Source organism: Herpailurus yagouaroundi, unplaced genomic scaffold (assembly GCF_014898765.1).
Source record: "Herpailurus yagouaroundi ecotype Mexico unplaced genomic scaffold, PumYag 28, whole genome shotgun sequence".
Taxonomy (NCBI): domain Eukaryota; kingdom Metazoa; phylum Chordata; class Mammalia; order Carnivora; family Felidae; genus Herpailurus; species Herpailurus yagouaroundi.
Genome location: NW_024412376.1, coordinates 137,643,112 through 137,715,200, shown reverse-complemented (window position 1 = coordinate 137,715,200; position 72,089 = coordinate 137,643,112). Strand labels below are relative to the sequence as shown.

At 39.6% G+C, this 72,089-nt stretch overlaps 1 long non-coding RNA gene across 1 annotated transcript; it reads right to left on the bottom strand.

Annotated features, from left to right (window-relative positions):
- Nucleotides 1-37,690: 37,690 nt before the first annotated feature.
- LOC121037077 (uncharacterized) lies at nt 37,691-65,322 on the bottom strand. Its single transcript, XR_005793600.1, has 3 exons — nt 65,058-65,322; nt 59,347-59,411; nt 37,691-37,849 (listed from the first exon to the last, which is right to left on the bottom strand). It is a non-coding gene; the product is annotated as an uncharacterized LOC121037077 (long non-coding RNA).
- Between the last annotated feature and the right edge of the window lie 6,767 nt (nt 65,323-72,089).

Here is a 72,089-nt window from a genome sequence, read left to right as displayed (position 1 = left end):
ATTTATAATGTGATCAAAAGAGATAATTTAAGTATCTGTGTCCTTAACATAGGATCCTACTTTTTTTTTTAGTCCCAACCCGTGTTTATCTTCATAAGATATCGGGTGACTCTTCTGAGCTCCAATTTAAAGAAAGGGTTCCCTTGCCACAGTCCGCAGTGTTATTGAGCACTGATCTTAATCATACCTTCTTCTATTATAGCCTTCAGGTTTTATGGGAAGCCTGAAAGCAAGCCCTGCTGAGATTTTAAATGCAGCCTCATCTACTGCTGTGTTTTGAAATCTAGAGGGGTTGAGCTATTAGCATTTGTATCAATTACTGTTAAAGTAAAAGTTTGGCCCACAAGACCTTCTTGAGGATGCCTGTGATTAAAAAGAAAAAATTAAATGCTTTCCTGTAATGCAATCTGTATACTATCCTCAGGGTGGCGGGCAATATATCATCCTAGGGAGGCTTATGGCACGTGTCCCTTTCTGAAAATTAGTTAGAGAAAGTAATTGCCTATGTAATTATTTTAACTGGGATTAAAAAGAAAAAATATCCACTAATTAGTACCAATTATGTAACTTTCAGAATTGGTGAGAAAACCTTTGCGTCTTGTATTACTGTAAAAATTAAAGTTTTATTCAAAGGCTCTAGGGATTGGAATAAAAATAATCTCCGATGATGGTTAAGGGCTTGCTATGTTCCAGGCACTCTTCTAAGTGGTTCTTGTGCATCATTTCATTTAATCCTGATAATGGTCTCATGAGGTAGGTCATTATTATCCTTATTTTCACATGAAGACAGCGAGGCTCAGAGAAGTCAATTAACCTGGTCGGTAAGTGTAGGAGCAGGGTTTCAAATTTGGGAAGGGGGAGGTGTAGATTCACAGCCCTCTCTGGAACTTTCCTGTTGTAATCTGAAACCACCCTCCCTCCCCAGCCCACCCTTACATAGAGGGTAGGAAGGGAATAAAAGAGGCCACTCCAGATTGTTTAAGTGGCAGTTCTAATAATAGAAAAGGGAATTTACGTTTGAGGCACATCTTGGGCAGCAGCAAAACAAATGGACCCCACAGCAGCTCTCCAAATCTTAAAAGCTTGTAGAAGCCCTAACTGGGCCCAGTCACATATATATACCATGCGGATGTTTTCAAGATCACATCACTATTTCAAGGTTATGTCCTTGGAGCAGACTCTGAGTGTGGGAAAGGCAAGTGGAACCCACATTCCAAGGATGGGGAGGGGACAAGGAGCCAACAAGTGCCTGGGTCCAGGTCACTGGTCAGTTGGTGGTCACATCATTTTTATCACACTTCCCAACAGAGGAGACTTCAAATTCGTATGTGTGTGAATACTCTGTCTTCAGAATTAGCACTACTGTAAATACTTTAAAAATGGTAGTTCTCAACGAGGGATAATTTTGCCTCCACCCTTCAGGGGACATTAACAATGTCTGGAGACATTTTTGTTTGTCACAGTGAGGGGCAAAGGGATGTGTGCTATTGGCCTCTCGAGGGCAGAGGGCCAGGATGCTGCTAAACTATTTACAAAGATACAGAGAATAGACTCTATAGAAAAGAGATATCAAATATATATATATATATATATATATATATATATATATATATATATCAGTGGTATCAAGGTTGAGAGAACCTTTAACATAAACCTGAAATTCATTCAATAGCAAATCAGAGTAGAATGTTTGACATTACCAAGAATCCCTCAGGCCAGATGAGAGAAGATTTCTTCCCTGCAAGCTAAAATATAGAGAGCTGTAAAATCTTTTGGAAGACTAGTGGCAAGGTGGGCAGGGAACTGAGCATACCAGTAGCAACCATTCTCTTTGAGAAGGACTTTTTCATGTAAGCTAAAGAAACAAACTTAGCTCATTAGAAAACAAAACCTTGCGAGGCTGGTATTTTATGGGAAAAATAGATATAGATACAGATACAGATACAGATACAGATACAGATAGATGCCTTAAGTCATTAAAGAGGAAAATCCATACTATCAATTTCTTGTAATTCATTTTGCAGTAATAGTAGCTTGGAGAGAACACTGAAAAAAAAACAAGAAAAAAAAACCCTCTATGGCCTATTGAAAATCTTTATTTTAGTCAGTGTTTCATCAAAACTGCTTGCCAGAACTGTTGATTATAAAGGTGTCTGTTTCCACAGAGAATCTCTGAGTCAGCTCCACCAGATGTTTTATTTCATCAATAATTGTTTTCTCCAAAGATATTTTCATTTCAGAGCACGACACATTGAAATGTTAATTTCCATGAAAATGAAGTAATTTAGGTAACATATCTTCAATGTTATATTCATTAAGAGCTAAGATTCTATTTAATTGCAATTAAAGTTACTTCTCTGATTTAGAATTAAATTTGTATAAAAGTAAGCAATTCAAATATGGCGAAGTCTTAAAATGTTATTAAAAATCAACATAATTTTACATTTCCTCACTTGATTTTTTGAACACATGAACTAAAATATATTCCAATTGGAAAAGATTAAAAAAAAGTTAGTGAGAGTCTACCAGAAATTAAATTTAATCCTTCTTTTTAAGGACACAGCTGACAAACTTTGGGAAAATATCAAAGGAATATTTTATACTTCTTTAAGTTAATGGGCTAGATGAGTACTTCTTTCTTCAGTCATATTTCAAAGTCACTAAACCTAACCAATAGGCATTTAATATAGATTTTAAGTGTTTGGATGATTCTTTTCTAAACCAGCATCTTTGAGGTCTTTGGAACAGATGACAATAAAATGAAATTTTCCTGATACTTCTGATAATTCAATCATTTTATAAGGAATCCAAATATTTTTAATTTTTTAATGTTTATTATATTTTTATTTTTGAGAGAGAGAGAGAGAAAGAGAGAGTACTAGGGAGAGGCAGAGAGAGAGGGAGGCAGAGAATCAAGGCAGGCTCCAGGCTCCAAGCTGTCAGCACAGCCCAATGCGGGGCTTGAACCCATGAATCATGAGATCATAACCTGAGCTGAAGTCACGATGCTTAACCAACTGAGTCACCCAGGTGCCCCAGGAATCCAAATATTTTTAAATATATCTTCCTAGTATAGTTGTTTTCAGTTGCTAGCAATAATTTCTTGTCAAATGAAAAATGATACATGCAAAATATTTTTCAAATTTAAAACTGTTATGGATGAACAATCAAAGTGCATTTTCATTTGTAAAGAGTAATCAGAAGTTATTACCAAGCAAAGCAATTTTAGAGGAAGAAGAGTCTTGAGAGTTTACCAAGTACATCCCATTCCTTTCACAGCTGAGAACAGGGACATCAGAGAAGGTGACGTTTCCAAAGAGTAGAGCCAGAACTGGAAGTGGACCCTCGATTCCATGCAACCTCTTTCACTGCTTATGTCTCTATTCTTAGGAAATAAAATCTAGGTTTATTCCCATTCAACACCTAGAATGCCATGCCTGGTGTAAAATACCCAACTAGCTTTTGTTGCCCACAGATGCAAAACAGTTAAATATCTAATTGGAGGGGAGCCTAGTTGGCTCAGTCAGTTAAGCATCCAACTTTGGCTCAGGTCATGATCTCACAGCTCGTGAGTTCGAGCCCCCCATTGAGCTCTGTGCTGACAACTCAGAGCCTGGAGCCTGCTTTGGATTCTTCCTCCCTCTCTCTCTGCCCCTCCCCCACTCACACGGGGGCAATCGCTCTCTCAAAAATAAATAAACGTTAAAAAATAATAAAATCTAATTGGAAAGGGAACAAATGGAATAGACAGTGAATGGTAAGTAATACATAGCACATATAATAATAGAGGAGGATCATTTCCAGTTGGGAAGAACAGGGACATCTTTAAGGAAAATGGTTATTTTCAGCTCTTCAAGTGGGCATAGATTTCAGGAGAGGCCATCTGGCTGAAAGACCTATGTGAACAAACACAGAGGTAGGAAATCACAGGCATCGTTGGGAAAAAATGAAAAGACTAGTTTTGTCAGGGCATATGATTTGCATAGAGGATGTGGTGATAAAAGTTAAGAAAGATGCTGGAACCAAATGGATATGGTTCATTACAACTTCTTAAAGGTAGTAGAAAGATTGTATAGCACCAACTAGAAGCAAATGATGAACCGAATTCACAAGAATGGCTCTTTAAGTGACCCTGTCTAAGGCTGCTTTGTCACTAGAACACAAGCAAATAACAAAATATGAAGGAAATTTTTATAATATAAAGGAAATTTTAGTTTTTCTATATCTAGGATTTTCAAATTTTTTTAATGTTTGTTTATTTAGAGAGAGAGAGGGCGCACACAAGCCGGGAAGGGGCAGAGAGAAGGAGAGACAGAATCCCAAGCAGGTTCCACACCATTAGTGCAGAGCCCAACGCAGGGCTCAAACTCACTAAATGCATGATCATAATCTAAGCCAAGATCAAGAGTCAGACGCTTAACCGCCTAAGCCACCCAGATGCCCCTAGGATTTTTTTTTTTTTTGGTCAGATATTGTGGCTCCTAGGTGTGGCTCCAAGATGTAACTTTATGAACCTACTAAAATGGGTCCCCATAAACGTTTGAAGTCGAAATTTAAAAAATTTCCAGTGATTTTTTTATATTAATTTTGCTGTAGCGGTATTTTGATACTTTTAAGTAACTTTTGGAAAACTATAGAATTAATGAATTATGGTTATAGTTCCACTGAAAGTTGTCAAGTATTTTGAGTTCAACAGTGAAGCTTTTTGTGGTAAAAGAAAATAGATAATTAAATGGCCAAGAAAATAAATAATTAAAATAGAATTTTAATAAAGACCTGAGAGAGTATATTTGTTATTGCTATTTTTTATTAACATTTTTGTAAGAATCCAGGCGTACTATTACTGTGCAGCTTGGATGCCCTCTTATAAAAAGTTTAGGATTCTTTTCTCTTGTTAGACAACTATTCTTTGAATGTGATGCTGACAAAGGAAATCATCTAGGTCAGTACATTTTTTAGTCAATTTCAGGATGCCAAGGGTATGAGCATAAAAAATGAAATGAATATTTTCAAGTTTGGAGGCAATATTTCAGTTTGAAGCCATGATTTCCTATCATAATATAAAACATGTAGTTCCAAAATTAATGATAACTACTGTTTATTTAGCACTTAGAACTAAATATGACTCTGAGAGGTTTATATGCACTAAGCAACAATCCTATGAGGTACTTAATAGGGAAATGAAGTACACATTGATAACTTGCCCAACAACGAAGCTGAAAAACAAATAGAGGGAGTTTGACTCCAGAGAACAGTTATAAACTACTGTCCCATGTTGATTTTTGGGGGGGGGGGGGAGTGTGAAGGAAATTCTGGATCAAAGAGAAAAATGGGAAGAGAGCAGGAAGGACTATTAGATTAATAAAGCCTCATATTAAAGCAAGACCAGAAGAAATTAAACCTAGTAAAGATAGGAGTAGATTAGAAATCATTATGTGAATGTACATTTTTATCATTCCCCCCCCCAGGAGGAATCAGGACTCCTTGCAGAATAGCTGACTCAATTCAGGGCAGAAAATCTTGAGGTTAGTCTATCACATTTTGTTATTGCAAAGAAACATGGATTCTTCCAAAGCTTTCTATGGCTAAACTAAGAATCTAGATCCAACGGGCTTCCATTGCTATACTATCACAACTAGAACACAGGGCAGTACCATGAGAAAACCTAACAAAGAGTTCAATTATTGGAACCAACTGAAGTGGAGAACAACTATAAATTCATGATGAAGCTCAAAATGAATAAACAGTATAAACTATGCCAGAAAGTATGGGTTATTTTATGTTAAAAATTTTCAACAACATAAATATATGACCAATGATGGCTGCAGAGATGACCACATGACCTCTCCGTCCAGGTTTGAGTGTGATCTACAGTGAAATGGCTTGATGAGTGGGGTCCCAGGATTCAGTATCAGAAACCTCCCTAATAAAAGGGCATTAAATCAGAGTGAGGTGATTTGCTACAGAGAAAAAGTTTTTCTGCAAGGACACAACCTTATTGATCTGTATAGAAAGCAAGGACCAAAAAGTTCTTGGATGATATGTGTAAATATAGATGGTCAGAGGTATAGGTTGTTCTAAGTTCTCTCTGAATGGTAATGTATGTCCTGATGATACAAGGTCTGGGCACAGCAAGAAAAAGATTTCTCATATCCCAATGTCTACCTCCTTACTGATATAGTATTCACAGATACTGTGTCCCCAGTACAGATTTTGCCAGCCAAAAAAGGCTTTGCTGTGACACAGTGTATCATTTCCTTCTCTGAGTGGTCAACCCATTTCCAGTACTTTTTTTTTTTCTTCTTCTCTGGCTAATCAAATAATAAATGTGATCAAATACTACAATGAGTGTGTTTATGGTAACTTCTCTCCAACTTGCATGGTTATCTAAAATAACATGATATTTAATACACCTTAGTTCCTTAAGACCTGGTAGTCTTTTTACATTGGTCATGTTACTTAACCTTCTGTATCTCCATTTCTTCATTTGGTAGATAGATACTTACATTCTGATTATATGTTTATAATAATACCAAATTCATAGGATTGTTGGAGACAATGCCTGGCACATAATAAGTTCTCAGAAAAAAATGTTATGTATTACTACTACTACCATTGTCGTTATTGATTGTATCCTAAATAAGTGTTATATCAGATTTCACATGCCTGAAATGATAGTGTTTTCTTCTATGGTTATTCCTAGCCTTTCAGTACTTCTTTACTACCTAAGATTAGCTTATGTGACACAAAGCTGTCTTCTAGCTAACAATTAAGGTTTTTAGGTATTTTTTGGCCATAGATGTGGCTAAATTTGAATAATATGAAGGCATGTTTAGGGAGTAACATTTTTCTATTAGATTCCATTACTTCTGAAATGCAGGCAGTTTTTAGCATGTATGCTATCTGTGTTTTCTGAAAGTAGTAGAGTTAGTTGTTTTGAATTTTTAATTCATCTTCCTCTAGCATTGAGGTAATAAATGAGAGATTCTCACCTTAGTATATTAGGGGGACAACAAAGAGGGTCAACTGCATACTTCTCCAGCCCCTTAAGAATGTAATTGATGTGAGTGTTGTAGGAAGAGTATCCCTAGCCCATGGTACTAGAAAATCCTTGTGCCCTAAGGTGCTGGAGTTTCTCCCAGCCTTAAAAAGCTGTTGCCCCCATTCAATCTCTCTCAGCAATTTCAAAGCTCATGAAGGAAAAGTCAAATGGCAGGAGAGAAGGAATAAATAAAAAAGAGAGGACATTTGAGCAGAAACTATAGGCAAGATGTAACCACTGAAAGATGGCCAAAGAAAACAAATTTAATTATTTGGAAATCATATTTAAATAATTGCAATGACCCAGAACTTTTCCTTCGGGTTTGAGGCCTGGAAAAGGAAGGATAATATATTCTGCATTTTTTTTTTTAAATTTTTTTTTTCAACGTTTATTTATTTTTGGGATAGAGAGAGACAGAGCATGAACGGGGGAGGGGCAGAGAGAGAGGAAGACACAGAATCGGAAACAGGCTCCAGGTTCTGAGCCATCAGCCCAGAGCCCGACGCGGGGCTCGAACTCCCGGACCGCGAGATCGTGACCTGGCTGAAGTCGGACGCTTAACCCACTGCGCCACCCAGGCACCCCCTATATTCTGCATTTTCATATGTCACTCCCCTTGATGTTCATTTGTACTACCTGTCATTCAAGAGAGCCTCCCCCTGGTATCCAGGCCAGCCTGATTAAGTGTAATTTACTTAATTCATAACATATATATACTAAAAGTCCTGAGCTGCTCTGAAGACTGAACTCTCTTTCACTCTCCAAGTTCTGAGAGGACAATGAGTAAAGAAGAACCACTTTGCAAGTTACCATCACCTAACACGTTGAGGTAAGAGAGACGAGACAAGAAGCAGAAGCTCTCTGTGTACCCATGGTGAAGGAAATCAGGGAGAGCCGTTATTCATATTTGCAGGGTGTTTGGAAATCAAGAAATAGCACAGTTAGCTACACTAATAAACTCCAAAATTTACAGTGATTCAATAGGATAAAAGTTTATTCTTTTTTTTTTTTTTAATTTTTTTTTCAACGTTTATTTATTTTTGGGACAGAGAGAGACAGAGCATGAACGGGGGAGGGGCAGAGAGAGAGGGAGACACAGAATCGGAAGCAGGCTCCAGGCTCCGGGCCATCAGCCCAGAGCCCGACGTGGGGCTCGAACTCACGGACCGTGAGATCGTGACCTGGCTGAAGTCGGACGCCCAACCGACTGCGCCACCCAGGCGCCCCGGATAAAAGTTTATTCTTACACGTTAAAATTTTAAATGGATATTATCTCTAATCAGTGAGTCAGGAATTTGGGCTCTTTACCTCATGTATCTCTATTGTCTTTAAGTTCTAATTTCTAAGGGCACTGTGCTGTCTGCCTCAATCCTGAAAGAGAAAGAAATCCTAAAAGATCAATCACCCATATAGGTTTTCGATATTCAGCACTGAATGTGGAGAATTAGGTCACATGACCACACCGAACTGCAAAGGAAACTGGGAAATGTAGTCTTGCTGTGTGCCTAGGAAGAAGGGAATGTACACTTGGTCAACTGTAAGCCACATACCTCTTAAGAAAATCATACTTTAAAATTCTAACTGTATGTTTGAGAAGCATTCTGCTTTTTTTTAATTATATATAGCGTAAATGTATTTTTATATCTATATATACATATACATGCATATTTATGCATTTTTAACTTTCATAAATCGGGCTTTCTGCTGTCAGCATAAAAGCAGCTTCGAATCCTCTGTCGCCCTCTCTCTGCCCCTCCCCTGCTCATGCTCTCGCTTTCTCTCTCAGAAATAAAGAAAACATTAAAAAATAAGAACAGACATCAGCAGGGCCCCCATTAGAGACTGTTTTCATATGTATTTATATTGACCCTAAAGCTATGGGAGTGGCTAACTTGGGCAGAATTCTAGGTGTTCAGAAATGTAAAGTGAATTGCTACTTCAATTAATGCTTAAGAATAAATGGCCTTAAGAGAATATACAAGACAAGATCATCTGTCATAATAAAAAAAGGTTTCCCATATTTGCACAGTATGTGCAATCTAAACAAGTTCCTTCAGCAGATTTTAATTTTGTATTCATTTGTACCACTCAATAAACTTTCATGTAGGTGTTACGAGACCACGTATGCATGTACTACTTACTGGAAAAATGTGAATGATTTGTTGATCCGCTGTTATTACAACCTGCCTCATGAAGTGACTTTGGAAATACTATGTCATCCTGCCATCCCCGATTTTATAGCCCTGGTGCCCTTCCTTAAAAAATTTATGGCTGAAGGGGACTGCAGAATAGGAAAACTACCTCAGAGTCTGGCTTTGGTGAAAAGCTAAGTAGAGGAGGGAAGCTATTACCGAAAGTGGCCCCTTGCCAGCTGGGAAACATTTCAAATTTAAAGATAAAAGGCAGTCCCAACAACTCAAATCACATATCAGATGAGTGTGTTAAGGACCTGTCAACAATTACTCTAAAATTCCACTTCATCTGTTCTACAGGGAAAGAAATAAGTTGGGACACTGTTTCTTAATCGGCACGTTCATTAGGTATCTCTTCATGAAAGCCATTCAAATGGCTCCTGTGAAGCAAAGATCAGTAAGAGCTGGCCCCTCCCTTAACAAACCAACCACCTGTTGAGTGCCACAGGAAAGCAGCATCAGGGAGAAAGACAACATCTCAAGTGCGAACGCCAGGAGAGATGGGCTGACTTGTTTTCTTATGTTGTAGAATAAGATGGGCAAGAGTGTGGACACATAGTAAGTAGAGATGTATTTGCATATACTGTGCTGGAAATTAGCTTCACTGATACGTGCTTAAAAGCAGAAGGGCAGGGGCGTATGGGTGGCTCAGTCGGTTGAGCCTCTGACTCTTGATTTCAGCTCAGGCCATGATCTCAACAGTTCATGGAACCAGCCTGCTTGGGATTCTCTCTTTCTCTCTCTGCTCTTCCCCTGCTCGTGCTCTCTCTCTCTCTCTCTCTCTCTCTCTCTCTCTCTCTCTCAAAAATAAATAAGCTTTAACAAAAAAAAAAAAAAAAAGCAGGAGTGCAATTCAAAATATTTACCAACTAGTACATTTTGGGTACAAACTCATTAAGTTCTGAGTCTAAGCAACTGATCTGGCTTTAACAACGAGAGCCAGCAGCAGGCACCCTGCCCTCTTGTTAACACTGTGTAGCAAGAGAAAGTTGTGCTGGAACAGAAGCTACTGGAGGCTACCCAGGCCGACTGTTGGAGGAGAACTCGCCAAACCCTTGAAGACAATTTTTGTCTTTGCTGTGCAAGACCACCCCTGTTGTTACATCAGAAGATGGGGGCCGGATAAAATAAAACCACTCACAGCAGTGGAGACTGCCACACTGCGATTTCTCCAGGCCCATCCAGAGGCTCCGTGTCATCTCATGGTGGTTGATAGGTTTCTAAGACACTGGTGCTGGAATTGTAACCAAACTATTGCATGTATCCAAGATGGTTGTAATGGCTTCTTTGAAAAGAAAACGAAACTGGGGCAATGAGAAAAATGCTGGGTTATGCCTGTTGAAATATGTGCACGTGGAACATGAGGTGTCCTTTAGCACTGTCATCACCCAGTTGTTCTGTTCAAGTCAGACAACATGACTGGGGACCCCCCACACTCCCACACACCCCCCCTTCTGCTTCACGCACACATGAAAATTTGCCTCAAATAAATAACGCCCTAACCTCTCCAATCTAATTGTCTCTTTTTTTTTTTCCTACAGTGTGAATCATTATCTGAAATCGCATTATTTTTCTCCTCCCCCACTAGATTATCAGCTTCATGAGATCGGGGTTTTATCAATATTGTTGTTCATCACTGTACCCTCCATGCCTAGAACAGTGTTTGGCACCTAATAGACTCTCAAAAAATACTATGGTATTTGTGAATGATTAATAACCATAACGATCATCCAGGAAGCAGTGAATCTGTTTCAGTAGCAGGCACTTTATACGCATTATCTCATTTAATTTTTTGCAGCCTGAAATGTCCTTACGAGGTTTTGGACAGAAATGGGGTGAGGTCAGCAATAGTAACTTAAATCCCGACACTCCTCCACCCCCCAAAGCTGGTATTTTCCACAAGGTGCCTCCCATTTGCTCACAAACTGGTCCTAATCTCAAACCATCTTCCAGCAAGCTTCTCTGGCATTTTTGTTCCTCATGCCCCATCTCCATCTGATGGCCATCCACTGAGCCATGGGACAGTGCCTCCGACAACCACAGCAGCCGTTCACCATGAAAACACTCACCGTTGCTTCTCTCAGAGCCGACAGTCCTCAAGGGGTGATAGTAGTTCTGTGGTCCATGCAGGAGGAGGAGAACGCCCTTTCTCTCTAATGGTGTCTCGCTGTAACCAGCACTCCGAGAGCGAATTTTTGTAGATGTCTGGCTCCCATCTCCGTCCACTGTGACCAAGATCAAACCAAGGGACTGAGAGGGTGACAAATGGCCTGACTCCCTCTCCATCTGCCTCCTCCAACTCATCTTCCTCTGCTTATGAAGCACCCCTGAAAATTTCTTTTTTCTGCTTTAAAAGAAAATCAAGCCCCGTGTGCATGAGTCACTAATTTACCAGCTCCGCAATCAACAATATTCTGGATCCCACTTGGAGTTCTATTCAGATATTTTAATACCCTACAATAACACTGTCACGTAGGCATTATTCTCATTTTACAGATGAAGAAATTGGTGTCTGTCCAGTTACAGTAACTTGCTTAGAAATCACAAAACTAGGGGGCACCTGGGTGGCTCAGTCGGTTAAGTGTCCGACTTTGGCTCAGGTCATGACCTCATGGTTTGTGAGTTTGAGCCCTGTGTGAGGCTCGTTGCTGTCAGTGGGGAGCCCACTTCAGATCCTCTGTCTCCCACTTTCTCCCTGCCCTTCCCCCATGCTCTCTCTCTCTCTCTAAAATAAAAAAAAAAAAAATACATTAAAAAAATCACAAAACTAGGAAGTGATAAAAGATAAAAATGGAAATCCATCTCAGAATTTGTCTTTATTCTCAGGTCTACGCTCTGAAGAACTAAACCATGTTTGGTTAAAATAAACATTCTGAGAAACTTAACAGAAGAAGACCATGGGGGCAGGGAAGGGGAAAAAATAGTTTCAAACAGAAAGTGAGGCAAACCCATAAGAGACTCTTGAATACAGAGAACAAACCAAGGGTTGATGGGCAGGGGAGCAGGGGAGAGGGGGAAATGAGTGATGAGCGTTGAGGAGGGCACTTGGGATGAGCACTGGGTGTTGTCCTTAAGCGATGAATCACGGGGATCTTCCCCCAAAACCAAGAGCACACTGTATACACTGTATGTTAGCTAACTTGACAATGAATTATATTTAAAAACTAAGCAAATAAACATTCTGAGCAGCATCACTGTTTTCATGAAACATACCAATAGGGAAAGAAGGAAGCAAACTTACTGGCTGCCAGAGTGAGGGGCTAAGGAAGCAGGAGATCGAGGCTCATAACGACTATGGGCGGAGCTGTAATCATCTCAATTGGGAGGAGGTAGATTCTGATTTCAGCTTCCACCCCATCCCTTCCTCAGTCTGCGGGGCAGTTAGCAAGGCCAGGGAACAGACAAGGCAGTGGTTCAGAAGGGGCCCACCAACTGGACCCTCCTCCTCCAGCCCCCTCCCTAGTTAAAACATTTGGTCTCATTGTCAAACCAACTAAAAGCGATTTCGCTTCATTATGTTGAGGATCTGAGAATAAAGCCTGAATGATTTCCTAAATTGTTGTTAACTCAATTCTATAAATTGTGTGATGGCTCCTCTGAAAGTGTAAAACTGATTAGTAATTAGGGAATGCAAGGGGCTAACGTAAAATTTGTGAAGCTATTAACCTAATCAGGATAAACAGTTAGACTTCACATCCCAGAGAGCCAATTCCTCTCCATCCCTATGAAGTGGAGAGGACTTCGAGGTGTTACATCTATTTACACAATGGACATCTTTACTTTGGAGTCTGAGCACAGTACTTTCAGCAGTTACAAATGTTTTTAATTAATTTCAAAGCAAACTTTAATCATCTCCTCCATCTTTCGGCCAGTAAAAGGTGGTCTCTGGGGCTATAATTCTTTTTGTCTTATAACTTTAAATTTCTCAAATTATGGGTAGCTTCACAATTTCCTTAGAAATTAAATTAGATGAAGGAAAAAAAAAAGAGAAAGTCTATAAAATAATAATGAAGCTTAACTCCAGCCCAGTTCTTCATAAGTCTCCCAAAATACCTTGCAAATGCTATATTTCAGGCAAATTTAGAAAGCTACTTGTACCAGTGTCAAGGGAAAATGCAAATTTGCATGCCTGAGGCAGAGACTGTGCCAGAATGCACGGGGGCTACGGAGAAATGTTAAGCGTTAACAGATGCTAGATTGAGCACATTAGCATAGAGATTCTTCCCCCTGCGTGGAGAGGAAAGGGAGGAATGGGGCCTGGGAGTTTTCCTAGTTACCATTCAGTGAGTACATCTTCCTCTGCCATCCTCTTCCCCTGGCAACCCCTTCTCTGCCCTCTGACTCACCTCCATTCACTTCTCTCCCTCCTGTGGCTGGCTGCTTGCCCCTCTCAATCCACAAAGTATTACAAGGGCAGCAAGCACGGGGAGATGGTAAAGGTCTTCAAGTGCCCTGCCTCAAACACCTGAGCAGGGCTCAGGACTGCCGACCCAGTTTGGGTAAGGCTGAGCCTTAAAACTGGAAGATGTAGATGGAAATAAGAATCGCTATCTGGGCAATATTTATGTGATTTGTTCTTCTAAATATGTTTTAGCCCTCTCGTTTAAAGTATAGCCTTTCATTTTTGTTTCCAAAGATGGTCAATGAGAAGTCAGTCTCAGGCTTTCTGATTCACTTACAATGATGTTCATTAAAAAACCGAACATTTTTGGAGACAGGATCTGTGATAAAATGTAAGTGTCATGTCAAATGTTGTTGCTCAAAGTTTAGGATTATCAAAGAAGATCCATGTCTCCATTAGCAACCCACCAATAGGCTCAAAACGTGGCACTGAGAACAACGAGAGGGCCAGGCACTGGGTGTTGTTTATGTTATCTTATTTAGTCCACACCGCAAAGATAGCCTCTTTTATTGGGGCAGAAGTTGGAGCCTAAAAAAGACTAAGCATTTGCTTAAGCCAGATAATCAGGTCCAGGACTAAACTCATTAGAGCTAAGCCATATATATTATCAACAATCATCTGAAATTTCCTCTTCTCAACATCTTCAAATGGTTTTCCTATCGTCTTGTATACGTCTAACACCCCAGAGTGATCAGGCACTCGATTCCGCGTGGACCTCTCTCTCCTTTCTCCTCTTTTATCTAAGGTTGCTATTGTCTAGTCCATTTAGATGACCTGCTGTGAAAGAGACCGAGATAGCCGTCAAGCACCCTGCCCCAGACAAGTGCCTCATGAGACTAATCTCTAAGGTAGAGATCCAGAGCAGGATCCAGGGTTCCAAATGGAAGGCAAGTCCTTTATTGTAAACCAATCGCCAAGCAAAAAAAAAAAAAAAAAATTGTAACTAGATTAACCACATGTAATCAAAGGACCAATGGGAAGAATGATCATCCAAACAGTTGGAGACATATCTTGATTAGTCCAGTGGCCATTCAACAGGAACAAGAAATAGATGAGCTATGAGACTAGAGGACAAAATAACATTTGACTAATGACCTCTGCACCAGAGGCATGGAACTGACTTGGAGGAATTACAGTGGTGAAGGTAGATGACCCCGGCTCCATGTGCACAAGGAACCCTGGACCAGCTTCCTATGTAGGAGCAACTGTAGAGGATGCTGTAGCCCCAATTTACAGAGATCCCATTGTATTTATACCCACTCCACCAGGTGTAAACAAGGAAAACAGGGGTCATGCATGCTATGGACTGAATGTGTGTGACCCCCTCAAATTCATACATTGAAGCCCTACACCCCAATGGGGTGGTATTTGGATGTAGGGCCTTTGGAGGGCAATTAAGTTTAGATGAGGTCATGGGGCTGGATCCCCCACAATGGGATTAGTATTCTTATAAGAAAAGGAAGAGACCAGTACTCCACCATGTGAGAACACAGCAAAATGCTATCTCCAAACCAGTAAGAGAGCTCTCACCAGACACCGAATCTACCAGCACCTTGATCTTGGATTTCCCAGCCTCAAGAACTAGGAGAAAGAAATTTCTGTTGTTTAAGCCACCAAGTCTGAGGTATTTTGTTATAGCAGCTGAGTGGCCTGAGACAATGCCCAAAGTCTTTGGTAAAGACCAGCTCCAAGCACTGAACATTGTGGATATTTACAGACCTACTGACCCAGAAATCCTGGTATGACAGGTTAACATCAGCAAATGCCTTAAGTATAGGGAAGAAGATGAACAGAGTTGGAGGGAGGCCCCGTTCGGGAGAAACTCTGAGAGAATTTCGTTCCTGGTATCCCTGGATGGTAATAAGACAAATTAATTATAAAACCGGAGGAGCAGAAATTCTTGCAACTGATAACGCTTCCTAGCCTGGTGCCCTTGGCCCCCAGCAGACAGGGTGGCACCAGACTGCAGTGTCACCAATGAATCTGCAAACACAACAGCGGACAGACTCTCCAGTGTTGTTTCTCCCTGATGATAGGAACCAAAAATGTCACCTTAGATTGAGAATCACTAAGGTTCACGGAGTTACCAAAGGAGCAAAGACTTCGCTGAGGGAAGGAAAACTATTTTTGCAATTGCCTTTTGCAACTGGAGAGACAGCATCTTTTAAATTGGCTATGAATAATGATTCGTGTTGTGCTCCAGACTACAGAAGCTCACACACACCTACCCAAGACTATCTTAGAGTTTCCAGGCTAGCATTCTAGGGTCCCATCTGCAAATTTATCTTCATTTATGGCAGACAAAACATTACAGAGACAGCAGGGTGCAATTCAGAGGTGCCTTGCTGGTAAGTGTACTCTATTTCTTTTCCTTCAACTTCTGACAAGGCATTCACAGGCAGAAAGTCTGTCCTTTACTGACCATGATGCCAATTTTTTTTTTTTTTTTTTTTTTTACCTTCCTGGAAGTCAAGAGATTGAGCCAGTCCTTTTCCCACTGGATGAATTCCCTGAGACCCTCAACTGGGCTTTCCCAAAGCCCCCGTTGCCCCCAAGGCACTTACAACAGAAGGGCAACCTTGGAGCTGACAATGCCACCCGCATCTGGGGGTGCTCTAGTTGGCCACACTGTATACACAGAATGTCTCACAAAATATAAGGTTGAACAAGTGCCATATTTACATACTTTATTTAAACCCCCTCAAGATAAAGCATTGTTGCACTGGTTAATAGTAAGTCACTTGATTTGTTAGCTTAGACCTTGTAGAACGAAAGGTCTGAAGTACCAAGAGAGCCCTGGGAACACAGGCCTCTTTCCTGGAAATGGTCAAGGCCCACTTTTCAGATGAAGCTCTGAAACTTAATCACTGCATTTCTTTGAGCAAGTTACCTCACTGCCCTCTTCTGTAAAAATGGGAATAATAAGCTAAATAGTTTAAAAGCTAATCGTTTTTTAGGATTGTTCTGAAGAGCGTATGAAAGGCTACCCCTGGCCACGGTGTCCAGCACATGGTGGAAATTCCACCAAAGCCATTGAGGAAGACAGGGGAGGGGCCGCCCAAGATCCCACGACAATTACCCAGGTGGACAAAGAGAGGAGGCCCCCCCCCCCCCCCCAGCAAGATGTCTAGCCTCCCGGTGAGATGCGGGCCTTCAGTGATGCTGGGTCACAGGCGGGGAGGGTGCAAATAAATGAGGATAAGGAGGCAGAGCCAGATCAAAGAAACCCAGCCCTTGGATCGTCTCCTCTTCTCCCTCCCCTGAGAAGAAGAAGGATGGCCCCTGAAACTACTGCAAGTGACACAGGCAGCGGTCTCTTTCTTTAAAAGTTAACAAAAGGGGAAAGATCCCTTTCTGCATTTTGCTTATTAGCCAAAATAAAAATAACCCAACTATGCCACAGCTAAATTTGGATTTCGTTCTCTATCCTGCCTCCCTCTCTTGTTTACCCAGTCCCCATCCATCCTTCAGCTCCACCTTCAAAACTCCATGATTAACTGAACTTTGCCATTGCTTGGAAGGACAAAAAGAGCCTGTGCGAGCCCCTGCAGACACAGAAGGGCAGGACCACCCTGGATGGAGACAGGGCTGCTCAGGGCTCTGGGACCAGCTCTGACTTGGTCCTTCTTGGCCAGGCCACTGTCATGCTGCCTTATTTGAGTTCCTTCACTTAGGATTCGTTTCTTCTTTTTAAATTTTTTTTAATGTTTATTTATTTTTGAGAGACAGAGAGCACGAGCAGGGCAGGGGCAGAGAGAGAGACACACACAGAATCCGAAGCAGGCTCCAGGCTGTCAGCACAGGGCCCGACACGCCCGGAGCTCACTAACCGTGAGATCATGACCTGAGCTGAAGTCAGGAGGACGCTTAACCAACTGGGCCACCCAGGCGCCCCTCTTAGGATTCTTTATATGTGATCCTTCTATTATCGCTCATAATGCGCAGATCAATGACCGCGTGCATACGTAACAGGCAGGCAGGAGGAGGAGGGCCTACCACTGATAAGGTGCTTTTGTGCAAATCCCGGGAAAGCACTCACCGAGGCTGATGCAGCCCCACGCCAGGGCCCATGGATTAGTTTGCAGAGCGAAAGTTGGAGTTTCAGCTCCCACCTGCTCTCACCGTCCCAGGCACCTTTGTGCAAACCAAAAAGTGCATCACCCTACCTGTCAGTCCTCCTGCTCAGTAAATATTTCTAGATGCGATGTGCCTCCTCGCTGATGTCTTTTAACTGTTTATGTGACAAGTAGTCTATGACTTATAGTAAGCATTTCAATGACCTCAAGAGTGGGGGTAACAACTTTATAATTACATTTCTAAGCTCAGGAAGGTCCGGCGGCAATAGAGTGCAGAAAACATAACGGTAACAGTTAATCTTTCCCGAAGATTTACTCATGCTGGTTAAAAGCTTTCTGTTTGCTATCACGCGAATATTCACCATTCAAATGAGGTACATTTCAGTTTACAAGTGAAAAAACTTTAATAGGAAAAGTTTATTAACTTGAGACTGTCGGAGCAAGGACATGAACTCATGTTGATTTATTTCCCAAATTTGTAGGCCAGAAGAATATGACGTATTTCAGGCTTTACTCGCTCACAGGTACAGCATTAAACACCACGGAATCGTCTGGTGAGATTAGCATTCTCTTTCAACCTTCTCTCGATCCTTGCGATTGTGCCTCATTCTAGGGCTGGCCTGCCTTTAACACGCACCCTTGCTGTCTTCCTCTTCCAACCAATAGAAAATAGGTCTCAGGCTCAGAGCCTTCCACACACAATAGTATCCAGAAGAACAGTATACAGTTTTAAATATATTATCTTATGTCTATGGCAAGGGTTATGTGTTCTCCGTTTCCCAGCTATCGTACAAAATTTCCGTTCTAAATAAAATCAAGAACGTTGTAAAAGCAAAATCCTAAGCAAGTAACAATGTGGTATATTCACCATGAGAAAAATCATTACAGGGGTAGTTATAGGTGCGCAAATATAGCAAAACTCAGGGAGGTGTTGAACCAACAGCTAAGGATTCAGAAATGTGCTGATCTATAACCTCCATATACAACTGGAGGGAGAATGCCAGGTAATTAAATATATCACTCTAGGCCTGAGGGTAGTGAATTAGACTAATAAGCATTTCATTCCACTATTTCTTCTTTGTCTGCCTAACCTTCTTAAGGGCTGCATTTTCTTTTCAATAGTCTGGTCTCTGTTTTTAAGTCCCATGAGTGTACTTTGTTAAAATTCAGAAATTGGGGGTGCCTGGGTGGCTCAGTCAGTTAAGTGTCTGACTCTTGATTTCATCCCAAGGTTATGAGATGGGGCCCTGCATTGGTCTCTGCACTGAGCATGGAGCCTGCTTGGGATTCTCTCTCTTCCTCTTCCTTTGCCTCTCTCCAACTTGCATGTGCTCTCCTTCTCAAAAATAAAAATTAAAATTAAAAAAAAATTTTTTTAAAGAATTCAGGTATTGTTTTGGAATTTTTACTTAATTCACATTGGACTAGAATATTGTCAAGTACCCTGGTGCTTATGATGCATTTGGTTTTTTGTTTGTTTGTTTGTTTCGGGTTTTTTTCCTAATATACCCTTTGCAGTACAACTTAATAGTAAGTCCATTAGGAAAAAAAAAATTATTTGCAGATAACATTTTAGTAATTCCTTATGTGAAACTATCAGGGCTTTTTATTTGTTTCTGCTTCCATTGTTAGTAAAATGAGTTGGAGATAACTTTCTAGGCAAAATGTTTGTCCATGACTAATGATGAAATTATTTTATAAATCAAATGAATGTCATTACTGATACTAATGAGGGAGAGCATCTACATGAATTGATTGAAATGTTAAAGTGTTATCAAAATATTATGATCATAGCTATTCGTACTTAGCGCGTGAGTTACCTAGAAGAGTAAGGAAGGTTAGACAAAATTGATCCCAATTATCACTAACCTATCCACATGAACTGATCACATTATTCTACTGCTGGATTATAACAGTGAATGAAACACTATTGAGCAAGATCACTGGTTAGCCTCTCTGGTCGAATGGATCCTCCAGCTGTACCCCACAGTTGTATGGGGCTAGAGACTATGTTCTGAGTTGGGGTGGGATGGTCACTGTCTGGGATACCAGGTCTGGTAGGGCTTCAAGCTACATTCTGTGACTGGGCTTGGTCATTGACTCAGCTCCCTGCCTGGGCATATCTACAGTCTCTGTTCACCAACTGGGCATGACTATATGCTGGGCTCTGCTGGTGGGTAGGGTAGTTGACTGGTCTCTGAGACTGCTCAGGGTCACTGGTCAAGCATCCTGGTTATCTGGGGCCAGAAGCTATGCTGAATAGTTGGGTGGGACTGTTGACTTGGCTCTCTTCCCAGGTGGGACATAGGATATGATCCTCAGCTGCTGGGCATCTGTGGCCATGCCTTCCAGTGGGGCAGAACTAAAGGCCATGCTGAACAGTTGTGTTGGACTATAAGTTTGCTTCCCTACTTGGGTAGGCCATAGTATGTGCTCCACAGCCAGCATGGCTCATTGGGTGGGGATCCAAATCAGGCAGAACTACTGAGTCTCTGGCCAGACAAGGCCACCAGCTCAGCTCTATAGAATGGCTGCTGTCTGAGATCTCTGCTTGGGCACTGCTATAAATAGGAACATAGTCCACCAAGATCTCAGCACTGGTTGCTCTAAGCCCTGCTCCCCTTTTCCATCTCTATCTGGTCTGCAACATTGGAGCTCTGAAGTTTCCCCCAATGATCCCATAAAGTGAGAGCTTAATAAGCTTAACAAGCCTCCCAGGAAGCATCACCCAGTGCTGGGGATGCTGGATGACCACCCTGGGTTCTCTTTTACCAACTGGAGAAACTGTGGGCCCATGAAGGGCTTCTTACTTTGGCTTCTTACTGCTCTGTGGCAAGGGTAATGCAGTCAAAGTGGTTGTTACCCTTCTAATACAGTCCTTTTTAGTCTCTGTGGTCCAGGGGATGCCTCACTTCCACTCTCACATTCTGGGATTAACACAATAGTGTCTTGGCTCTGGATCATTGCTAGTTGATCTTCTTGTGATGGGGACTGAGTCATGAACAGCCTATGTCACCCTCTTGATAATGTCAACCCACTCAAATTTGATTTTTTTTAAAATATTAATACATACATTAAAGAAACTTAATGAACTCCATGAAGGATAAACTTAAAGAGATCCACACCTAGACAAATCATAATCAAACTTTCAAAAGACAAGAATCTTACAAGCAGCAAGAGAGAAGTGACTCATCCTATACAAGGAATTCTCGCTAAGATTAACAGCTAATTTGTCATCAGAAACTATGGAGACAAAAGTTGGTAGGATGACTTATTTAAAATGCTGAAAGAAACAAATTCTCCATCGATAATTCTGTATCCAGCAAAATTAATTTTTTTCATGAAGAAGAAATTAAGGCCTTCCTAGATAAACAAAAACTGAGATAATTTTTCTCTAGCAGGTCAGCCCTGTAAAAATATTAAAGTCTCTCAAGTGGAGTTGAAAAGATACTAGAATAAAGAAAAAATAAAATAAAGAAAAAATAAAGAGCATTGGTAAAGGGAAATTACAGGTAAATGTGAGACAGGTTAAATGTATGTTTTTGTCAGCTCTTCTTTATTTCCCCTCCATAAGATTTATTATTTGTTGGTTGGTTGGTTGGTTGGTTGGTTGGTTTACTGAGAGTGAGAGTACTTGAGCAGGGAAGAGAGGCAGAAGGAGAGAAAGAGAGAATCTCAAGCAGGCTCCAAAATGTTCTACACTCAGCATGGAGCTCAACACAGGGCTTGATCTCACAACCACAAGATCATGACTTGAGCTGAAGTTCAGAGTTGGCCATTTAACCGACTGAGCCACCCAGGTGCTCCTCCCTCCATATAATTTAAAAGACAACGGCATAGAGCAATAATTATATATTTGTGTTGCTAGGCATTTGATGTATAAAGATGTAATATGTACACCAGTAATAGCACAAAGGAGGGGGAAAGGTTGGAGCTATATAGGAGCAAAGTTTTTATACACTGTTAAATTAAGTTGCTGAAAATCTGAACGATGGTTCAGAATTGAAACTGACAGTTTCAATTATAATCATCAGGGAAGGGCTAAGAAAATGATTTTTAAAATATAGTAAAAGAAATGACAAAAGAATTAAAATGACACAATAGAAAATATCTATTTAATACAAAAGAACTCAGTAATAGAGCAACAGAGGTTGGGGAAAGGCATGACATAGAAAACGAATGGATTAGAATTAGACAGATATGGGTTACATATCACCTCTGCATCAGCTAGAAATTTCCTTGGAAAAATTTCCTTATTCTATGTTCCTCAGTTCCCCATGTCCTATATAGAGCATGGAAACAATAATGTCTACATTACTGCCTTGCTGTGAGAAATAAGGCAAGTGAAATACATAAAATACTGAATTTGACATTTGGTAGATTCTCAGTAATTATTAACAATAATCATTGTAATAGATACCATATAAATTCTGAGAGGTCTTAACTTTCGAAAAGTAAAACGTGTGCTCAAATATATTTAAAAAGCAATGGATGCAATATATAGAATATACACAGAAGTACTCTTTACATTTTAAGTACCGAAATACTAACTTAATCTTGGAAGATTTTATTTTAATAAAGCAGCATAAAAGACCATGCAAAGAAGCATTACCTATATTTCTAAGGTGTCAGTTTATTAGAAGTGGACTTTTGTTAGATAAGAATATATTGAGACTAAATGTGTAAAGGTGTGTACCACGTGCATTCAATATTTTTAGAAAACAAGCACGATATGCTTCAAACGATTTTGAGTTGAGTGAAAAACAATACTGAAAAAATCACTCTGCTATTTAAAGCATATGAAACCAAACAACCATTTTTGGGGACTTGATCTTGCTGGTTTACATGCTAAAAAGAAGTACTTCTCATGGTTCTTTCACGTGAGATAAAGTTAGCGAAAAATCTGGCGAAGCAAGGATACGCATAAGTTGAGATATTTGAACAGTTTTGCTGGCATATGTCAGAATCTTAAAAAAAAATGTTGGGGAGGCTAGAGTTGTCTTGGAATTAAAGGCAACCATGAAATAGGAAAAGAGTACTGGGTTGGGCATCAAGGAACAAACAGGGACCACATCCTGGACCCTGTACACTCTCAAGCCAGAAGATCTTGACAAGTTAACTCTTCTGTTTCTTAATTTCTTTCTTTCTAAAGAGTGAGGGTTTTTTTGGTGGGCTGTGTGATCCTTCTCCATTCTAATATTGTATGGTTCTGTGTAATATTTCCTCTTCTGGAAGAAAAATGCCAAGGCTCTACACAGGCTTTTTCTCTTTGAGTATTATTAACAAGGTAGACATGAATTCCAGAGTTTGGGTCAATTTTTCCTTAATGGGTGACTAGCAATTCTATGGTGCTTCTCTCTCCAGCTTGTTTTTTTCTTCTTTGCTGTTACGATTCTTTCTGTTATTTAAAAAAATGCAACTAGAATTCATGCTATGATCCTCTTATTATACCTAAAGTCAGAGGGCTATTCCAAACATATGGCAACTAGCATAGCACAGGCATGAAACAATCAACAGCTACGGATGCTGGCCATACAGACATGTATTTTTAGCCCTGCATAAAACTAGGAGAGGAACTTGATCAATTTATTTTTTTGCTCTTCTCAAATTTTTATTTAAATTCTAGTTAGTAAACATACAGTGCAATATTGGCTTCAGGAGTAGAATTCAGTGATTTATCACTTAAAAACTCTACCCAGTGCTCATCATAAAAAGTGCCCTCCTTAGTACCCATCACCCATCTAACCTATCTCCCACCCACCTCTCTCCATCAACCCTTAAAACTTGATCAATTTAGATAAGGTTTACAAATATTTGTGTTCTTCAATCTGTGTGTATATATACACATGTATTAATGTGGGATCATATTCACTTCAAAATGCATTTAGTTTATAAATTGAATTATCCTTAGTTATGTCTAAGATGCTTAAAGAGATAAATAAAGGAATAATATTCACTAACACTGAACAAAAAGGTATTCACTAGAAAAGGAGATAGGTGAAATAAAAAGAAGTAAATATGGGAAAATTAGAAAATTTGGGAATTGAAAAATCATCATTGAAAAAAATTTAAATATGTATTAGATAAGATAAACTCTAAACAGGAAACAAAAAGTCAATTGGCGTTCATAAGAATTTCACCTATAATGCATCAAAAAGAGATGACAGGTGCAAAAGGTGCAAAAAGTTGCACCTATAATGCATGCAAAAAATATGACAGGAGTTAGGAGTGAAGGAGGATAGGCAAGAAACTCTAACCTAAACCTAATGGCAGATCCAGAAGAGAATGTAGAGAGTAGAAAAAAACCCACAATGTTTAGCAAGACAAAAGACATTTTCACAGCTAAAGGGAGACATGAGTCCCCAAATCAAAAGTACAGTAGGATTACAGAGCAAGAATAATAATTTAAAAAAAGACAAATAAAAATATACCTAGTCTTAGATTTTTCTTACCAAAGCTACAGAACATCAAGGAAACAGGGGTGGAGGAAGGGAAGACAGAAATTTTAAAAAGTGCCAGAGGGGAAAGCAAGATTAATTACAAAAATTTGACAGGCAGATTGACAACAGACTTTTCATGAACAACTATAGATCCTGGAAGGCAAAGAAGAAATATCTTCAACATGATGAAGAGAAAATTACTTTCAATATTGAATTTTATATCTAACCTCATAGTATGCAACAGCAAGAGCAAAATAAGGACATATTCAGACACGCAAAGAGAATTTACCTGCCAAGTACCTTTATAAAAGGAAATAATGAAGGAGACGATCTATTAAAAAAAATAAATCTGACCCAGAACAGGGATCAAAATTGAACCAGGGAAGACTGAGTTCATAAAATAGGCCAGTGAATTTAATTTTTGAATTCCAACTTTTTGTATTAAAAAGAAAAACAATAGAAAACAATATCACATGTTAGCAAGTGTTAAACGAACAGTTAAAGTGTCCTCATAGATATACAAAAATGCAAAATTATTTTTAGTATGTGTTTTTGAAATGGAAGACATTCACCAAAAGAATAGAAATGCAATCTATGATTTACAAACCATAAAAGGGAAAGACAAATATATAAAAGTATTTATTATGCAACAGAAAACAATAAAGGAAATGAAAAAGAAGAGAAGGGATGATAACAGAAAATTTGAAGATGGTAGAAAATATCCCAATAGAAACATTTTTCTCCTAAAGTCAGTATCAGTCCTTAAAAGCAGATATTCTATGTAAAACACTAACCAGAAGCCTATCCTCCTTTGTTTTAAGGACTAAAAAAATATGAATAGTACAGTTCAATTAAAAATTCTCAGGGGCGCCTGGGTGGCTCAGTCGGTTAAGCGTCCGACTTCAGCTCAGGTCATCATCTCGCTGTTTGTGGGTTTGAGACCCGCGTCGGGCTCTGTGCTGACAGCTCAGAGCCTGGAGCCTGTTTCGGATTCTGTGTCTCCCTCTCCCTCTGCTCCTCCCCCACTCGTGCTCTGTCACTCTCTCTCTCAAAAATAAATAAACATTAAAAAAAGTTAAAAAAAAATTCTCACCCAGTTTCAATTTTCTAAAATGAAACTATGACAAAGTAAAAAAAGCTTATTTGTATAAGTAACAAATTATAATGATAGGTGATGAAATGCTTAAAACATTACTTCCTGATGATCAGTTAATATGATTGTTAGCACACAGTTGCTTTATATCCAATGGCATGATCTCCCTCATTGCCAGGAACTCTGAGTCACATTTCCTCTTTGTGGACATTGGTGCACTTATCAAAATGTCCCCAAATAATTCTGAAATTCTATTCATTGCATTTGGAATATAACACAAGAGTTTTCTCATACGTCAATTTGTTGAAAATGTTAGTATTGGACTGGATGTAAACATAATTTCTTCATACGTAAACAGCAGCCAGAAGGTATAGTATTGCAAAATAGGAATGGTTTAAGAAGGCATTGTTAAGGAAATCGTTCTAGAAAAACATTGATAGGAAACATGTTCTGTGGGGTATAATTAAAACAAATTATAATCATTAAACATACGAATGAAAAGACAGAGACTATCACAATGGATAAATAAAACAAAATCTAGTTATATAATGCAGAAAAGACACACCTAAAACAACCACACAGATGGTTGGAAGTAACAAGATAGAGAAGACTTACGTATTAGATAGGATTCTGCTGTGAGTGACAGAAAAGCCAAAACGATAGTGACCAACCAAGTTCGAAGTTTGTCTCTCCCATAAATGGAGTCTGGAAGCCAGTTTTTAGGGCTGGCAAGACAGCTTCACTCCATGGAATTTCAGGAACCCAAACTGCTTGGTCTTCACAACTCTACCATCGTTAGGCCGGAGCCCTTGATTTTTGGTTCAATATGGTAGGAGCTACATTCTAGGTGGCAGGACTGAATTAGGGATGAAAAAATAAAAAGAATGTGCCAGCCATCTTGAAGAATGCTCTTCGTTCATTTCACCTTCAAACTGAAAATTACCACCATCAACACAGTGCAGAAGAGGCAACTGAGGCGCAGAAAGATGAAGTGAGTTGCCCAAGTCATCACATGACCAGTAAGTGGTGCAGGCAGAACTGGACCCTAGAGGGTCTGTTCTTATACAGCACACCATATTGATAAATAGCTTAACTTCTCTAGACCTGTATTTCCCCATCTGTAATATCAAAAAGATGGTCTGGATCTTTGTGGGCCAAATAAGGTCTACAAGTGGGTTTTGTTTGATGTGATTGCTTTTTTATTGTTGGTGGTGGTTTTTTGTTTTTGTCTTTTGTTTTTTGGGTCTTTTTGCAATTAGAATGTCTTTAGGTAGATTACCCATCACCCAGTCACCCAAGACCCTACCACCTCCCCCTTGTTTTTCTCTTATATTAGCTTTTCACTTTATTTCCCTTCTGGCACCAGAAGACGTTTAGGCTGGGAACCCCTAGATAAGATGCTTCTCCTTTCAGCTCTGCAGGGCTACTGTCAAAGGAAGGAAAACAATCTTCTGAGGGATGTTCACCAAAATTATCCAGGGTTCATTTGAATCAGGGGTACGTCATTGAAATAACTCAAATAACCAGAAACTTCATTAAAATGGAAAAAGATAAGCAAGGTGTAAGCAGTTGGAATATCCTTTGCTAAATTTATGTATACTAAATATGTATGGCAAACTCCAAACTCCAGAGATTAATGCAACACACTAATCCTGGTTTTCGAGTCCTACTCATCACAGTATAGGAGATCCAGGACAGAACTATTTAGTAAATAGTCCATCTAGTTGTGGGTTCTTTTTCAAATTTTTATTGAAAGTCAATAAATTTTTAAAAGCAGTTTTAGGTTCACAGCAATATTGAGGGGAAGTTAGAGATTTCCAAGACACCCTCTGCCCCCACACGAGTAAAGCTTCCTCATTACCCACATTCCCCACCAGAGCGGTACATTTGTGACAACTGATGAACTCACATTGACATCATTATCACCCCAAGTCCATACTTTACATTACGGTTCACTCTTGACTCCACTTAGTTCTATATCCATCTCCTGTTTCATTGCCTCAATTTCCTGTCCCTGACCTAACCCATCTGAATCTGCTCCCCAGTCAAGGTTACCCTGACCCAGTTGGTTACCTGTTTCAATATCAATAGGCTAACTGAGGGGAATTCTCAATCTCTCTCGCTGAGATAGTTGCGGTTGAGTGGGGCTTTAAAATCTAAACCCACTGCTTCATGTACCAGATCATGGTTCATGTTTCATTGTTTTCATACTGGCTGCTTTTCTCTTTTCCAGTGGCTATGGCACTCTGCTTCAGGAGCTGTTTGAGTGTCGCTTTGGTATGTCTGTGTGGTGGCTTAGCTATCAAGCGTGACAAAAGGAAAAAGGAGCAAAGGAGTGAGAGCATCTTTATAGTGACAAATGTTAAGTCTACACTGGCGAAGGGGGAAGTGAAAATGAAAGAAGGCCGCTGGAAAAGAACATATTGGGAACACATGCTTTGGGAAGTACATGTTACTTCCCAAAAAAACCATTCAAATATTTGTGTTCTGTGTCTTGGAAATTCGGTTATGGGTGAGAGCATTGGAAACTAAGCTCCCACAAGAAAAAATTATTTTAATTGATGCTTCATTTGCTTTCAATAGGAATGTTGCAGTTGATTAATCCATGAATCAATAAAATGCTAAGAAGGATGAAACTCACATTGGAAAGAAATTAATTAGCAGACTTCAGATAGTTTAAAAATTAAACCATGATAAGGAAGGAGGTTGTCACTTCTCATTAAGCCTTTTCACAATTAAAAAAAAAAGGCTCTGTTTTTGGAGACAAGAATGTGCTGCTAGAATTCATTGCTTCATCAAAAGATGGGGACATGAAAGAAAGCAGGCAAAAAGATAAAAGAAATGAATGTTTTGTCTTGTTTAATCTTCCCCAAGTAGAGTCATATAATGATGGATGGTTCAATTTATTTAGCATGCTGCAAAACAGCAGAAGGCAGGTGACCTCGATGGATATTTGCATATTTAGAAACCTTTGGTCCATTACTTAAATAATTCATCATCAAACATTTATTTCTTGTAAGAAAATGTGAATTGTGTATATGATATGAAAGAGAGAATACAAACATAGAAGGAAGTATAACATGTTCTAAGACTTTCCATGATAAAAACTTCTATATATAAGGTACATGTGTAATCAAAGCACATGTATCTGGATAATTGTCTACGATATGAATAAGTGTATCCCATACATCCCCAATCTGTTCTTAAGGCACCGTCTTGGGGTACCTGATCCTTCCCCATTCAAACTAGATTGATATTTCCCTCGCCACAGGGTAGATTCTACCAGCTGAACAAAGATCACAAGGGAGTCATTTCTGTGAATTTTGAATAATCTACAGTCTCTTGAAATTTACGGCAGAGGCACTAGTTTGAAAGAAAAGATGTTTTGAGAATCAAAGTGAAGCCCTGAAGAATTCAAGACATAAAGTTTATGTCATAAAAAAATGCATTTGGGAGAATAGATAAAGGCCAGGGTAACCTTGTCCTCTGAATTCTATAAACTAGTGGGGGAGGAGTTGCCAGGGGAAAGAGGAAAGCTACTTCAATGTGTCCCTGTTAAGGATCTTGTGTCTTACCTCTCACCTGAGGTCCAGAAGCAAGTGAGCCTCTCAAAAATTTATGCAAATCACAGGTCTGTAATTCCAATTACACACAATATGCACTGGGAGTCTCAGATTCATTAAATCCTCATTTTTATGAGGATGCAGCTTTGGAGAATTGAAAGCAAAGGTTTGGAATCTGTACCTGGCCTTGCAGGTAAAGAAAAGACACCTTTGCTCCCCATCACTGGGGAACAGGCCAATGAAAATGGCCACAAAACACAGTCGGGCAGAGACACCTAAAGCAGTCTGATAGAGTCCTCCTGCTTTCCACTGTGGCACAGGAAGACACAGAAGTTTTCCTCGTGTAGTCAAGAGCGATAAGGGCATGTCCTTGACTGATAAAGGCCCTGAACCCCTGGAGACGTGACGGGTGAGACAGCAAGGGTACTGAAGTAATCCACAGAGACCGCCAACCATAAGCTGCTCAGGGCATCACCTATGAACTTGGGTTCTCTTTCCCAAGGTGTAATAGGTGTCTGCAAAGAAAGGTTCCATAATCATCTCATTCCTTTGGGTCACAAATGGGGTTAGAGGAGGAGTATGGAACAGAATGGAATGTGGCATGTAAGAGGATTTCTTTTTCCCATAATTCTAGGCATGCAAGCTTACAACATTCATTCAGGACACCTACAACCTCCAGAAAGTACAGGACAACAAAACAAGCAATTCAAGGTACCTGCTAGTTTTGTGGGGGGAAAAATGCATTTATACGTGTAGTTGATTCTTTTTTTTTTTAATTTTTTTTTAACATTTATTTATTTTTGAGACAGAGAGAGACAGAGCATGAATGGGGGAGGGTCGGAGAGAGGGAGACACAGAATCTGAAACAGGCTCCAGGCTCTGAGCTGTCAGCACAGAGCCCGACGCGGTGCTCGAACTCACGGACCGTGAGATCATGACCTGAGCCGAAGTCGGCCGCTTAACCGACTGAGCCACCCAGGCGCCCCTGATTCTTATTATTCATGGTGATTATGTTCTATAAAGTCACCATGAACACTGAATTAGCAAATACTGAACCATTACTTCTTGGGGAAATACGGGCTAAGTTGCTATATGCCTCTGGTCATAACACTTTCATCAGTCGATTAACACATAAACTTGCTTTATGTATGTTTCTGTTTAAAGACATTATTCATTATATGTTGTTACTTCAATAATCACAGCCAATAGCACTATAACTCTGCCTGAGGGAAGCTCATCTAACACAAGTATTTTCTCCAAGAGGCACATCACAGGCTTCTCCGTAGCATAGGAACACTAGACAGTATTTCAGCACTGTGCTTGGGGGCCACTTTAAACAGCAAATCACCAACAAAAAGAAAAGACAAAATGTGCAAAAAAAAAAACAAAAACAAAAACAAAAAACAACTAAACTAAATACACCATGAAAAGGACATTTGTTTTCAGTGCGAGAGCTGGAACACGAAGGCAGAATGTCACCTTGTTCAACCTCAGCTGGGAATGTCTGTGTCAGGCAACTCAAAGTTTTCAATCACTCTGCACATATCTGGAAAGCCTGAAAGTGCTGGGAGCCCTGGCTTGGAGGTTACAAACAAATTTCAGGGAGATGACAAGTGTGCAAGCAGCGTTTCTGCAAATAATGAGGATTGACCGCATTTAAGATGCATGGGTATTAAGATGTTAGTGGGTGCAAACCCGGGAGGCAATCTTCAATTCATTGATGAGAGTGCACTGTTGAAAGCTCTTTTCATTCCTATTTGTATTCAGATTTAGGAAAGCTCCAAATGCTTGCAGGAATCCACACATCTTCTATCAGGGTATATTGCAGATGGTTCCCAGGAAACCAGCTCTGAACGGGTGATTTGCAGCCGGTTTACTGGGAAGTGTTCCTGGGATCAACCCCTGTAGGGAAATGAAGGCAGTGGATTTGGGTACAAGGGGACACTGAACTGAAATGAAGTCACAGTGAATCACGGCAGGGGTGGGGCTGAAGCTCGAATGACCTCAGAGTTGCCCCCACATTAAGGCCGAGGAGCTGGGCTTTCGTAACACCCCCAATGGCAAGTCACTAGATGCAGGCTGTCCCTCAGAAGGCACAGTGACTTTTCGTGTGATGATGATCTTCAACAGATGACAATTCCCAAAAAAGACCAAGCTGCATGAAGTCACCATGATCATTCCCAGGAGCTGGAGGGATGGGTTCCCCGTCATGGAAAGAGAATATAGGCAGCACGTACCTCCCTATCACCCCCTAAACTGTGCCAAGCACAAGAGGGTGTTTCCAATGATGTATCTGGGGACAGCCTCAATGAGGTTTTAAAAAGGCATGGAACTAACTGTAGTGGCAGAATGACGGACCCCAAAGATGTCCACCCCCCCATCCTCAGAACTTGGGACTGTGTTGCTTTACATGGCAAAAGAAACTGTGCACACAGGATTACAGTTAAGGACCTTGAGATGAAGTGGTTTTCTTGAATTATGCAGGTATATCCAATGCATCCATATGAATTCTTAAGAGCAGAGAAACTTCACAGGCTGCACATATGCAGAGATATAACAATATGAGAAGCACTCCATCTGTTCTTGCTGACATTGAGGATGGAAGAAGGGGGCCACGAGCCAAGGAACGTGGGCAGGCTTCTAGAAGGTGGAAAAGCCAAAGAAATGGATTTCCATCTAGAGCCTCTAGACAGGGCTCAGCCCCGAATTTTAGCCTAGAAGACGCACGTTGGACTTTTGACCTATAGAACTATGAGAGAGTGTATGTGCATTGTTTAAGCCACCAAGTATGCGGTGATTTGTTACAGCAGCAATAGAAAGCTAATTCACTACCTATCAATATAGTGACAGTGGCTCCACATGCTGAGAGAAAAGGGAGGCATCTGAGTGTTCCAAGCGACTGACTGAATCTGCGAGGATTTCCCAGCCAGCGGCGAAAGCCATTACAACAGCTTCAACTACTGTTGATCACTTTCCAGGTGATGTCTTCTTTTTTTCTTCACTGTTTTATCTCAGTGTATGCCTCTGGAGCCATTTGTTTCCTTTATGTTTTCACTCCTTGAACTGCTCACTACTGAACCTCACAACTGCACAATTGTACACAATTATAAAATTAATCCTGTAGCCCCAAAAGTCTGTGTGATTCACAACCAGGCAGCTTGGCCCAGCCTAACAGCTGTGCCTTCAGGAAGGCGAGAAAACCAAAACATCTTTTCTGTCACTCTTCATGCCCGTTCATCTCCCCTGAGAGGGAACATTTCCCCAAGTCCACTGGTAAAATACAAGCAAGCATGCAATTCCATTACTTACCGAGGAATATGCCTACTTACTCTGGGTCTGACCTTGAACTTGGTGAAGGAGGGAAAATGGTGAACAAGAAAGATTCAGTCCTCACCTCAGAGAACTTGGAGTTTGGTGAGGAGTATAGCAAGAGTTCATTTTAATGCAGTGTATTTATGTTCATTGATAGAGAAATACAGGCTCCTGTAGGGCTATATGGAAGAAACAATGTTAGACGGTCAGGGAACGCTTCTCTGGAGAATTGGCTCTGAAACTGAGACCTGAAGAATGTATAGAAATTAGCTAGACAAATGAATTTAAGAACGAAGCATGCTCCAGATCAACAGAACGTGGATACTGCAGAGGCAACAGTGAAAATCACTGCCATTTACTGTACGTTTGCAATATGTGAGGTCTTACACTGAAGTGCTTTACATACATGATTTCATTTCATCATCAGAACAACCCAGTGAGGTATTATCAATCGCATTTTCCAGATAGAAAAACTAAGGAACATTGAGTTTATAGATCTTGCCCGAAACAATGTTGGTAGTAAGTACTTGAAAATAGACTTGCATCCAAAAAGTCTGGCCCTAGAATTCCTACAATTCCCTTAGAATCCTGCACTGTCTCTTGCTCAGTCCCAAGCAAGAGATCCAGTGACTCATTCCAGGAACTGAAAGAAGTTCCATATGCTTGGAGCTAAGGTGACAGGGGCAGGTATTTAGATTTAGGAGCAGCAGAAAATGAAGTAGAACTTAGTATTTACCACCAGATCATAATGTATATGCCCAATATGCAAGATTTCATCAGTTTTGGATAAGGGTTCAGAAGCTGTGGGATTCAGTGAAAAGGGCATAGTCTTTGGTGTCGAACAGACCAAGTCCCAATTCTCCCACTTCTACTTCTACGCTGAGCAATTTAGGTTCCTTAAACTCCCTGTACATTTCCCCCTATGCTCCCATCTGTGACTTGGAGCTTATAATAGATACATGAAGGAGTTGTGAGGACTGCATGTTGTAAAGTACATAAGTGTCTGGCATATAGTGAGGAGGTACTTAAATGTTCAGTATTTTCCCTTCCTCATCCCTACGGGAGGGAGCAGAGCAGACTGTCTAAATACCTCTGTACAGTTCAGCCAACAAAGAGCAAGAAGTTGAACAAAAATGGATCCTGACCCACAAATTTTAAATTGCACTTGATTTGGGTCCAAACCTCATATTTTGTTGAACCAAACTGTAAACACCAAGGACAGTGTGGTATGGAGGCAGGCCAGTGGAGCAGAAATCAGAAATGTCAGTGTTTGTGTTCTCTCCACCACAAGTGACTATGGTGCCCCCTTCTCTGAGCCTCAGCCTCCTCAGCTGAAACAAGAGCAGGTGGCTCTTGGTGGCCTCTGTGTACCATTCAGCCTGAGCTTCGAGCTCCCTCAGTGCTTTGAGCATTTGAGCAGGAACAGGACTAGAAAGTCAAATTGATCTCTGAAGTAGGCCAGGATTCCCAGGTTAAACAAACAAAAGATGTGTATGGATGGATGGATGGATGGATGGATAGATGATAGATAGAAAGATAGATAGATGATGATAGATAGATAGATAGATGATAGATAGATGATAGAGATAGAGATCTTAAATACCGTAACAAAAAAGGGGTATATAACAAATATCTTCTTGGGAGATGCAGAGAAGCAATGTAGGAAGGATATAAAATGCTGGGGTTCTGATATAAGACAGACATACATTCTAATTTTCTCTCTGTTGTTTGCTGAATCTGTCACCCAAAGTAAATAATTACCTCTTTAACTTTGTCTCTTCATCTGCAAAATGGAAATGATAACCTTCTTTCATAGACTTGTATTCAAATTAAAGGGTGTTTACAACTACAGTTCACTTTTCATCCTCCATGAGAAAAATAAAAATCAACTCAGCCCATCGCTTCATGGAAAGTTAAATACCCCTTCGTTTTTGCTCCCACTACATGGGGTGTACACAATGCCTCATCAAAGCATTTATTTTTCGAGCCACCTCCTATGTGAGCGCTGTCCTCCGTATTGGGCTTCTTGAGGACAGAGACTGTCATATTCACATGTATGTCTAAAGAGGGGCACTCAGATTGGCACTCAGCACGTGGTAATTTTTCAATGAATGTTGGTTATTCAAATAAATAAAATGAAAATTAAAACAATGAAATTGCACGTTTTGTCCACGCTAGATGCTGAAGATTTTTAAGAGATATATACACTTAATGCAGGCAAGTGCACATGAGCTGAATCAACCTTTCTTGAAATCAACTAAGTAATACATCTCAAGAGTCTTAAACCTCTGTACCCTTTGATCCAGTAATTCTACTCTGAGGGCTCCAACCAGTGGAGATACTAGGCTATTGGCCAGGTAGAAGGCAACGGATGGGGAAAAGAGACTAAGTAAATACATCAAAGTATGAATAGCACCATTTCTGAGTGGTAGAGGGATTAAAAGTGATTTTAATTCTCCATTTGATACATTGCTGTATTTTCTAAGGCTTAATGGTCATGTAAAACTTTTATAGGAGGATTATAATGTACTTTTATAGTTCTAAGAGACATTTTTACAAATTTAAATATATAACCCTAAATATATTAAAAAGATGTTCATCTTCCTCAAATACATAAGCTGCTTTTATTTACCCTGATACTCAACATAGCGCCTTGCATCTTGTAGATAACCTAAAAGTTCATTACACATATTTATGATTTTACATGAGTGTATCTACTTGGGGCCTTAATTAATCTATCTTCACTCTCTAAATTTAGAAGTGTCACTTGTATTTTTCTTCTGGTCATTTAATTGCCAGAGACATGCAAGTGTCAGCAGATCTATTGTTCTCCAAAACAGGTTAATGCTCCAGTTAAATGCTGTCCAGATAGTTTTTATTAAAAAGTAGCACAGTTCTCCCCATGAGGTTTCAGCATCACATGCCAGGAGGAACAGAAAAGCTAACTAGGTTGCAAGGATTTGTTGGAGGGTCTGATCATTGCTGTGTTATTGCTGAGGTAGACACAAATGAAGTGCTTAAGTAAAACGTCATTATTGTGGCCCTTCTCTCTTAATGGAGTTCTTTGAGACCAAAACATCTGGCTACAGTGCTTTTCTTTATTAAAAAAAAAAAAAAAGGCCAGCGTTGGGGTGCCTGGGTGGCTCATTCAGTTGAGGGGCCAACTCTTGTTTTCAGCTCAGGTCATGATCTCACAGTTTGTGAGTTCAAGCCCCGCGTTGAGCTCCACGCTGACAGCGCAAAGCCTGTTTAGGATTCTCTCCCTCTCTCTCTGTCCCTCCCCCACTCGTACTCTCTTTCTCCCTCTCTCTCAAAATAAATAAACTTAAAAAAAAAAAAAAGACCAGTGTTTACTTGGCCAAAATTTTTACTGGGTAAAGATGCCAGTCTCTCAATAGAATTGGCCATCATTGCATATTTTTATATAGTCATGTTGTAAAACTTTTCCTGTGCCATCTCAAGACCTCCTCCTGGAGTTTATGACATCAAATACCCAAATTCTTATATTTCCATAAGACTTTGACTATATTCTCATCCCCCTCAGACCCCAATACGATAAAAATCATTCCTGCTCCATTATTCTTTTGGGCTGATTCTGCTTCTCTCATTTCCTAAAGTATCAATGTCTTAAAACAGGTAGCTCACACTTGGCTGGAAAAATTTCGCACACTTCCTCCAGTCCCCCAGCTTACTCCAACTTCTGATTTCTACTCTTGCTTTCTACTCTGCTGAAATTATGCTCTTGAAAATCTCCCATGAATTCTTGCTACCAAAGCCGCGGCTCCTTTCCATTCTTCAACTTCCTCACCTTCTCTGTTTTCTGTTGTTTGTTCTACCTTATTAAAAATCACTTCTTTTCACCTCGATGCTTGGCAGGGTAGGATGTCAATGACCAAGGAACTGGGATTTTGCCCATGCCCCCAGTTCTTTATCAGTATCAAGCAATAGTTTGAAAGTGCATTTAACTTTGTAAAATGTTCACACAAGTTAAACGTATGTTTTTACTGAAATCTGGAAAATGAAACACGTGCGGGAAAGTCTGTCTTTATACCCTGTCCTCCACACCAACTCATCCCATTCCTCCTCATGTAAATAACCTGGTGAGTCTCTTCCAGTGCTTTTTCTGTGTATCCAAATCGATATATGGATATGTAAACAGAAATAGACATCGTATAAACATAAATGATACACACATAGTTTTTGCCAACAAATGAGCTCATGTGTGTATTTTTTCTGAAACCCGTCTGTTGCTTTAAAACTAAAAGGAAGAGATACTAAGGGTGGGAAGGAGAGTAGCATGAAGAGTAGGGAGACACAAAGGTGGACAGATGGCTTGCCTTTAGGCTTAAAATATCTCATGAATACATAGGCATATTTCATGTCCATGACACATAAAGCTTCTTAAATTTAGCAATGCAAGATTAAGAGCAGAATCTTGGATTTTGATTTCGTTTTTAATAGTCGTCTTGTTGCTAATGTTGAGAATGAAACCACAGAGAGCTTAATTTGAGGGCCATCAATAAAATTCAATTTCAGTTTTTATTAGGAACTTGGGAAAGAAGGAATTATTTCTATATGACTTAATTTTAATAATTGGTTTTGGTTTTCAAAAGGTATGAGGTTAAAGTAGTTACAGTCAAGGAATAGAAAGAGAGCAGCTTAATTTGAGTGGTTTTTTTTTTTTTTTTTTTTCACATTCTGGCTACACTGAGCAAGGTGATTGGATTACACGGTCTACTCAGATGCTGTAAATATCTTTACATGAGGTAAGCCTTTCCCTAGCACAGTGGTAACATGCCTTAAACAAAGTATTAAAAGCTTTGAACAAGATGGCATCTGAGTATAATGAGGTTTACTAGTTTTCTAGAAAAATGAAACACCTTTTGAAGTGACTTTTAGAAGATGAAGAAAGATTTGTACTACACAGAAGAGGCTTTCAGTGTTTGGGTTAAAAAGAACTCCAGTTCAAAAGACTTCAGGGGATTTTTCTATGAACTAAATGGTTAGAGACTGGTATCTCGTCACGCACCCTGTTGAAAAAGGAAAAGGTTATAGAAGGGCAGATATTAGAAAGGGCAAGGGAATTTCAAACAAGAATAAGCAGCATTCTATTATTGCAGATATAGTCATTGCCAAAGAACTGGAGGTATCATTAATCATGTTACATTGAAAGAAATGAGCAATTGATTTGGAGATGATTGGTAGCTATCACCTGTAAAGACTAGAAAAGAGAGATTTAAATAAAACACTTTACAATAAAGATCCAAAAGTGAAAAATACCTTAGAATTGAGGGACACTCAAGGAAGAGATAAAGAATGCATTAATACATGTTTATTGAGAGGTTGAGGACTTTGGTAAGGGCTTGAAGACTTTCGACAGCCTAACCTTCAGATGCATGCAGTGAAAAGATTACTTAAGAAAGATAGCATTGATTGATATTTTTCTCAAACTTATTCCTATTAATGGGGCTAAAAGACATTAGTAATTAATAACCTCAAGATTGATAATTCTCATTTTAATCATTGATGTTGATCATCACACATACTGGGAGCATTAAAGAAACGTGGCAAACATTTACTTTAAGTTTTAATGATGGGTTGTTGGCAAGGTTTTACAAGGCAAATGCTTGGGGGCTATTTATCTCTTCCCAGGTAAGGCCCCAGCTGCTGCATGAATACTAACACGAATTCTCAAAATGAACCGGTGGACTTTCCACAGGCGCGGTTACCTAAAGAAGAAATATGACACATACTCATTTTCTTTGAAATAAAAAGACAACATTTTTAAAACCAAGAAGCCTTACACTACCTAATCACTTACCACTGTGCAATTAAAATGCAATTCGGAAAACATTTTGAATAAATTAAAATACCTAAGTGCAAATAGACACCTCTTGAAACCTGGGATCCTACACGTATATTGTCCCACCCACTCTCATCCAAGATTCTTACTATATCAGTCTAGGGCTTTATGCTGGTGAGCGTGTGCTTACATATTCTTCCAGGAGATTTCAATATGGATGCATCTCATCACCACAACCAAATGAAAACTACTCTTTCAATGCTTCAGTAAAGGGTAATTGAAAAGAAATCAAAACGCCTCAGTGTATGATCATGGTGCAGTTCACACACTTACCATCTATACTGATTTTTGTTTAGCCTTCTACAACCAGAAGCTCTCTTTCCAGGGGCAACCTCTTCCTCCCACTTTGTACGCCCTGAATCCTATTATTTCTTTATTCCTCTCCTCTTGGCCACAGGAGTGGTCACATGACCCAGCCCTGTCCAAGCGTTTATCCTATTCCTCTGGCCAAAGTGACTCAAAATGGGGCAGAGAAAGTACTCTCCAGGATTTTCTGCCCCAGCCGATAAGACAGGCAAGTGTTCCTTTTTCCACTGCGGATGTTAAGCTGGTAGAATGTGTCCAACCTGCTATGTGATTGCTTAAATTCTTTGGCTTATTTTCTTCACCTATAGAATTGAAATAATGGCATCCACCATGCCTGTACACGAAAGCATTGAGACATAACATTTAAGCTCACATACATCCCTCCAAAATAAATATTTAATTCAGACAGCAAGTCATCCGAACTAATTATTTAGTATTATATAAAAATGTCTTAATTTCTTAATCCTTAAGGAGTTATTCCATTGTCATGTAAATAGTGCTCATCAGCAAACAAAGCAAAAACCTCAATCTATTTATAAACCAATAATTAATAACAATGAATAATTCATTCTTCAGCCACTGAATAGTTTAATCACGTTATTAGTTATATCTTAATAGCCCTTTCCTCCAATATTAAAATTATATTATAAAACTTCTAATTTCCTGGTACAATGTGTATCAGTCACTCTCAAATTTATCAATCACCTGGTAATCATATAAAATGCAGATTAGGATTCAACAGGTCAGGGTGGGGCCTGAGATATGGTATCTCTTTTTTTTTCTGGCTTTTTTGAGCTATAATTCATATATAACATTGTGTAACTTTAAGGTGAACAGTGTAATATGATACACGTATATACTGTGGAATGATTACCACAACAGGGTTAGTTAACATCTTCATCACTTCACATAATTACCTTTGTGTGTAATTGTGTGTATGTGTGTGCATGTGTGTGGTGGTTAGAACACCCAGGGCACCTGGGTAGCTCAGTCAGTTAAGCTTCCAGCTTCAGCTCAGGTCATGATCTCGCAGTTCAGGAGTTCGAACTCCTGCATCGGGCTCCCTGCTGTCAGTGTGGAGCCTGCTTCAAATCCTCGGTCCCCCTCTCTCTCTGCCCCTTCTCCACATGTGCTCTCTTTTTCTCTCTCTCAAAAAATAAATAGACATTAAAAAAATAAGATTTACTCTTTTCAAGGGAGGCAACCCATAAAAGACTCTTAAATACAGAGAACAAACTGAGGGTTGCTGGAGGGGAGGCGGCAGGGGGGATGGGCTAGATGGGTGATGGCCATCAAGAAGGGTATTTGTTGGGATGAACACTGGGTGTTACATGTAAGTGATGAATCAGTAAGTTGTAGTCCTGAAACTGATACTACATATATGTTAACTAAATTGAATTTAAATAAATTAAATAAATAAATAAATAAATAAATAAATAAATAATTGATTTACTCTCTTAACACTTCTTTTTTTTTGGTTAATATACAGTGTAATATTAGTTTCAGGTGTATAATATAGTGATTCAGCACGTCCATGCAACAACCGGTGCTCATCACAAGTGCCCTCCTTAACCCACATCACTGATTTCACCCATCCCCCCACCCACTTCCCCTCTGATAACCATCAGTTTGTTCCCTTTAGTTAAAAGTCTGTTTCTTAGTTTGTACCCCCCTCTCTTTTCTTCCCCTTTGCTCATTTGTTTCGTTTCTTAAATTCCACACCTGAGTGAAATCAGATGGTATTTGTCTTGTCATTAGTTTTGAGCAATTTGATTATGATGTGCTTTGATGTGGTTTTCTTTGTTTCTTCTGCTTGGGGTTTTTGAGATTCTTAGATCTGTGCTTCTATAACTTTCATCAAATATGGAAAGTTTTCATCCACAGTTTATTCAAATGATTTTTTTCTTATTTTTTTCTGTTTTCTTTTTTTTAAATTTAAATCCAAGTTAGTTAACAATACTTTTTGAGTATATAATAGCATTTTTAACTGTTGTCACCATGCAGTACATTAGATTCCTAGAACTTATTCATCTTCTAATTGGAAGTCTGTGCCCTTTGATCAACATCTCCCCATTACCCCCACCCCCCAGCCCCAGCAATCAGTGTTCCGCTCTCTCTCCCCTTCTATGAATTTGACATTTTTAGGTTCTACATGAAAGCGAGATCACACAGTACTTGTCCTTCTCTGTCTGACTTATTTCATATATGCATATAACACAACTTCTTTATCCATTCACCCATTGATAGACACGTAGGTCATTTCCGTGTCTTGGCTATTGTGAGTGACGCTGCAGTGACTATGGGGTTGCAGACATCTCTTCAAGATAGTGATTTCCTTTCCTTCAGGTATATTGTCAGATGTGCGATTGCTAGATCATGTGGTGGGCCTCTTTTTACATTTTTGAGGAACCTCCATACTAATTTCCATAGTAGCTATAGCAATTTACACTCTCATCAATAGTGCACAAGGGCTCCCTATTCTCCACATTCTCCCCCAGTTCTTGTTATCTCTTGTCTTTTTGATAATAGATATCCAAACAGGTAGGAGGGGATGTCTCATTTTGATTTGCACTTCCCTCATGATTAGTGATGTCAAGCACCTTTTCATGTACCCGTTGGTGATTTTCATGTCTCCTTTGGAAAAATGTCTATTCAGGCCCTCTTCCCATTTTTCAGTCAGATTGTTTTGGGTTTTTGCTATTGAGTTATATAAGCTCATTATATATTTTGTACATTAACTTCTCATCAGATAGGTGGTTTACAAGTATTTCCAACAAACTCTAGATGACAGGTGTATATCTGGGCTGCAGACCAGCTTCGAGCGTCAAGGAGCTAGAACAAAACCCTCAGATCAATATAAATACAAATTAAATTAGTTTAGTTGGGAGTTGAAGATTGAAGACATAGCCTTATTTTTCTTATTTAAAAAATGTGATTATGACAAATGGTTCTCTGGGCTTTTGTCTCCTCATCTTAGATGAAAATATTGAAATTTGTTATACAAAAAAACATAAGCATACAGTGGGCACTTAAGAAATTATTGATTGATTGACATTGGAAAATACCATAGAATCACATCTTGGGATTTTTAAGGACTTACTATTCTAAGTGAAAAGGCTGGGCATTTTTTATTAGGTAATTATTGTAGAGCTTCCAGATTTATATTCAATCTTCATTTTCACATAATAGTCAACTTGACAAATATATATATATAAGATCCTGTCATTTTCAATGAAGAATTGAGCCTATAATTAAATGTTGTTCACAGTTCAGTGACCTAGGGTTCATACTGAAAAGACAAGTTAAAATGGTAGGTAAACGATGAAACACATTTCTGACCAAGCGACTTCATGAAAATATACACTGGAATATGATTGTCAGTTAAGGTGGCTTCTTAAAGGCAGCCTGCATTAGAATAGTGTGTGCATTTCCTTCCCATGCCTTGCAGTGCTGGTGCAGAATAGTAAACATATCATTTTAATATAAAACAGACATCCTGGTTCAAAAGTTGCAGCATAGAGTTGACTCTTTAAGCCAGAAGACATTGAAATATACTGAGAGGCAACATTTCACCAAGAAATGCACAAAGTTCATCAAATTTCAGTCATGAAATTTCAGCTAAGAATATTCCTTCTTAGCATAAAAGATTTTGACATTCTCTGTTTAACAGATTTTAAAATGAGAGTAATTTAGTGTATCTCAGATAATATTAGAGTAATCGATGGATCGGGTTTCCTTGTTCCAAGGTAGAATACCAAGTATTCAGTTGAGTTGTTGATGATGGATTGATTTGACCCAGACTTAAGGATATCCCTAAAAAAGCAAAATAATAAGATCAACGTTTCCCAGGGTGGTTTCTTTTTTGTTGTTTTTTGTTGTTGGTGGTTATTTTTTGGTCGGTCCTTGATCAACTAAGTCGATTTTGGCTTTTAGTTACTAATCAATATTCCACTAATGCCTGTTATAACAATTCAAAAAGACTTAACAGAACCTCATAAGAGTCAATTTGGTTAATTCACCCCCCCCCCCCACATAGGTAATTGTGACAAATGTTATTTTTATTTAGTGACACCTGAGGTGGGTTAGGATTTTTTAAGTTTATGGGAAGGCTTTTTTAAGAGACCTGAGTGAGAATTTCAAGCTAACGGCAACATTTCCATGAAGTATATCTCTAAACAAAAGAAAAATCTGACAGTTGTTTTGAAATCAGCATACTATGTTAAGTTTAACACACATTCCAGCACAAAGCTGGTCATTCCATGACCAGTCTAGAAAGAATTACCCATATGGTATAGATGAACATTTGTCCATTCAGCTTCAAGATAGCTCTTAACTTCTGTAGAAATCATTTTTTTTCACTGAAAAAAAAAAAAAAAAAGACCATCAGGTGTTACATGGCACAATTATTTGTGACATTGTCGGGGATCCTTTTATTTTTGCTATGTATTGCCTCATAATTGCAATTTTGAAAGTGGGTTACTGAGTTGAAAGGGCAGAAAAGTTGAAGGAGTGAGTTTATGAGTTGAGCTCTGTGTGGAAACTTCCCTTGGGTAGCTCAGCATCCAGCAGTATATAGCATACATAGATTAATGATTTGAGTTAGAATAATATGACTTGTTATTTAAGTACAAGGATAAATAATGAACACTACCACGTTTCCCAATCCATAAAAAAACCTAACCCTTTAAATTTTTTAAAGTAGCTATATAGCAGATAAAAACTTTTTTTTTTTTCTGTTCTTTTCTCAATCCTTTTACTGTTATGTTGTTGTCTAAAGGTTGGAAGTAGATTTCTGAATCTTTTGGAAATTTCTTGGTTGAGGTTATCCCATGTAGAGTTTCATTATCTTGGCAGGAAAACAAACATAAGGCAGATAACATTTGAGGCATTTAGCACTACACCTGGCACATAGCATCCATTTAGCATTTGTAAAATTATGTATGGTATGCTACATAATTTCTTCATTTGATATTATACTAATCAGAGACATTTTTCATGTAAAATAAAATGTTTTTAATCACCAACACAGAAAAATGGGTCTTTAGGCCAAACTTCATGGTGATTGCAAAATATTTAGATTATTTAAAATACTGATGAAGAAGCTCAATCTTTTCCCCTTTTAGCAGATGTGAGATTTTCAAGATAGCTCTAGTGGTAAGAACTGGGGGCCTACTTCAACGCACATGTGCTGAAATGTTCTGTTTCCCAGCTTTATAATTAGAGATTATTTCACAGTGATTTTCAGCATAGATAAAATTTAGCTCACTTAAGATATGACAGCCATCATCTCTTATTTTCATTAAACATGCTCTAGAGCGGGTGGTTATAGAAATAAGATAGGAATTAGCATCTGAAAGTTTAAAGATGATTGCAAAATCTCTTCCTTAGAAAATTATGGGTTTCCCTTGGCTTAGCTTTCCTAAAATAAATCAGGATTGCTCCAAGTGGCAGCCTCTGCTGCCTGATGTATCACATTTGAGTGTTCATCTACATCCACAAAATAGAAGTCTGACTTCAGTTGTTCCAAAATATAAGCTGTGTCTCGCTCTTGAGATGTAGGGACAATTGGCTGAGTGTGTCACCAAAGCCCATATGCCCCTGCATAATTTGCCCACTTTTCCTCTTCGAATGTGTCTTGGCATAAATGCATCTGCTCCACCATACATGCTCTTCAATGACATACAATTTTCCTATGCCTGGGAGCAAACCTTTAAAGTGAAATTTAAAAAAAATAATAATTAAGAAACTATTTCTAGTTCTGTTTAAAAAACGAATAAAACTTTGTCTATGGAGGGCCATCAAACAAATCAACTTAGCTCTTCCACTGATGATCATTTCCTATGGTGTCCATTTATCAAGGGAAAGAGTTCATGTTGGCTGGCTTCCACATTCAATGGTGGTTCTGTCAGCATTCAGGGACTATGAGAGTTGTTGCTCTATTTTTTTTGGAACCAAACTCCGATGCTCTGGGAAAGACAGTCTGTGAAGTGCTTAGGATAGGAAAATTTTCTAAGTCCTCTGTCTCCCACTTTCTACGTGAATTATTTTCATCTCTTCATTGCTGTGATATTCAAGGACATTCTTATTAGGAAGATGTTGCTGATGGGAGTGATCCTCAAAGGGACCTTAAGACAAAAACGACCTTGGATATTTCATCTGAGTGTCCCAGGTCCTTCAAATGCTTCTGAAAAAAACCTAAGGAGGAGTCGTAGAAATAAGGGCATACATCTCACTGTTCTTCTTCTTCACTAATTTCAGAATACAGGGCCACCAATTTATCCACTAATGTTTCTTTCTCACTACAGAAAACATAGGATTTAGTAAGCACTTATTACTTGGTACTGGACCAATCAGTATGGAGGTCTTGTGGACTTAGGGCTTATTTGACACAGGTAAGACGAGAGAGTAAAGGGCAGAGAAAAAACACATAAAGCAAGTGTGTAAAAGCAGACAGAAGACAATTTGGCCACCGCAAATGAAAGATGTGACCTGGGTTCTTGACTTTATAGTTTCTACTTCTGGTAGTGAGCGAGACTTTCTGTATTTCCTATGTAGATAGTCTGTGAGATACCACGGCTTTCTTCCAATAGAGTCTCCAAAGCATTCAATCAACAAATATATATTGAGTTTGTACTATGTGCCCAGCATTGTAGAAAGTTCTAATTAAACAACAGAGTATGAGATAGACATGGAAACTATCTTCAGAGATTGTATGGTTTGACAGGAAAATGAAACACTGAATAGATAATTCCACCAAAAAACATATTGTGAGAGGGGAAATACAATCTGATATGAAAGCATGTAGTTTGGGTAGCATGAGTCATTATGCAGCATTAGTCTACCAGTCATTAGTCGGGTAGAGAGGGATACTGACACTGTTTAAACAGGGCCTCTTTGAGGAAGTAGCATGTCAAAAGAGACCTAAAGGATTATGGACAATTGACTAGGTGAATGGAGAGGGAAAAGTGAAAACATTCCAAGCAAAAGAAAAGCTCTGTGAAGCCTCAGAACAGATAATTGGTATTCTGGGAAATGCCAGTATGAAGAAATCCAATACAGCCCCCAAAAATTGAAGAGGTAAGTAAAGGTTAAAATTTAGGAATGCTTTTATAATTAGGGTAGATTTATTATATATTTTAAAGTCAGAAAATTTAATGCCTCTAGCTTTGTTTTTCTTTCTCAAGATTGTTTGGGCTATTTGAGGTCTTTTGTAATTCCAATGAATTTTAGGATTATAAAATTTTTATGTTAAAAAATGCCTTTGTATTTTGATGGGCATAGCATTAAATCTTTGTATCTCTTTAGCTAATTAAAACAAAGTGGTATTAACATAAAGACAGACATATAAACAATGGAACAGAATAGAGAGCCCAGAAATAGATTCACATGTATACACTCAATTGATCTTCAACAAAAGTGCCAAGAATATAAAATGCAGAGAGGATGGTCTCTTCAATAATGGGTGTTGAGAAAACTGGATACCCACATAAAAAAGAATTTAAATTGGACTCATACTATACAAAAAATCAATTCAATATACATTAAAAACTTAAAGGTAAGACCTGAAAATATAAAACTTCTAGAAGGAAACATATGAGAAAATCTTTTTTTTTTTATGTTTATTTATTTTTGAGAAAGAGAGAGACAGAACATGAGCAGGGGAGTGGCAGAGAGAGAGGGAGACACAGAATCCAAATCAGGCTTTGGGCTCTAAGCTATCAGCACAGAGCCCGACACAGCGCTCAAACTCACGGACCATGAGATCATGACCTGAGCTGAAGTTGGATGCCTAACTGACTGAGCCACCCAGGTGCCCCAATAAAATCTTCTTGACAGGAATGTTTGCAATGATTTCTTAGATATGACACCAAAAGAACAAGCAACAAAAGCAAAAATAAACAGGTGAGACTCTATCAAACTAAAACTCTTCTGCACAGCAAAGAAAACAATCACCAGAATGAGAATGCAGTCTATGGAATGGGAGAAAATATTTGCAAGGAGTTAATATTCAAAGTATATAAGGAACTCCTACAACTCAATAGCAAAAACTAAAAAAACCAACAACCATAGGAAACATGTGACTCAACTTAAAAATGGGCAAAGGGCTTGAACAGACATTTCTCCAAGGACACAAATGGCCAACAGATACATGGAAAGCTGCTAAACATCTCTAATCATGAGGAAAATGAAAATCGGAACTACAATGAGATATCACCTCATACCAGGTTATTCTCAAAAAAAAAAAACAAGACCAAAAAAAAAAAAGTAAACAGGTTGTGGAAAAATGGGAATCCTTGTACACTATCAATGAGAATGAAAATGGTGCAGCCAAGATGTAAAACAGTATGGAGTTTCCTGGAGAAATTAAAAGTAGATCTACCATATGATCCACTAATGTGGATGTTATGTTCATTGCAGCATTATTCACAATAGCCAAAATACGGAAACAACCTAAATGTCCATCAACAGATGAATAGATAAAGAAAATGTGATATTATTCAACCTTAAAAAAAAGGAATAAATCCCATCATATATGACTACATGGATAAACGTGAAGGACATTATGCTAAGTAAAATACCAGTTGCTGAAGGATAACCACTGGATAACTCCACATATATAAGGTACCTAAGATAGTCAAACTAACAAAAGCAGAGACTAGAATGGTGGTTGTCAGAGGCTAGCAGGGGAGCTGTTGTTCAATGGATGTAAAGTTCCAGTCATGCAAGGTGAAGAAGTTCTAGAGATCTACTGTACAACATAGTGCCTATATTGCGTACTCTTAAAAAAATTTAGTAAATCTCATGTTAAGTGTTCTTATCACAAAAGAAGAAAAAGGGGGGAGGCATAAGGAACTTTTGGAGCTGATAGGTTTATTATCTTGATTATGGTAATGGTTTCACAGGTATGCCTGTCATACTCATCAAATTGTATATATTACATATGTGCAGTCTTTTGTATATAAATTATGCCTCAATAAAGCTGTTAAAAAAGCACTTGAGAATGCTTTTAAGAACCCTGAATTTCTGGGGCGCCTGGGTGGCACAGTCGGTTAAGCGTCCGACTTCAGCCAGGTCACGATCTCGCGGTCTGTGAGTTCGAGCCCCGTGTCGGGCTCTGGGCTGATGGCTCAGAGCCTGGAGCCTGTTTCCGATTCTGTGTCTCCCTCTCTCTCTGCCCCTCCCCCGTTCATGCTCTGTCTCTCTCTGTCCCAAAAATAAATAAACGTTGAAAAAAAAAAATTAAAAAAAAAAAAAAAGAACCCTGAATTTTATTCTAAAGTCATGGAAAAGCAAAATAAAGTTTTTTAAGAAGTTATGATAACATAATCAGATTTGCATCTTTCACCATTTCGGGCTGTTGCATTAAATAAGGAGGGAAATGATATTAACTGGGACTAAAGTCATGGTTCTCAACTGGAAGCATTATTGCTTCCCAGTGAACATTTTATAATGCATGGAGACATTTCTTATCATCAGGACCTAGGGGGAAGGAGGAAGAGTTGCTATTGGCATCTAGCTGGTAGAGGACAGGGATGCTGTTAAACACCCTACAATGCACAAGATGATCTAACACAACAAAGAATGATCTGGTCCAAGATGACATTGGTGTTGAGGTTGAGAAACCCTGGAGTAGGCTGAAGGCAATGGAAATGAAGAGAAGTTGTGTATTAGATACTTAAGAGGTAAAATTAATACAATTTAGTGATTAGACAGAGGGGTCAGGCATAAAGAGCAAAAAGTTCAACCCTCTGGTCAACCACACCAAATGCTGCTTTGACTTCAAGTAGATCGATAATCAACTTTTTTTCCAGATAAGTTGGGAGATGAGAAAGTCACCAGTGACTTGGGAAACGCTGGTTTGGTAAAGCAGTGGGGAGAGTTCAGAGTGGGTTGGCAAATGAAGAGAAGAAATACAACTTTTTAACAATTCTTTTGAAAAGCTTGACTGCAAAGAGCAAGAGAACAGAGCCATAGCTAAAACAATACATGGTTGACTTATTATTATTACCCATTACTGCTTAAGAAGGGAGAGATCTGGTATGTTTAAATATTAATATCAGGGTTAAATGTCAACAGAAGAATACTAAAGATACAGGATACAAAGAGAGTAATTGTTGGGGCAAGACCTCCAAGAAGGAAAAAGGGAGCATGACAAATAAATAAGACGACTGATGGAGCCCACATAACAAACAACAGCTTACTGATGTAGTCATTTTCTTTCCATAGGTGGAGAGAGTTGATGCAAACTACGGAGTGAAATCCCTAGGAAACTGAAGCAAGGGCATTGCCAAAGGAGTTCTTGTTTGTTTGCTTTTCTCACTTTGGTGGTATTTTGAATATTAAGGGAAAATAAAAGTCTCCTTTTAGGACCCTCTTCACAGGCAATGTTTATTTAAATTCACTTTATGAGCTGAAGGGATAATAATGTGTTCTAAATCAGTATCTTGTCTGCGGCCGTCAGAAAGAGAAATGACTCCTGCTCATAATTGCTAATATATTCCCAAATGTATTTGGACATGAAGAGAAGCAACACTTTGAAACTTTTCTTAGTGTACCAAAGGGCTTTACAAGGTATATGAGAAGGTGTTAGTGGAGAGGATCAAGAAATCATGGATAAATACCTTCACAGTCCCTTGTAACCTGTAGATTAGCTGTCAGGGAGGGAGAAGGTGGGGTAAAGGACAGGAAGTATGCCACCGACCAGCTACGTGATCCTGAGCAAGTTGTATAATACCTCTTTGTCTCAATTTCCTCATCTGAATAAAGGGAATTATAATACCACTTTCATATGGGTTACTTGGAGGATTAAATGAGATAATGCCTGTAATAATCGTCAAGAAATATTATCATCATTAGAGTGGACAATTTGCCCTTGCCAGTTCAGTGATGTAACCATTGTGTCAGTTTTATATTCACAACCGCATGGAGCTTTAATTCATTCTCTTAAACATCTAACGTTAATTCAAAATCCTGACAATGGGCTTTGATACCTAGAATAACTGAGCAATAGAGCATTCTCACTTTTGTTCCATAGGGCATTGTCTATCTAAAAGCATCTGCTTAAATCCTAAAGATGAGAGAGAAATCATGCAGAAAGAGAGAGAAACTGCCTTTGCCTGTTTGGAGGTCTTCCATTGACTGCCCTGATGCTCTGACCTCTCATTTATTATCTCTCTTTCAAGAAGACAGCATGGAGAGGGAAAAACAAAATGCTCTCGATGAAAATATCTGACAAAATGAAAACCTTAGCTTGGAAGTCATCGTCATACACTGAATAGCCACTGTCTTTTGATTACTCAGCTTGGCATTTTATGCCTTTGGGGGGAAAAATGAAGAAAAAGGCTCAGAAGCAGTAATGACAGAATTGGGGTGATCTCTGTTCAGAAGGACACGGACAGGGCAAATGCCATGATCCTTCATTGCTCCAGAACCAAAAACTAATGAGTCTGATTCACCTCTTTGCCTCAAACATGCCTTGGCTGAAGGTTAATCACATTAATTCCTGTGAGTCAACATTCTGCCATGTCATGGGAAAAAAAAAAAAAAACAACAACAACAAAAACCTGTCAACCATTCCAATAGTTAAAGCCCCATGTGATGATTTTCAAACTTTTCCTGAACCATAAGAATCCTGCCATCTTTATATGTCCTTTAGGTTAACTCTTTTCTATCAACAAATATTTGGCTACTGAGAGTCTAGAAACTAGTGTTTTTGCAAATCATGGGTTTTTAAACTGAGGGGCATGAGCAATTGTAAAAGGAAAGAGGAGAGCCAGAGGGGAGAAAGACTGGAGAAAATGGATATCAGAATTGTGAATGGATGCTTTTGCAGACCAGTCATATGAAGTCTAGAATAAAATAAAGCCCACATCTTCCTCCCTGTTTTCCTCTCAAACTAGCCTTTTACCTAAAAAACATCAGGGCTTACAGGTGATGAGCTCATCTTTAGACCAAAACCATAAAAACCAATGGGTGTTTTATGTGAGTTAGCATCGCAAGCCATCACAATACTTAATTACTACAATGCTGACCTAGACCAGTGCTTTCTCAAATTGCGGTGTGCATACAAATTCCCTGAAGTTCTTATCAAAATGCAGATTCTGATTCAGTCACTTTGGAATGGGGCACAAGATTCTGTATCTCTAACAACGAATTCTATTGCATTCTATTGACTTTGAATGCCTACAAATTGCATTGATAGGTTCAAAATAAAATCACTTCTAATGATCCATCTCATTATTGCTTAATCTATGCCAGATTTTTGTGATTCAGAATCCATTCCACTATTTCAGGGCATCAGAATCATCCTAAAAGTAAGTTTTTCACAGTGTATTGATGACCAGCTTATGTCCAACCAACCATGAAGATTATTCAGCGCTCTCCAATAACCCAAGTCTTAATTATGAAAGGTTTGTTGAAATGGGTCATTATGATGTATACAGAATTTTTTTTTAATTGGACTCTTGATTTTTTTTTCTCAGATGTGAATCTTAACTTCTTAAATTATACAATAAAATTTAAGGTGTAAATTTAGGGTCTATTCACGTGAGTATAACATTATTTTTTAGTATGGAGTGACATAAGTGACGTAAAAGAAATCTGAAAGTAATCAATGATGTGCCCTTGTGACCAAAATGGAATAAATGGGTAGGCTAGAGCAAAGGCATTTAAGTATCTTATGCACTGCTTTTAGACAAAATCTCTGGCACCAACGGCATTAATAGTATATAAACAGCAAAGTCCTAGTTTAAAATACCTAGCACACATCAGAGAGGCTAACAGATACTGAAGTTGCTGTAACAGTGTGTTGAATTAACTGAATTGCAAGGCTATGATCTATTCACCAAAGTCTTTGCCAGAAAAGACCAGTGAGAGGGAAAATACTACCATAGTAGAAAGACTTTTGAATGAGAGGGATGTATTCCCAAAAGCCTCTTTCCTTATAGAATATTGCAGCCACCCTCACTCTCCATTGTCTTTTTGTCACTCTGCCACACCCAGTTAAGTCCTAACCTTAGGTAAACCCGACTGTCTGTCTTCCCAGTACCTGCATTCAAATAGCTGAAATGTTCTGGAACAAATCACATCACCAGGTTGATTGACGGCACTTTCAATTTGTAATTCCCAGTCTCAACGTAGCTCTCAACATCCCTTATGATCTTCTCACATTATTCCAATCAGTTTCTGCAGATTCTTTTTGCCCTTCACACTCCTCAGATGACCAACCCCTCCCGTATCCCCTTCACCATCTCTGGATGGCCTTAACAAACATGGCTTGTTGTTCGGCCAGCTGTCTAAAAGCGAACTGTCCAGGCTTTTATTCAGCTTCCAGCAATTTATCTAAATGCAACTTTAGATATTAACTCCTTATCTGATGCATCATTTGCAAATACCTTCTCCCATTCAGTAGGCTGTCTTCTTGTTTTGCTGATGGTTTCCTTTGCTGTGCAAAAAGCTTTTCATCTTAGGGTAGTCTCAATAGCTTAATTTTATATGTTAATTATACTTGAGCAAATAAATAAATAAATAAATAAATGTTAAAAATTAATGTAACTTTAGGCATATATGTCCTAACAGTTCTGGGCCTCAGGTTTGTAGTAGTAAAACAGAGATAGTAATAGTTCCTCCCTCATAAGGTTATTGTAAGTAGTAAGTGAGTCAGTACATGTAAATGTTTTACACAGTATCGGCTGTCAATAAACCATCAGTAAAAGTTTTCCTATGATTCTAATTATATTTTCACAGGAAAGATGAAGCCACTGGATAGAAATTCCCTTAACTTTCCAACCTCATATCAACAAATCCATCTGCACTTTCATGGCCTCATCTAAACCTTATGTCTTCCAAAAGGCCCCACCTTCTGATGCCATCGCGTTGGGGTTAGGATTTCAACATAGGTATTTGGGGGAGAACATAAGAATTTAGTCTATAACAGTAACCTACAACTAAATGACTCCTATTCCCTCCACCAAAAGCCCTCTAGGTAAAAGTTACAATAATTCCTATATTCCTAATTTCTTTTTTTTAATGTTTATTTATGTTTGAGAGAGAGAGAGAGAGAGAGAGAGAGAGAGAGAGAAAACGGAGGAGGGTCAGAGAGAGAGGGGGACAGAGGACCTGAAGCAGGCTCTGTGCTGACAGCAGCACAGAATAGTGAGATCATGACGCTCAGCCGACTGAACCACCCAGGTGCCCCTGTGTTCCTAATTTCAATGATCATTTCGCTTGCGATCTTCTCGGCATTCAAACATTGACTACCTTTCTCTTTGACTTCCAAGACATTATACCCTCCTGATTTTGTTCCTCTTATGCCGTAGCTCATGCCAGAAATGTCACAATATCCAATCACCAAGTCTGATGATTCTCCGCCCTAAATATTTTTAAATGCATCCACTTTTGCTCGTGGTTATTGAATAGACAAAATAATATTCCTCTACCTAACCATCTGAACTATCCTTTTTATTCTCCACATAGCATCTTAAAAACCGCATAGCTCTCCTTAAAGTCTTTCAATCACTATTCATTGTTTTTAGGTTGAAAAGAATACTTATTACATTTATTTTAACTGTATCATAAAAAAAACTCAAATATACTTCAAGGTTGGGAAAATACTATGATACATTCCCATATATCCATCATCTAGCCTTACTAATTGCAATTTTATCATATTTCCTTCCTCTATTTTCTCATTCGTTCAGTTGTTTTTTGATTGTGGTAAAAGTCACATAACATGAAATTTACCATTTTAACTATTTTTAAGTGTACAATTCTATGGCATTGAGTACCATCAGCACTACCCATCTCCTAAAGATTATATTTTTACTACACAACAAGGTTGACAAGCATGAACTGCTCTCCATCCTAGGTCACTAGAGTCAAGTCACTTTGGCCTTTATATAGTTTCTTGTAAGTGCCAAACTTGTTCCTTACTCAACACCTTCACACATGCTTTTCACCTTGCTTAAAATGCTTTTTCCCACCCTGTTGCTGGCCAAATCCTACTCACTATTGAATATTCAGTTTATTTTTTTTAATGTTTGTTTATTTTTGAGAGAGAGAGAGAGAGAGAGTGCAAGTAGGGGAGGGACAGGCAGAGAGGGAGACACAGAATCTGAAGCAGACTCCAGGCTCTGAGCTGTCAGCACAGAGCCTGATGTGAAGCCCGAACTCGCAAACCAGGAGATCATAACCTGAACCAAACTCGGACGCTCACCCAACTGAGCCACCCAGGAGCCCCTGGAATATGCAGTTTAAACATTAGCTCTTTCCATGAAAATGCACACTAGGCAAGGTCTCCAGCCACACGATCTTGCTATACTCCCTTACTTCTATAGATGGAGGTAATACAACATAGGTCAAGCTCTACAGCCAGACTGCCTCAGTTTTAATCTTGGCTCTGTATGACCTTGGGCAAGTCACTGTGTCTCTGTGTCTCAATTTCTATCTGCAGAATGGAGATAATAGGACCTTGTCTCTAGGTCATTTTGAGAATTATTTAAGTGTTTAGAAAATGGCTTGGACTTAGGGTTGCATAAGTATTAGCAATTACTACTCTTCTTCAAAATACCTAAGGATTTTGTGAAAGTTTCGTTAAATGTCTGTCTGCCGCTATGAAGTCTCTCTTGGTTACCTCTGTATTTGAGAAGCTAGTTCAGGGCCTGTTACATATTCCTCAATCAATACTGGTTGAATATTGGTCTTCTCAAATATTTGTGGCTCAGAATATTGTTGTTAATATCAAATTAAAGGATTAAGAAAGAAAAGAAAAGAAAAGAAAAAGAAAAAGAAAGAAAGAAAGAAAGAAAGAAAGAAAGAAAGAAAGAAAGAAAGAAAGAAACTAACTCATGAAATCTTTCTAAGCTTTAAGTCCCAATGTGCATCACGATGCTGCTATTGGGAAGTTTAGGCATAAACAAATGATAGTAAAGTGTATTTGAGATGTTAAGGATGCACATATTAAATTGCCATGGTTCATAATATATATTAGTGTATCCTAAAATGAGTTCTTTGAAATGCTAGTTTATGAAGTAGTTAAAAGAAAAAATAGGAACTTTTTACCCTGATTGATAAATTTGGGAAATGCTGCAAATAATTGTCCCCCTCCCCCTTTGTAGTTTCACAATATACATTTCCCTGTGAAGCACTGGAAAATAAAATAATTCAACTTCTTTAACTCAGAATTTCATCAGCTTACTTTTTTTCTGTCATAGACCTTTTTTTTTTTTTTTTTCAAGAAAACCTATTAATTAGCCATAGGAACCAAATTTCATTCATAGAATCCAGCTTGATAGAAACTGGGGAAGATGTGATATGATTGTAGCAAGAGCAAGGTGATTGCAGACTCAAGCAATCTAACAATGTTTCAGACACAAGTTGGAATATGAGCCTGGCAATATGGAAAATAGAATTTAGATAAAGAGGATAAAAGGATTTCACAGATAACAAAATGTTAGCCATAGAAATCGAATTAATCTGGTAAATATGGGGCTGAACTATGTCTTGATATCAAATCTCAACAATCTTGCCAATTTTTCTTTAGGATGTTTAGTAAGAACTGCAGAAGTATTTTTCTTTAAAGTTTCATAGAGAAGTTGAGAATTTAACTAGCGTTTGAGGAGGAGTTGGTTGGGTAGGTGGTGTGGAAAAGAGAAGGAAAAATGTAAAGGTTTCCGAGCCTTAGTGGGGGTGAGGGCGGGAGGGGTGGGGGATTGGACAGGCAGATTTGCATTCATTGAGAGTTCTCCACTCAGGCTTTTCTGTATATTTATTGTTAAATTCTCAATTCAGCAATCCTCTAAAGTGGTTATTACTCTATCTCTTTTGCAAACAAGTTAATCTGGGGTTCACAGAGCTTATGTAATGTATCCAATAACACACAGCAGAGTTTCAATTGTAATCTAAATTACACACACTCTTCCCATTATACCACACTGCCTCTTAAATTCAATTGGAAATTAAGCACACACACACTTCTCTCTCTTTTGTTGTTTCCAGTCCCATCACCTCATTACATTCTCAATAAAGTCTCTCTCTCTCTCTCTCTCTCTCTCTCTCTCTCTCTCTCTCACACACACACACACACACACACACACACACACCACTTCCCTCCCATGCCTCATCTCCACACAGACACATAGAAAATGTGCTCTTAATTTATCTGAATGTAATCATGCTGTCCTGTATGGTAGCCACAAGCCACATGTGGCTGTTGAGCACTTGAAAGGTGGCTAGTCCAAACTGAGATGTGAGTGTAAAATACAAATCAGATCTCAAAACCTTAGAACAAAAATAAAGTAATAATAATAATTAATAAATTTCATACAGATTATATTTTTGAGGATAATATTTTGAATATATTGGGTTAAATATATGATTCTTTTTTTTTTAATTTTTTTTTTCAACGTTTATTTATTTTTGGGACACAGAGACACAGAGCATGAACGGGGGAGGGGCAGAGAGAGAGGGAGACACAGAATTGGAAACAGGCTCCAGACTCTGAGCCATCAGCCCAGAGCCTGACGCGGGGCTCGAACTCACAGACTGCAAGATCGTGACCTGGCTGAAGTCGGACGCTTAACCGACTGCGCCACCCAGGCACCCCTTAAATATATGATTCTTAAAGTTAACTTCACTTGTTCCTCTTTCCTTTCTCGAGAAACTGCTAGAAATTTTTGAATTACATGTGCAGGTTATATTTATGGCTTAAGTTATATTTCTGTTGTACAGTCTGGTATATAATATCAACATTTTTTTTGTCCTTTTGAAATTCTCAAGATTCCTCCCACGATTAGGATTAATCCCCTGAAATGCAAGTCCTCGTAAATGTCTGACACATTAAGCCATTAACTTTTCTGAATGAATTTATCGGAAATTAGCCCAATCATCTGGAAAGGCCCTGAATGAATGGGCTGAGGCAGGAGGGGAAAAAAAAAAAAAAAGATTCAGATAAAATCAAGTCCAGGTAGAGAAGGTGGGGGAAATGAACGGCCTGCTGCATTTGGTGATACAGGAAGTTGGGCAGGTTACCAGAGAAGAAGGGGCTCAGGAAGTTGGAAAGACACTGCAAAATAAAAGAACTGCCAATGTGACAGTGTACCCAGGATGGGCTCTAAACATCCATCTTCATGAGTTCTCTTTTAAAAACTAAAGTTTGGAGGGGCACGTGGGTGGCTCAGTCAATTGAGCATCCAACTCTTGGCTTCGGCTCAGGTCATGATCCCAGGGTCTTGGGATCGAGCCCTGTGTCCAATTCTCTCTCTCCCTTTGTCCCTCTGCCCAACTCTTGCTCTCTCTCTGAAACCTAAATTTTGCTCTGTAAAAATTATGATCTTTTTTTTAAAGAAACTTTCTTTTTTAATGTTTATTTATTGATTTTGAGAGAATGACAATCCCAAGAGGGCTCCACGCTGTCAGCACAGAGCCCTGTGCAGGGCTCAAACTCACGAACCATGAGATCATGACCTGAGCTGAAATCGAATGGGATTCTTAACCATCTCAGCCACCCAGGCACCCCTCTAAAACTTATTAACTTAATGCCAAAGATAGGCTCTGATCCCATAATTCCAAGGAAGATCTCAGTGCTGCAATCCAGCCAGGGCTTTCTGGTGCCCCTCAGACTCATCAAGTGCCATTGATGTTGTTGGGGTTGGACTGGAAGGAGAGTTGTCATGCTTGTGCCCTTAACAAATTACCGGCCCAGTGAGGCTGGCTCAGAGTCTCAGGGCTTGGAAGAGAAAGGATGAATAACGAACAGCAAATAGTGGGGTTTTATTTACCTCAGTTATTTTGAAGAAAATGATCACTATTTCTGATAATAGAGCCTCCCTTGCCATCAGTTTTCAATTAGTTGTTTCATCACACCTATACGTTTATCCCTGATGTGGAAATAGTCTCTGAGGACATATTACAAGCACATACTTATTTAGGCAATTTGAATACTCTTCTGACTGAAGGTGAGAAATCGTGTGTGTGCTTCAATCACAGTTTTAAAATGTTAAAATGTGTAGCAAGTAGTGAAGAAAATGGCACTATTTTAGATTCTTTTGTTTTATGTAACTTAGCATTTAGATGTCACTGTACATGACCTCTCAAGTCAGGACGATTTAGAAGACAAAATGCGATTTTTAAAAGCAGGTGAGGGTGGAATCTTATCTTTTGAAATACTGTGTTTATATAAGTGACCGTATGTTTTGTATGTTGTAAAAATACAAAAGTCCATTAAGTGGTGGGAAAATACTGGGAAAAGGGTCTCAGCCCAGTAATTATTAACTGTGTCACCTTGGGTCAATTACTTCATGAAATTTGTTTCTCTCCTCTAAATCGAGGATAATTAAATCTCCCTCTGGAGGTTGGGGTGAAAAAAGCAAATTCAATGGACTATAAGTTACAACTACCACTCTGGAACAGAACAGATGCTAACACCCTCAGTGTACTGCTGCCATTTTTTTTTTAATGTTTATTTATTTATTTTGAGAAAGAGGGGGAGAAAGAGAGAGAGAGCGAGAGAGCAGGGGAGGGACAGAGAGAAAGAGAGAGAGAGAATACCAACCAGCCTCCATGCTGTCAGTGCAGAGCCCGACATGGGGCTCTATCTCACAGATTGTGAGATCATGACCGGAACTGAAATCAAGTCAGATGCTTAACCAACGGAGCCACTCAGGCACTCTGTACTCCTTCCATTTTTAAAGGAAAGGCACTATCTCCTTCACTCAAGGAGCTTCAATCATGAATCGGGACATCTTAGAATGATTCAAGCTTTCTTTGTAAATTCCTAAGTCTATTGTCACAGACACAGAGCACCTGTCTCTGGGAGGCCACTCCATCCCTGTTGCCCAGAGGTACTCCTTTCACCTCTCTTGCTTGTGTAGTAAGAAAACAACAGTGTTCTCTATCTCAGACGAGTGATCAGTTTGACTCTTACAACACTTCTATCTCTATCCAGTAGCCCTTCCTTAAAAATGCCATCTTCATTTTGCACTTGAATCTTAACTAGAGAGCCTTTCCAAGACCGTAAGATGATGACAGGACTCGAGATTTTATCTCAGCCTCCAAGACTGTGGAAACTTTCCAGCTCTCCTGGAAAGTTATAGGACCACTGATTTCTATTCATTCATCGGGAAAAGCTTTCAAACGGGCAGATCCTTCCAAAATGGATCCAGTAGCCTCAGGGGATAATAAGTTTCCCATCACTGGAAGTGCTCTGGCAGGTGTTAAAAGACAACATGTTTGGGGCGCCTGGGTGGCGCAGTCGGTTAAGCGTCCGACTTCGGCCAGGTCACGATCTCGCGGTCCGGGAGTTCGAGCCCCGCGTCGGGCTCTGGGCTGATGGCTCGGAGCCTGGAGCCTGTTTCCGATTCTGTGTCTCCCTCTCTCTCTGCCCCTCCCCCGTTCATGCTCTGTCTCTCTCTGTCCCAAAAAATAAATAAATGTTGAAAAAATAAAAAATAAAAAAAAAAAAAAAGACAACATGTTTATTCACTGAGTAATTATTTAATGAGTCTCTACCTTGTGCCTGTGATGGGGTCCTGTGGGTAGAAAGTGAGTAAGAAAGGTAAGCTCCCTGAGTCAGGGTGCTTTTGATCTAGTAGAGGAGACAAATACAAAGGCAAATAACGTTATATTTTGCTAAACGTGTAATAGCAATAATTGTCAGGTTTTAGAAACATGGAGGAGGGCAACTAATACCTAACGAAGACTTCCCATAGGAAAGAACATCCAAGTAAGATCTACAGGAAATATGAAGGTAGAAAGAACAGAAGAAAACATGCTTAGACAAAGAAATAGCATTAGAAAATCCCAGAGTGGAGAAAAAATAAGGCTCCAATAAACAAACTGTAAGTATGAAGAGGACCAAGGAGGTGGGGGGGGTGGCTGCGGAGGCACCTATAAAGATAAACAGGAACCAGAACAAGGACATTTAAAGGGTCATATACACACATGGAAGAGCTTGGACTTTATTTCCAGGGAAGCCAGGATGCACAGGTGTTTTTCCACAGATCCTGTGCCTGGGGGGTCTGGCTGCAGCCCTGACATCAGAGGGCTGGAATGGAGACCTACCTGGCTCATGTCCTTATACCTCCAGTCCAGGGGAGGGCTCTCTCTGAGGTGTGGGCATCTCTGACCTGGGAGTGTGGAGGGAAAAAGGAAGTTGTTCCAAACTTTCTGAGTTTTGCTTCTTCCATTATCATTTCTCTTAAAAAGCCAGAGGAAAGGAAATTTTCCAAGGAGCCCTGACAGGACCCATAGGAAAATGAATGACTCATCAACCAGAGATCTATTTAGTGATTATCAATGTGCAAGGAATTCCTTTACAAAGAATCCATTGGCACTCCAATAAATAAATTTTATTTATTTAAATACTGGCAAAAGAAAAATAAGAAAAGAAATAAGAAAAGAAAAATAAAAAAGAACATTTGAAATAAGTACTACAGAAGAAAAAACTCCTATATTATGCACCTTTCCAGGAACAGGTACATTCCTCCCCAGCCCCCCATCTTCATAGGCACAAAGACACAAAAAATTTCTAGTGGAAAGAATGACTCAATCTTTTTTCTGTAAATGACTAACTTCTCATTAGTATAAAAATAGCTAACATTAGTTGAACATTTACTTTGTACCAGAAAGACATTAACTGTTTTACATACATTGCTTTATCTAATCCTCCCATGACTGACAGGTAGGTAGGTATCATCATTATTCCCACTTCATAGATAGTAAAACTGAGGCTAAGAGGTTAAATGACTCACTCACATCACAGAGCTCACAGTGATGGTACCAAGGATCCAGACTCAGAATCTCAACCACTACACAAGGGTTTCAACAGGCAAAATTCACACCTGCATCAACAACATCTAGGGTACTTGTTAAAAATACAAATTTCTTCAGGTCCACTCCAGGCCTATGGAATCAGAAATTCTCCATAGGGGTCAGGTCTAGGAACCATATTTTAATCAGGTACCCAGGGCGATTCTTAGGGACACTGAAGTTGGAGAAACACTCCACTCTCTACGCCATTCAGAAGGACTTTAATTGATAAAAGTAACTGTCCCAACCTCCCAGGGGGGAAAAGTGATCTAAGGGAGGAACATTAGCTTTTGATATCTTTGAGTATGAATGCTCCCAGTAGTAAAACTGTCAGATTGGTAAAGTGAAATCTAGCTACCATCTGCCTCAGGGCTCTTGCTCTAATAAAAGTTGGGGCTGCTCCCCACAGTCGGCACCCTCTGGTACCCCTGCTCTTGAGCCTGGAGCAGCCTTTCCTGACTGCCATAACTGATGGCACTCAGATGAAGTAGAAGGAGAGGCATCCATTGGCCTCCACTCCCAGCTCTGTCCCTTACTAACTGTAAAAACAGAAGAGTTCCTTAAATTCTCTGGACCTGTTTTGTTATCTGTGAAATGGGAATAATAACTCTTGGGAAACAGCTTTGCAACAAAGAGTAGGTTAAATTTTATCCGATACTTTATGTAAGATTTATCTAGTCTAAAGACCTGATGTCTAAGAGGTCCTCAATAAATGGTGGTGGTGGTTTCTATAAATAGCCACTCTGGGATGGTCCTTCGATTTTGTGTCCAGTTTCAGGACAATGGGCAAAGAGCCTTGGTCTTTTAATTGGACAGATGTGGGCTACGTCTGGGCTTGGTCAGTCCCTGGGAGACCCTGGGCAAGTTAATTAAACTCTCCAATGTTCATCTTCTCATTCCTTACACAGGAAGAGAGGTCTGCTTCCTAGTTCTTTAAAGAATTAAAAGAAAGTATGCAAAGTTCTCATACAAAGTAAGCCCTCAACATCTATTGTTTTCCCTCCCACTTCATAGCCAATGCACCTTGGTTTCTCAACAACCTCAAAACACGGTTTATTATCATTTTAGCTTTGCGTATTTTATTGAATTCTAATTCCTTTTAAGTCAGCAAGATAGAACTTCCATAATTTCTCATTAGTTTATTGACTGGGACCCAAACATTATCTGAATATTAGATATGGACCATTTCCTAGCCCTTCCTTATCAGCCCAAAGGATTTGGCCAGACTTTGCTCCCTTAGAGACCATGTAGCTCAAGCTGTGTCCCTTCTCGGCAAGATATTGGCAGCCAACAGAGGGGAAGGGACAGAAAATCCAGGTCAGCTGCAAAGATGATCAAATAGTTGGAAAAAGGATTCGTGAAAAAATTGATTTTAACAAATAGAAATTGTTTCTTCGGAGATATTGAGGACAATTCAGTGTGGGTCGTCAGCACACCAATGTTTATGCTCCAAGGAAAGGTGCTACTTGGTTACCTCCCATTGCCACAAAAGATGAGGGGCTCTGGGCCCAATCACAGCAGGAGAGATTTAGAGTAAACGTGAGAAAGATGATGGCAACAACAAAGCTGACAGTTCCTCTGATTTGTCTTCTATTATCCTTTGTAAATCTCCCAGAATCATGATTCAAACGTCAGGCTTTGGCCACAGATGATTACTTCTCTAAGCCTCATTCATTCACTCAACACACAACTGGGGAGATACACAACACTGTGTCTGCAGCAAGCACTGTACTAGCCTCATGTTCCCCAACTGTGTGGCATTACAGTCCGGCTGGAGTACATGTTACATACAGGGTCTGTAGAAAGGCATCTCTAGAGTGTAATGATCATTTATTTCCTTGTTCAGGAACTTTGGAAATTCCTACGCCACCCTATTGGTAAAGATACTAAGTTGCAAATTCCTTGGTATGCCATTCAAGTCCTTTCAAGGATCTCACCCTCCTTTCTAGTCTCATCTCTCAAGATTCCTATAAGATGTCTCAACTACACACAGTTCCCTAAATCTACTTTGGTGAAGACATGCTCTTCTACCTTAGGGGTTTTGCCCATGCTATTTCTTCTGTTTGGCATGCTCTGCTTCCCACCATCTCTGAACCTCTGGAAGTAGAGCGGCCTTTGTAGTAAGTAATTGACACATTGTGAGTTCTGTGTATCAGCACCCCTGATAGATTGGGAGCCTCCAGAAACCAGGAATCATGGAACATCCTTATGGTCTACTGGTTAGCTAAGTAACTCACATTACGTCATCAATATGTAGATGATTGGTATAGTAAGGAAGGAAGGGATAGAGAGAGGGAAGTAGAAAGAAGGAAGGAAGGAAGGAAGGAAAGAAGGAAGGAAGGAAGGAAGGAAGGAAGGAAGGAAGGAAGGAAGGAAGGAAGGAACTTGATCCATATAATGGGATAATACTTCTGAATCTTAATTATAGTTCTCTCCAAAGGCCTCTTTTCACTTCCTCCACCATCCCTCCACCCCCACCTCTGCCTTGAACTTGTAACCCACTATAGAAACTGAAGCAAAAACAAAATCAGCTTGAGTCAGAACTCAGGCACACATCTACAGAGTGAGTTTTTATGCTAGCAGGTATTAGCTAGATGACCCTGACTGAGAAAGAAGGGGAAAAGAAGGAGTAGCTCTCAGATCAGAGAGGAAGACACAGAATAATCTCAAGGTCAGTAGGACTAAGGTTTAGACTGGGAGGGTGAGGAAAGACCTTCCTTTGAGAGCACCTGGGAGTTACGTCAAGACAGACTTAGTTCTAAGTTGTCATGCTTCCTCCCATCCAAGGAAGACTAATTGCCCGGAGTCTACCTCCTGCCCAGGGAGCATCCCTCTGGAGATAACTGGTCAGGGCACTGGAGATGCTGCCCTAGCTTCTGCCCACCATGAGAACCCTGGACTTCTACAACCCAGAGATCTTGTATGAGAGACATGGATGCTTGTGGCCTGAGAGTGGTATGAAACAATCCAACATGGTCCCTCCTGGGTTGAACTCAAGACACGATGAACAGGAACATGATTACTGAGACTGTCTGAAGGGCCACCACGGTCCCCTTTAGTGATTTCCTGCAACAGATTTTATGAAAAGTGGGAGTTCCGACCTATGGCCACCAGGACGGGCAACCGGAAAGTTCATTTGGAACCTGTGTTAGTTTCCTAGGGCTGCTCTAACAAATTACCACAAACTGGGTGGCTTAAAACAACAGTAAGAACTGGTATGAAATCTACTATCTCACCATTCCAGAGGGTAGAAATCTGAAACCAAGGTGCCAGCAGGGCCACGCTCTAGAGGCTCCAGGAAGAATGCTTCCTTGCCTCTTTGAGTTTTTTATCGTTGCTGGCAATTTTTAGGGTTTCATGGTAGCGGCAGCATAACTCCCATCTCAGCCTCCCTGTTACTGTGTTGGCCTATGTCTCCCTACACTAGTGATTGGATTTAGGGTCAATCCTAATCGATTATGACCTCAGCTTAATTTGCATCTTAATTACACGTGCAAAGCCCTATATCCAAGGTCACATTCACAGGTACCAGGAGTTCAGACTAGACTATAACTTTGGGGGAACATAATTCAACCTACAACAGAATCTTGTTATTTCTTACCACAGCCTTCAGTGAAGTGGCAAATTAGATGCTATGTGATAACTTGCTCTATACATGTTTTTACTCAACTATTGGGAAAATCACATCCAAAAAATGACCCAACTACATTAGAATTTCCTAATTAGTGGGGGCGCCTGGGTGGCTCAGTCGGTTAAGCGGCCGACTTCAGCTCAGGTCATGATCTCGTGGTCCGTGAGTTTGAGCCCCGCATCGGGCTCTGTGCTGACAGCTCAGAGCCTGGAGCCTGTTTCAAATTCTGTGTCTCCCTCTCTCTGACCCTCCCCTGTTCATGCTCTGTCTCTCTCTGTCTCAAAAATAAACGTTAAAAAAAAAAAATTTCCTAATTAGTGTTTTGCAGAATACCGTATATGAAGATGTAATTAACTGTGCCAGGACTCAAGGGTTATGTATCTATTAGGGCCCCAATCAGAAGGAAAACCAAAAAATGATATATATTATATGTTATGTATCATAGACAAAGTATCTATGATATATAGCATATATAATATCACATATATATTGTCAAAAATTAAGAGATGGCTAAAGTAAAGTGCAATTAGTAACAGTTTATTGTGCACACACCAAAAAGGCACTTTGCAAACTGGGAGCATTTAAACCAAAACATGGAGTGAGGCTCAAGGGTACCTTGTTACAGAGCAGCTACTATAGTGAGAAAGTAGTGACTGTTTTTTTCTTTCCAGTGATTGGTTATAATAGTAAATTTTCTTCAATGATAGGGAATCAGTCAGTGGTTATTTCATATCAACCTTGGGAAATAGTTCAAGTTTTCCTCATGATTTCCAGAGGCATAAACAAGAAATGACCCTGGTTGAGTTAGACTTGCAAATAAGCTAAATTAAGCTTTGTATGAATAAACTGGTTTTGTCTGCTCAGGGAATTTTCAAGATTAGTCTCCATTTGTTTCTGCTTTTAAAAATATCACATATCCATATGGGGCACCTGGGTGGCTCTGTCCGTTGAGCGACCGACTTCGGCTCAGGTCATGCTCTCACAGCTTGTGAGTTCCAGCCCCGCCTCAGCTCAGAGCCTGGAGCCTGCTTCAGATTCTGTGTCTCCCTCTGTCTCTGCCCCTAACCCACTCGCATTCTGTCTCTGTCTCTCTCAAAAATAAATAAACATTTAAAAAAATTTTTTTTAATTTAAAAATATCATATAAATACACAAATTTTATATTATATAATTTGGGAACTTTTAAAGAAATCTCAGTAAAGCCGTTGTCTTTCTGTCTGTTGTTGGAGCTTGAAGTCCAATGAAGAAGGAAAGATGAATGTAAAGTGGGGGGGAATAAAGGTACGCTAAAATCCAACGGCACAGCTAGCACCCAGGTCGCACTGCCTCTTACCACACTGGCATAGGCATCCTCCTGTAGGAGAAGCTGGTGCTCTGCACGTGGGAGTTAAACATAACGCCTGGCTTCAGGGTTGGAGAAGCTGAGAGAGGATTCTTGGAAAGGTAGAGAAGTTGCCGGGGCAGCTGTAAGGTGGCTCCACATCATTAAGGTGGGTCAGCAGATAAGCAACCACGTGAGAGCTACAAACCGCTGTGCTCCATTTCCTCCATTTCCGCCTTGTAACTTGCGCCTACCCTAACTGGAAACACAGAGAGAAGGGAATTCTGGGAAATGTAGTTCAGCCTAGCCAAGCTGACACATTACAAAGCTACCATATATCCCATAGCCAACCGTTGAAAACCACAACATGCCCTATCTCTCGGAAAGACTCACAAGCACATTACTGTGTTAAAGGCTCAGCCAAGTCCTCAAGTTTAAAAATAAATATTTAACTCTGATCTAGGATTTCCCACACTTAGAATCACTGCTTTTGGAGATTATTAACTCATCATAGAAACTCAATGATTACTTATTACTGTGATGTCTGTCTGGGGGGGGGATAGTTCTACGAGTGAATTTCAGAAAAAAACTTTGTACTGAGGTGCTGTGTCTTTCAGAATGTCAGTAAAAGTGCAGGGTACTAAGTGGAGAAGAGCTTCCTCAATTTACTCCTCAACGTATTCAGCCATTCTCAATTTCAAAGACAAATATATTGAATTTAGGCAGCAGTCTGAAGAAATGTAGAACTTTTCAAATAATACTAAGTAACCTATTTTTAATGTGGTAGCTCTATTTTATTTTCATTAAAGGCCTAATAAGGAAAGCTCAGTTGATTTCCTATTTGCAAGTAATATAATTTCCTACAGAAGCAACATGTACACACACATCTGGTAACTTATAGTCATTGTATTAAACATTTCAAAAGTAGATTGAAAAATTGAAGCATATGCTACCATTTGAGGCAGCATACTAACAGTAAAGAACACAGACTCCAAAACCAGACTGCTTAAACTCGTAACTCAGGTCTACCACTTATTAGCTGTGTGACATAGGCTAAGTTACTCAACTACCCTGAGCCTGTTTTCCTATATATAAAACGGGGATAGTAGTAATATTTCCCCCTCCATAAGTTATAACGAGTATTAAAGTATGTAATATTTGCAAAGTGCAAACATTACAATGTGCTTGGCACGTTGTGAATGGTGGGTGTGTGTGTGTGTGTGTGTGTGTGTGTGTGTGTGTGTGTGTACAGTTCCTCACAGCAATCCCTGAAGGGTTTATACTATTATACCAATTTGATAGATGAGGAAATCAAGTCCTCTTGAGGTGAAGCCATTCTCTCTCAGGTCACATGGCATGAGTCAGAGCCAGGACAAAACCCGAAATGACTCTGACTCTAAAACATGGTCTCATTCCACAAGGCCATGGCACCTCCCAAGCAAAGCTTAATGTCTCTCTGAGACTTCTTCCTGAAAGTCTCAAAAGACAAAATCAAATTGACTAGGTCCAGAAATGGAATTAGTCCCTCTCCCCAGGGGTACTAAAGTTGTTGCTGTCACTCATTCTTGACCTAGACTAGATATGAATGCAGAGCTTAGAATGCAAGGCTCCATGGGTTTATTTTGCCCTGAGTTTACATGGTCCCTAGAAAGTTCTCTAAATACTTTCAATCAAGGGCTCAGAAAAATTTTTAAAAATAACCTTGCACATACAATTAGAAACTGGCATGTGGGGAATTAAATATAAGATGAAATTGTCTGTGATTTTCAGGGACTACTTGAAGGGAGGTGCTTTGAAGAAAATACCTCAGACTCTCAAAACCCACACAAGGGGTCCGACATGACTGTCCACAGCAGGGCTCACGTGAGCTTGAGGGCAGAGACTCTGAGCCAAGCAAGACCCTCCTCTCACCGCCAGTCAGAGACGGAGAGAGACCAGGCTGGAAGGGTCTGAGGCGGGTGTAGCTGTGTTGTTATGATTTTAATGACTATTACAGGAATGTGAGTCAGGAGAATATTTTAAAAGCAAGTCTGAAAGAATCCCTTTCACATAAAAATCATGTACCTGTATGAGCATGGTTGAGAAACAGATCAAAAATAAATTTCCACACATGTCTATAATTGTTCAAGTAATTTGAAGGATGGATGCCTTCCGGACACCAGATCACGGTTTCTCTACAGGCTGTGAAATAGTGAAAAGGAGAAAAGAGGTTTGTTCGCAGTTCTCCAGGAAGCTTCTCTGATGCCTGCCGCCTGCACTGATTTCGCACATCCCTGGACCCCTCCTGCCAATATAGTCAGCGCAACATGTTTTGAGTCTGTGATTTTTCTACTTATTCGCTGACTGACCTAAAGTAAACTTCCTAACTTCTCTCATCCTGTTTCCTCAATGTCAAAATGAGAAAACTAATCCCAGTCTCACAGGTTGCAATGAGAATGAACTTAGCCAGCTACAAGGGCAGTTTCAGCAGTGTTTGGCACAGAGTAAATGCTCGATAAATGGTAGTGTTTCTTGGGCTCTCCACGTCGCTGCCTCCTGCCTCGCAGGCCCTGGTCCTGGATATTAGCCATGGGAACTATTGTGAGACTCACGAGAACTTGAAAATATCTGTTTCTGAGATTTCAGCTCTAAAATCATCACAACGTTGGATCCAATCACGGAGTTAGCCTAAAGTTATAAAATGACCCTCAAGGCAGAATAAGGCCTGATTTAGATATTAATTTTGTAAAAGAATGAATGTGTGAGTATCTGTGAAAGGCACATTGGTGGCTTCCTCAGAACTCCTTTGGATACAAGTGACAGAAGCCCAATTCAAATAACAATGATAATAATAATGGTAATTTATCACATCATTTAGCCGGAAATTCAGGAGAGCTCTTATTCCCAGTGCTAAAAAAAAAAAAAAGACAAGTGCTCAAACAGCGTCATCAAAAGTGTTTCTCCATTTCTCAGGGTGCCTGGGTAGCTCAGTTGGTTAAGCGTCTGACTTCAGCTCAGGCCGTGATCTCACAGTTTGTGAGTTTGAGCCCCCTATGGGGCTCCAGGCTGATGGTTCAGAGCCTGCTTGGGATATACTCTCTCTTCCCTCTCTCTTTCTGCTCCTCCCCCACTCACACTTTCTCTCTTTCTCAAAACAAAAAACAAAAAACAAAAAACAAAACTTTTTAAAGGAGTGTTTCTCCCTTTCTCTGTTTTGTTCTCCTCTGTGTTGGCTTCATTCTTAGGCAACCCCTCAAGTGAGGTGGACGTAGCTAACACTATTACTAGCCAAGGACTCTCAAAGTATTTGATTTGCTGACATGGAATCCCATACAATATGTCCAAGGAACCCATTTTACAGTTAAGCAGGCAATGCTGTGAGCACGTAATAATGGGACACACTGGTCCTAGCACATACCACTGATAATTAGCAGCAGGGGTCCAATAAGCAGTGATATGGCCATTTGAAGGCACTGCTGGGGCACTGGCTTGAGATGATACCTTGCTAAGACAAGAGGCCACCTTATGTACACTCCAAGACATCTCACATACATGATATTGGTGACCATTATGGGTGCTGGTGCTATATTCCTTGTCGGTAGAATATACATACGTGGGAACCAGAGGGTGAAACTAGAAATGACCTCACTGACCATCGCTCTCAAGGATCCATGAGAACACCTGAAGGATCTGGTTCCCGGGGACTTACATGCTTCCCATTTCCATACCTTTGTGCTGCATGAGCCTAAATGTCCTGGTTTCTAGAAGGCACAGAGCAAAGGTCCCATTAAACTTTAAGCTATAGCTTCTGCCAAGTTATTTCAAGGTGTTCATGCCAAGAGAACAGTGGAAAGGAGTCACCATTTTGGCAGAGCTGGGATTGTGATCACCCGGAGAAAGCTGTCACACACAGGAGGCAGAGAAAAACAGATTCAGCACCCCGATGGCCACAGGGGTGTTTCCTGGCACTCCCCTGCACCATTTTGATGGCTAATGGAAAAAGACAACAGCCTTGGCCTGACATGGGCATGGAGACTAGGAATGAAGATCCGGGTTGCCCACCAGCTATGCCACCTAGACCAAGTATGAGAGGGCTCTGGACATGTGGTAGAGGAGGGAGATGAGGAGTATGGCTCTGGCCTTGAGACAGCCACAGCAGTGAGCACTGGAGTTTATTCCACCAATGTTCCTCTCATATGTTTACTATCGGAAGACTCCTGGATGAATCCTGGAGGCACTCATCCCAGACGGGACACATCCTCTGTGTGAAGTGGATCCAAGTGCTACATGGATGAGGTGGGGGTGGGGGAGCACTGTGATGTGCTACCTGACCCCGCGGGACTGAAACATGCCCACTTTCATAGATACTGGGAACGTGGGCGGACAATTTCTCCCCACCGAATCACTTTCAGGGGTTTTCTCTCGACAAAAGGACTTACCTTAACTCCACTCACCTCTGTTTTATGCAAGGGTAAAAGAGGTCCGATATCCTCACCTCAATCCAGGACAATCTGAATGGTCATCCCGGCACCAGATAACCCACGGGCCTCTGTGGCAACCCCACTTTCGACGTCCTCCTCTGCCCAGCTGTGCCTTCCTCATTTGTTTGTAGTGATGTTCCTGAGATCAAGCCTCAGAGCAGCTCCTGCACAAAAACCTTCACCTAGAGTCTGTTTCTCCAGGCCCCTTACCTGGGACAATAGCTGACATCTATGGAAAAAGTAAAATAAAAAAGGAAAAGAAAGGAGCACCTGGGTGGCTCAGTCAGTTGAGCAGCCAACTTCAGCTCAGGTCATGATCTTATGGTCAGTGAGTTCAAGCCCCATGTCAGGCTCTGTGCTGACAGCTCAGAGCCTGGAGCCTGCTTCAGATTCTGTGTCTCCCTCTTTCTCTGCCCCTCCTCTGCTCATGCTCTGTCTGTCTCTTTCTCAAAAATAAATAAACATTAAGAAAATTTAATAAAAAAAGGAAAAGAAAGATGTTAATATGTATTGACTGCTTTGCCCTGTACTAGTGCTTTTCAAACTTCTTTTACCTCAACTTGTAGTAAGAAATACAGTTTTCATGGTAACTTGGTGTGTGTGTGTGTGTGTGTGTGTGTGTGTGTATGCATGAAACTGAAGCAAGAAAATGTCACTATCCAATACATACCTTCATTAATGTGACACACTCTGATATTTTCTATTCTACTTGAATGTTTTTAAGCCAGTCACTGTACACTATATTGATTTAATACTTAATGATCTTGAAGTACACTTTAAAAAACACCACCCAGTGCTAAGACTCTTCACATGTATTTACGAATTTACCACCTCCCAAAGAAATTATTGTCATCCCCTTTTTAAATCAAGTACATGATTTAACAACTCTCCATTCTACAATTCATAAATGACAGAGCTGGACTTTAAACAGATTAAACTACTAAATTATTGTTTTTCAACTTCTTAGTTGAAATAAATGCCAAATGTAAAAGGAGAGAGAGACACACACAGAGACAGAGAGAAAGAACAGAAGAAAAAATAAAGAAATATAGGTGTTCTCTGCATTCATTTTCTTTTGTCTCTTACAGCAGTTCCCTCTCTGTTCTCAGAAAGAGGTCAGAGCTAGCAAGATTCCCGGACTCCATGCAGATGGAGTAACTGAAGGCAAACGGTGACCACCTTGCCATTCCTCATGAGATTTCATGGAATTGAGCATGTAGCTCAAGAAAACATGTCTTCCTATCGAGGCGATGTGCTCTCCCACTCCCTGTACAGCAAGACATCCAAGTAAGGATGATGTTGTTTCTCATCATCCTAGTTTTAAGCACCATTTTTTTTTTTTTTTTTTTAGTTCTTGAGGAGTAAGGGAACTGTCAAGTCAATCAATGCTCCTATGGACTTTTTTATGGAAGTCAAAAAGTGAGAAAATTTGCCCTGTTGCAGCTTAAGCACATTATTCACTCTGGACTCTTATGGGTAAATGAAAGTGAATTGTGATATATTTCCTGAGCTGCCCAAGTTTTAGTGTTTGTTAGCATTTGAGGAAAAGATGAATCTGAGGGATGAAATTCTCTTAATCTCTCCCCAGCTTCTTTAGCAGCACTGTCCTCACAACCAATACATTGATGTGAGGTACACAGAGCATCTTCCTCTCCATGCAATTTATTTTTGGTTTTCTACTGCTCCTCAAATACGTGTATACTACAATGAGAAATGTAGACCCTGGTGGTCAACAAGAGCTATAAATTTATGTCTTTTCTAGTGAAGCGGCGGGTCAGAAACCTATTTACGTGGATCATGTGAGGAAGAAGAAAGAGCAATTTCAGACAAGTATTTACAAAACGATCTTCAGATTTAATGTTTTCCTCGTCTAAATCCCAACAGCAATCATATAAAACTGGCAAACAGACTTTAAAAATTAATTAAAAGTGAGAAGGGCAAAAATAGCTAAATCATTTCCCAAAAAAGAAAACATGTCTGCATGTTTTTAGTGAGTGGACAATTGTTCTTGAACATTTGGTGTGTATTTGATTATAAAGAACATAGAAGCCTTGGTGTGTTGAAGCAAGACCCAGGCCTCAGTATTTTTACCAAGATTCCCAGGTGATTTTGATATCCCCCAAGGTGTGATAACCACTTTCCCAGTAGGCAACAAGACAAATTACAAGACTATAGCAATTAAACAGAGTGGTACTCATGTAGGAAAAGATAAAGAGACCAATGGAACAGAAGAGAGAGCCTAGAAACTCATAGGGCTAGATGCATGAGTGATATATAATGGTGGCGGCTTACAGATACTGGAAAAGAAGAATACTCAAAAATAATGGTAACAAAGTGGTTTCCATAGTAAAATAAGGTTAGATTCCGAAGGTCAACAAAATCAAAGGTAATTAAAGATAAATATTAAAAAGCCAAAACTTTAGAACTTTTAAAGAAAAGCAAAGGAGAATAACTTTACCACCTATAGGACATAATGAAAAGGATTTTATTTAGAATAAAAAGGATTTCTCAAGGAAAGCTTTATAAAGCACACATGATAAGGAAAACATTGGTAAAATGTTTTCTTAAACGTCTTCCATTTAAC